The 72,089-nt window shown below is 35.1% G+C and overlaps 1 protein-coding gene, 2 non-coding genes and 1 pseudogene across 3 annotated transcripts; 3 read left to right on the forward strand and 1 right to left on the reverse strand.

The window, feature by feature from the left end:
- The first annotated feature begins 3,567 nt into the window (after positions 1-3,567).
- Positions 3,568-5,477, forward strand: LOC130949362 (succinate--CoA ligase [ADP-forming] subunit beta, mitochondrial-like; annotated as a pseudogene).
- Positions 5,478-18,592: 13,115 nt separating this feature from the next.
- Positions 18,593-18,700, forward strand: LOC130953340 (small nucleolar RNA R71). Its single transcript, XR_009075511.1, has one exon. It is a non-coding gene; the product is annotated as a small nucleolar RNA R71 (small nucleolar RNA).
- Positions 18,701-34,149: 15,449 nt separating this feature from the next.
- On the forward strand, positions 34,150-37,007 carry LOC130949363 (heavy metal-associated isoprenylated plant protein 34-like). Its single transcript, XM_057878108.1, has 4 exons — positions 34,150-34,657; positions 34,741-34,816; positions 34,894-35,198; positions 35,244-37,007. The coding sequence occupies exons 1-4, from the start codon at positions 34,628-34,630 to the stop codon at positions 36,495-36,497; spliced, it is 1,665 nt and encodes a 554-aa protein (XP_057734091.1). The 5' UTR covers positions 34,150-34,627; the 3' UTR covers positions 36,498-37,007.
- Positions 37,008-48,852: 11,845 nt separating this feature from the next.
- LOC130953545 (small nucleolar RNA R71) lies at positions 48,853-48,960 on the reverse strand. The gene has a single exon (XR_009075715.1). It is a non-coding gene; the product is annotated as a small nucleolar RNA R71 (small nucleolar RNA).
- Positions 48,961-72,089: the final 23,129 nt, after the last annotated feature.

Consider the following 72,089-nt stretch of genomic DNA (forward strand, 5'->3'; position numbering starts at 1 on the left):
TTATCATGCAATTATAGCAAAAATCTCATGAAATCATGCAAAATTCACAATAGTTGCTTGAATCAATGTGTAAGTGTATATTTGGTGCACGAATTTGTAATCCGCACAACTAACCAGCAAGTGCACTGGGTCGTCCAAGTAATACCTTACGTGAGTAAGGGTCGATCCCACGGAGATTATTGGTTTGAAACAAGCTATATTTATTTTATTAATCTTAGTCAGGAGGCCAATAGGATTATAAGTGAAATTACTAGATTTGATTAGAAAAATAAAAGAGAATGATAGCGTTACTTGTTGTGCAGTAATGAGAAATATGTTGGAGTTTTGGAGATGCTTTGTCCTTCGAACTTCAACTCTTCCTTAAAATCCTTCAACACACGAAAAGTCCCTTCCATGGCAAGCTCTATGTAGGGTGTCACCGTTGTCAATGGCTACCTCCCATCCTCTCAGTGAAAACGTTCCTATGCTCTGTCACAGCACGGCTAATCATCTGTCGGTTCTCAATCAGGTTGGAATAGAATCCATTGATTCTTTTGCGTCTGTCACTAACGCCCAGCCTTCAGGAGTTTGAAGCTCATCACAGTCATTCAATTCCAGAATCCTACTCGGAATACCACAGACAAGGTTTAGACTTTCCGGATTCTCATGAATGCCGCCATCAATTCTAGCTTATACCACGAAGATTTTGATTAAGAGATATAAGAGATACTCATTCAATCTGATGTAGAACGGAGGTGGTTGTCAGGCACACGTTCATGGATTGAGGAAGGTGATGAGTGTCACGGATCATCACCTTCTCCATAATTAAGCGCGAATGAACATCTTAGATAAGAACAAGCGTGTTTGAATGGAAAACAAAGTAATTGTATTAATTCATCGAGACGCTGCAGAGCTCCTCACCCCCAACAATGGAGTTTAGAGACTCATGCCGTCAAAAAGTATGTAATTCAGATCTGAAAATGTCATGAGGTACAAAATAATTCTCTAAAAGTTGTTTAAATAGTAAACTAGTAACCTAGGTTTACAGAATATGAGTAAACTAAGATAATTGGTGCAGAAATCCACTTCTGGGGCCCACTTGGTGTGTGCTGGGGCTGAGACTAAAGCTATCCACGAGTTGAGGCTTTTCTTGGAGTTGAACTCCAAGTTATGACGTGTTTTGGGCGTTCAACTCCGGATCATGACGTGTTTCTGGCGTTTAACTCCAGACAGCAGCATGTACTTGGCGTTCAACGCCAAGTTACGTCGTCTATCTTCGCGCAAAGTATGAACTATTATATATTTCTGGAAAGCCCTGGATGTCTACTTTCCAACGCCGTTGAGAGCGCGCCAATTTGACTCCTGTAGCTCCAGAAAATCTATTTCGAGTGCAGGGAGGTCAGGATCCAACAGCATCAGCAGTCCTTTTTCAGCCTAAGTCAGATTTTTGCTCAGCTTCCTCAATTTCAGCCAGAAAATACCTGAAATTATAGAAAAATATACACACTCATAGTAAAGTCCTGAAATATGATTTTTGCCTAAAAACTAATAATATTTAACTAAAAACTAATTAAAACATGCTAAAATCTACATGAAATTACCCCCAAAAAGCGTATAAAATATCCGCTCATCAATATTCACCCAAAACTTGCCTTATTCACTAAGAAAATGCATGAAACTACCCTAAAACAGTAAAGAAAAGGTCAGTGAAACTGGCCTAGATGCCCTGGCATCAATGAGTCTCTAAACTCCATTGTTGGTGGTGAGGAGCTCTGTAGCGTCTCGATGAATTAATGCAATTATTTCTGTTTTCCATTCAAACATGCTTGTTCCTATCTAAGATGTTCATTCGCGCTTCACTATAAAGAAGGTGATGATCTGTGACACTCATCACCTTCCTCAATCCACGAACATGTGCCTGACAACCACCTCCGTTCTACATCAGATTGAATGAGTATCTCTTATATCTCTTAATCAAAATCTTCGTGGTATAAGCTAGAATTGATGGCGGCATTCATGAGAATCCGGAAAGTCTAAACCTTGTCTGTGGTATTCCAAGTAGGATTCAAGGATTGAATGGCTGTGACGAGCTTCAAACTCGCGATTGTTGGGCGTAGTGACGAACACAAAAGGATCAATGGATCTTATTCCGATATGATTGAGAACCAACAGATGATTAGCCATGCTGTGACAGAGCATTTGGACCATTTTCACTGAGAGGATGGGAAGTAGCCATTGACAACAGTGACACCCTACACACAGCTTGCCATGGAAGGAACTTTGCACTTTTGAAAGTGAGGAAGCATTATGTTACAGAAATTCAAAAGACAAAGCATCTCCAAAACTCCAACATATTCTCCATTATTGCATAATAAGTAATTCGAATTTTTCAACATCATTTACTATTTTTATTCCAACTTTGTATTATTTAATCCATGTCCTCTTGTTCATTTGCAAGTCAACTGATAATCATAATTGGTATCCTGACTAAGAATAACAAGATAGCCATAGATTGCTTCAAGCCAACAATCTCCATGGGATTCGACCCTTACTCACGTAAGGTATTACTTGGACGACCCAGTGCACTTGTTGGTTAGTTGTGCGGATTGCAAAAGTATGATTACAATTTCGTGCACCAGGCTCCTAGTTATAATCATTTTTCACACTACTATACGTATTAAATTTTATTTAGAGGTTGTAATACCTTGCCATCTTTGAATTATGACTTAAGCATAAGACTCTGTATGGTAGGGTGTTACACAATTTGCCAAGATAGCTGTGATTGGCTTCCAATCTCTTCAATGTGACGCAGAATTGGATGGATTTTTGAATCCATGAAGCATCGCCACTAACCCCAACCCTTTATCATATACTTGGTGGTTGTGTTACATAATCAGATAAGATTACCTAAAATCAAGAAAATAGGAACCTGTGAAAGGAGAGTGGAAGCGCGCCCATTCTCTGCTCTACCGTGCGCCGTTGTGTCACTCTTGAGTTACGTGGCTGCCGACCCATCCTCCTCTCACCACCATTGATCGTTCTCCTCTACTCTACAGTGCGTGAAATCCCTAATCCCTCCTCCACGGTGTGCGAAACCTACCCCTGTTCTCTGCTCTACCGTGCGCGTCTGTGCCATCTTTGAGTCGTGTGGTTCCTCAGACATCCTCCTCTCAACGTCCTCGACCATTCCTCTCTCCTCCACCCCTTACTCCCTCCTCCATTGTGCGCGATCTGAGCTATCGCGGCCTCTCCCCTGGTTCATTCTTCCATCTAAATGTGTTTCCTATTTTCATCAAAATTTTCTATATCTTCTTGGTTCAGATTATGCTTTTAGGTTAATTTGATTTAGATTTTGTCTAGATCTTCTATTAATTCAGGTTAATTATTGCTGTATAGAGTTAAAGGGTTTGAAGGTACCACTATTATGTTTTTGGGTTGGTTTGATGGAATCGAAACATTAAGTTTGTATATAATTTTTCTTTTTTTTCTTCTGTCTTCTGTTTGTTTGTGAATTGTGACACAGAGAGCCCCGTTGTAGCTCATGTCCTTAAGTTGCTTATTGTTGATTGAAAATAGAGCGTAGAGTTGATGAGCAAGTACGGAGTGAGTGTTCCGAGAGGCATAGTTGTTTCCTCTGTTGAAGAGGCAAGGAAGGCTATCGAGGATGTCTTTTCTAATGAAAGCGAGGTAATTTGATATAGTTATCATATATTTTTTTGTAGAGGAATTTCACTCTCTGACATGTTGAGAATTTCGATAACCTTTATGCTTTCACATAAATAGAAAACTAAATGTCAATGTTTAGTTTCATAAATTTTTTACATTTTTTCCTTTCAATATTAAACGAAAAGGATTTATTTGATCATTATCTACAATTTTTATTTCTGAAAATGTCTTCATTTTTAGTATGCATGTATATGCTAGTAATTTTCATCTCTTGACGATGATATTTATAGATGTAATACAGTGGCACCAGCCTTTTCAGATAATTAATACTTGTGGTGTCTGATTTTTTTAATATTTTTTTAGCCAAAGTTGCATGGTTAGAGCACATAGTTTCTTATACTGTATGTTTGTAGGATGAACAAAATGTTCACGCTGCCTTTTTAGCATATGATCTGGTAGTATTTTTTGTGGTTGGATTGGTCACCTGGACTTACTTGTATTCATATGTGCTATTTAATGCCTAGAAATTTGTTCTTATCATCTATGTATATACTTCTAGTTGATTCTATACATTTGTTGAACATTGCAATATATATATAAAGTGGTATTGATGAAATACTAATGACTCCACCACTAATTACACAATTTGATGATCACAATATACTTGATGAGAGCTGTTGTTTTGCTTGGAAATGATGTTCAAATTTTTTTTATGCACAATCATATATGAAATGGATACACGGTCCTGCTCGATGGATTATTTTTTGATATTTCTAATTGTCTGTTTTCTACAGTTTATCTGTGTCAAAAATTGGCACTTGTGAATAAGATATACTTTTTTCTATAATCATGATTGTAAGTTTGCTGGTCCTGTAAGTATTATGTACCGTTTGTTTAAATTTAATTTGTGTTATTTGCAAAGTGTTAAACCCTTGTAACTTTTTTATGGTATTTATGTAACTGAATTTCAATTATTTTTCCTTTTATTAGTTTGTAGCTTGTCATTGCATGTAGTAAAGGAGGAACCAGTATTGAAGACCTTGCAGAGGAATTTCCAGGCATGATTATAAAGGTGTTATTCTTAGCATTTCTCATGATTACTAAAATTTTCTGTCCTGCTAGTATATTTTCTTTACATGATAATCCAATGGGCTCTTTCTTTCTAGTACGTACCAATTGATGTTTTTAAAGGAATTGCTGATGAAGATGCTGTAAAGGTGGTTGATGACTTGGCTCCCAAGGAGCTGATAGAAATAAATTTATTGAACAAGTAAAGAATTTGTATAATGTTTTTTGCAAAACTGACTGCACTCTTTTGAAAGTAAGCACACAGAATGTCTTATATTTGTTTTCATATATTGTTTTAAAAAGCATATGTACGTTAATGACAATTTATTATCTTAAACAGATCAATCTTTTTATCAAGTCTTTTCTATGTAGTTTATTTCTCATCACTTGATATGTATTATGTGTCTTTCTTCTTTCAACAAGTGGCTACTGCAAAGACATATTTAAATTATATTGGGTTAGATAGAGAAATTGGTTGCATGGTGAATGGTGCAGGATTAGCAATGGCGACAATGGATATAATTAAATTGCATGGGAGTACTCCTACCAATTTTCTGGATGTAGGTGACAATGCCTCTAAAGGCCAGGAAATGTTGAAAAAAGACTCAAAATACCAGCGGTTTAACAACCGCCACAAAAGCAATTATCTGATTTATCTACGGTTGTATCAGCCGTTCGTTAGAATTGCCATAAAATCAAATGTGCACCCCCTAACTTGCAACGTTTGGGAAACTACTGATATATTATTTTGCGGCGATCTCTAAAAAACCGTCGCTATTTAGCGTGTCTCTTGTAGTGATAATAATAACAATAATAATAGTAATAATATTTCGTAATAATAATAATAAAATAACACAGAAACAGTGTAATACATTAATAATAATAATAATAATAATAATAATAATAATAATAATAATAATAATAATAATAACTACTGTAGTTTTACTTACTAATAATAATAATAACATTCTACTAATTAATATTAATAATAATAACAATAATAATAATAAACTAACAATTAAATTATATAACAAAAATCTATCTACTAATAACTTTAATAACAATATAAATAAATAAATTTATTTATAATTAAAATACAAAAAATATTTATTCATATATTAAGGATGATCCAAATATTTAATAATATATTCTTAAGATAATGTAAAATCACAAATCATTTTTTTTTACTACTTTTACTTCACACTCAAGCTTCTCCCTCTTCTTAAGCTTTCTTCTTTCTACTTTCATTCAAGCAAAATGTAGAAACAATGTATTTCTTACCTACCTTCACAATCAAACTCCAAACACGATATAAAAATTCTTTCTCATTTTGTCATATACACGTGTAGAATATCTAAATTTCTTTTCTATAAAACGCAGGTTGCGTTTGACATCTTTCAATGCGATTAAAGTGCAGATTTAATCTGCATGCAGGAGACAAAAAATACATTTCAAAATCTGATTATACCTCCTTATAAAATACAAATTGTGTTTTGCAACAAGTAATTTATTTTTTCATCCCTGTTAAACGTAGATTGTGTTTTACAAATCTCAAAACTTGTAAATTCACATTTATGCATTACATACCATATATATACTAATATATTTGAATTATATTACTTTTTGTTTTATTATTAAATTAATTTCTGCCTTATTTATATCTTTTATTTTTAAATATAAAAGTGAATATAATGAAAATAATAAAAAACAATAATTATATATGATTTTCAAAAAAGAGTATTCAACCTGGGATGATGTATTAAAAAGTAGTACAAATATATATATATATATATATATCATTTTAATTTTTTTATTTGGATTCTATCCGTTTGTTTTATTGTAAATTTAAATTTAAATATTAAATTCGATTATGTTTTAATTATTTTAAAAGATTCAAAAATAAATAGGTAATAAAATAAGAAATCTCGAGATCTTATTGTTAAGAATAGAAAATTATTACTCTTATTTATAATATTTAACCAATTAGACAACCATAAACTATATACTTTAGAAGAAGTTTGTACAATTTAAAAAGGGATTTTAATTGATCACAAAAAAAAATCCACTTCAACCCATATGTGTTTAGGCACGGCCATATAATATATATATTCTTTTATATGATGAGTTCCAATTTACAGGTTTCAGCATGTGATAGGCTTCCTCCCTGGTCCCTTCCCTCACATTATATTGTAGTTGTACAGTATTATATAGCTGGACCATTATTATTATTATTGTTAATGCTACCAGCTGAGAAGTTTCAATCTTATTATTAAGGCAGACAAATAATAATAATAATATATCTTTTTCTCGTTTTTTAATTTCATCCCACGCGTTGTAACAAGTTATTGTTTTCTTCTGTATGTGATTGAGAGTACATTATATTGTAGCCTAGAACTTCTAATTCTTAAAAAGGGTTTTTAAATATTTTTGAGTTCTCCAGATTAAGACAACTCATTAAAGGTCATATCATACATATATAAGAGTGTATGTGTGTGTGAATTTTTTATAATTGGTATATGTACGTGGTCGTACTTTTAAGTTTTAAGTATAACACTAAATTCACTTAAGAGGGTCCAAATACCAACAACATATATAATTAAATATAATTAAACTCAATCATATGAATATATAATAACACAATGTGATAGTTTAATTTGCAGGCAGAGTTGCATTGCATCAATTCATTCGTCCCTAACAACAATAATGGATCAATAAGCAAATGAAAAAGCATAGGACAACTAGTACGGTAGCTAACTGCAAAAAGAGTTAAGCTAATTTTATGTTCATTCCGATATTTTTTGTGTGGACAATCTCAAATTATATGTTCTGACTTTCCGCATTTATAATATACATCTAATTCGATTCTGCATAATTTGTTCGGATGATACTTCTTGTATTTTAGACATTTTAAGTCTTCTGGTTAAATACTAGTTTGCCTTTCTGAATTTGGATCTAGACGATCATCGTTCCTTCGATCATTGTTCCAATGTTGAAAATGTGAAGCGACATACCGACCATTTTTTAAATTTTGACTCCTAGGTGTAATCTTTTTCTTTTTCTTTGTGAAGGGTTCCGACGATTACTCCTTGCTATCTCAGTCTTCCTTAAGCTTTCTCCCATTGCCTAACCCGTGTTAACTTGCTCTGGATAACCCATTAGTACTCCCGTACTCAGAATATTATTTCCACCTTCATATTTGTTACCACCATCGTTGTCAGTCCTAGCTTGTGGTTCCATCTTATCTATCACTCGGCTAGTTGCAGCAGCAACAGCATTAATGGCAGCAACAACACTCGTCGCGGTCATAAAATTGGTTAAACTACCTGCCGGTATGGTTACCTCGTTACCTCTCCGTCCCCGACCTCCATCACGCCCATGACCGCGCCCACGAGACGCCATTTGGTTCCTGTTCACACCAAGCAAATGATATCAAGGTGATCAGTCTCAATATCCCAAGTCTAGTGATTCAAAGACCGAAATGCATGCTCATGAACTTTATGCTATGTATATCAGTCTGATATCCTAAATAGCACATAAACACGACTCAGAGTATGCTCAGAAGCATAGTCAGTCCATCCCTCACGCTCTACAGGAATGAACTGCTCTGATACCATAATGTAACACCCTACCACACAGAGCTTTATGCTTAAGTCGTAAAACAGAGGTGGTGTAGTATTATGCCCTCTAAAATAAAATAATAATAATAATAATAATAATAATAATAATAATAATAATAATAATAATAATAATAATAATAATAATAATAATAATAATAATAATAATGAAAAGGAGATATATACTAGGAGCCTTGAAAAACAGGTAAAGCAAATTCGCAAAATGCAAAGCGTAACACTCAGAAAATCGGGTTACGTGCATGCGAAGAAATCTAAAATTCTTAAGTATAAGTAAACAGAAAGTGGGAATAAAGGGCCAAAAGTACAAAATAACAAACTTCTAACTCAACCTGCGAAACTAAGGCTGACTGGAGAATATATATATATATATATATACACACACACATAACCCAAAATCCAAAATACAAAGATAAACCCTAATTCTCCATAAACCTATAAAAGGATCAAAATAAACAAGTCATTTGGAGAGGAAGCTAAGTATATATACACATAAACTATACAACAAAAAGAACCCAGAACCCACTTTACTTCAGAAATCCAGACGCCTACCGAGGAGCCTCTCGACCTGCATCTGAAAATAACAACATAGTATGGGTTGAGAATCGGAGGTTCTAAGCATGGTAAAGGTGCCACGCACATAATATATAAGGTCTTGGGAATGCTAGAGGCAATCCTAGAATGCCGACACGCAGATTATAAAGCTTAAGTTACTAATCAGAAATCATAAAAGGGGTAGGTGTCTAGGAAATTCTAAACTTGCCTACTTAAACCTAACTTTAACACTAAACCTGTCCACCTTTCCTCTGCACCTCCGTCACCAATGATTTAGCAAAGACAGACAAACGGATAATTTCAAACACAAGAAGAAGGCAGGTAGTGCAGGTAGCAAATATAGCAATTAGCATAATATATATTCAATTAGGCATTCCCAAGTAATGCATAGCAAACATACAGAATGCACATGATGTATGCCTGTCCTATGGCTGATGAGGCTCATCTGTCGGTTATCAAGCCAACCTGAAAAGTCTGAAACCCTTGGACTATCCCTCGTCGCGCATCCCCATGAGTCTATGCATAACTTTTTCTCATTTCATTCATACATTCATACATTCATATATAACTTACTCAATGGGGGACATCTATTCCCGAAAATTTATAGGTGCCTGGTCACTCTTACGACGTAGGGTCAACAGAGTATCGAGTCTCAACCTGGAACACGTGGTGGCAAGCCACGGTTCTGTATCCAGGAAAATTCGTATCTTAAATAACAGTAAATTCATAAGCCACATAAGTATTCATAATCATTCATATTCATTTCATAATTGTTCATCATATCCATGGCATTATATATCCTTCATGCATACACATTCCCTTCATATACTCATCACTTTTAACCTTTACTTCACTCCCAAGTTACCTCTATTACCTAGCCCCAAGTTATTACTAGGCCTATCATTATGTTCTAGGGCTAAAAAGGATAAACAGAGAGGTTTGGAGGTTCAAAATTGAGTTTTAAAACATAAAATACCTTTGCTAAAAACAGAGGAGTCACACGTACTCGTCGACACATGGGAACCTAACAGAAGCACCCAGTCGTGGATGAACATTTTGCATATGCAAGCATCCGATGTCACGCGTACACGTGGGCCACGTGACACATGGACATGCATCCTAACCCATTGCGCGTACGCATAGGGAGGAGGCAGTGGTGACAGTCCGTGAATGGGGTGTATCTGTATAGAAAATGTCCATGCCATACGTACGCATGGGCGTACGTTTTTCCAAAAATTTCACTAAGTGTCAAAAGCTGCAGAATCACCAACTTTTAGTCCCAACTTCTGACATGCATAACTTTTCCGTTTTAAATCGTTTTCCTTTGTTCTTCAAGCGGCGTAAACTTCACGGACCCAATTTTCTTATAAAATAAGTTTGAAATGATTTGGGAGTTTGGAAGCCGAGTTATGCCTCACCAAAATTCGGCCAAAAACCAATTTTTTTACAAAAGCTCCAAACCTAAATTTTCATTAAACCAAACTCAAACCACACCTCCATTACATATATTTAGCATATCCATATACCTTTAATTTACCAAAGTCATCCACAACCTGTTTTAATCAATTGTACATCAATATATACCTAATATCATATATATTCCTCATGACTTAGCCACAACATACACCACAAACTCATGTTTATTCCTCTTCCTACTTTACAAGCACCAATAAGCCATTATTCAACAACCCAAATCCAACATCAACAATTAAGCAAAAAACTCATCATTTATTATTAAGTACTAATTAATTTACATACACATACATTCATTCCTATCTTAAGGTCAATTAGCCTAAATCTTCACAGAACATTATATATTATATACGCGAAACTTAAACCATACCTTGGCCGATTTTCACGTTTTGTCCAAGGCAAAACACCAAAGTCACACACACAGCCCCCACAAGTCCAAATTCAACAAAGCCTTAGCACCAATCTTTCACCAACTTCCAATGCCCATGATTCAAGTTCCAATATATATATATGTACACCTAAATTCACATATCCATATATAAAATTCAATACTCATACACTAATTCAATGAATTAACTAGGGTTAATAATCCTTACCGTGCTCACGGATCAAACAGACCAAACCCAACAAGTTTCGCAAGCTAGATTGAACCTAGAGTACCAAAATCAACCAAATCTCAATATGGGTTCTCACCAATTTTTAAAATTCTTAGAAATTAAGAAGCTGAGATGAGAAACGAGACTTACCCATGAAATTGTTCCAATATATTTGTAGAGCTTGACGCAATGGACCCGTGGTGAAACGGTACGGCAATCGGAGCTCGGATGGAGAAGTTATGGTGGATTAAAGTGAAGGTTAGGGTTTGAGAAGCTTCTCGATCTCTTCCCCTCTTCAAAGTTGCAGCATGAATTCCCTTTCTGGGAAGAAGGAGACACTGAGTCTCTTATTAATGAGGGCTTGGTTAGGCCCATGTGTCCAGTTCGGGCCTAGTTCGATTGGTTCGGTCCGTTTTGCCCAATTTTGGGCCAAATTATTTGAAATTAGTGTCAAACTTTTCGTTTTAATGAGCTCTATCTTAATTTAATATAATATTTATATTTTTAAATTTTTTATTAAAATTTAATTAATCAACTAATTATTTACTAATTTAGCGAGGTTTATAGTATTTGCATAACAGAGAGGTCCCTTATCCTAGCGACAGTGACGCTAATGGCTGTTCTTAATGAAATATGAATGATTGAATGATATTGAAACTTCCTGGGTAGATGTAAGGGTTGTGGTTCGTCCCACTTGCTTCGTGTAACACCCTAACTTGTAGTACCTCATGATCGTACTAAAATTTTGAGCGCTACTAACGTCTATTCCTTTAATTATATACTATGTTTATTTAATATTGAGCTTTCGTGAATACGAACCGAACCAAACCTTTAATTAAGGAAACAAAAAGTTTTTACTTTTAATCACTTAATCACAAAAATATATATATTCATATTTAATTATTATAAAGTTACCAAAATCATACCTCCGTACGAAATCAAAATAACAGAAACTCCAGAAAAGCTTTTTGATTGAACTGCTGAACAAAAAACGTCAGAAATTTTCTGTGCCTCCTAAAACTCTAATTGGGTGATGGTGCACGAAATTGTGATCTCCATGGCGCTAACAACTTGGTACGCACAATTGTAATATCACTCTTTTTTACAACTTTGCACAACTAACCAGCAAGTGCACTGGGTCGTCCAAGTAATAAACCTTACGTGAGTAAGGGTCGATCCCACAGAGATTGTCGACTTGAAGTAAGCTATGGTCACCTTATAAATCTCAGTCAGGCAGATTCAAATGGGTTATGGAGTTTTGATAATTAAAATATAAATAAAACATAAAATAAAGATAGAGATACTTATGTAAATCATTGGTGGAAATTTCAGATAAGCGTATGGAGATGCCTCATTCCTTTTGAATCTCTGCTTTTCTACTGTCTTCATCCAATCCTTCATACTCCTTTCTATGGGAAGCTGTATGTAGAACGTCACCGTTGTCAATGGCTACTTCCCATCCTCTCAGTGAAAAAGGTCCTCTATCGTGTAGGAATAGGATTTACTATCCTTTTGCGTCTCTCACAATGCCCTACAGTCACGAGTTTGAAGCTCGTCACAGTCATCCCATCCCAGATCCTACTCGGAATACCACAGACAAGGTTTAGACTTTCCAGATCTCAAGAATGCTGCCAATGGATTCTAGCTTATACCACGAAGACTCTGATCTCACGGAATGGAAGGCTCTGTTGTCAGGAGAGGCAACCATGTGTCGTGGACCAGGAATCCAAGAGATACACACTCTAGCTTTCGCAGGTAGAACGGAAGTGTTTGTCAGGCACGCGTTCATAAGTGAGAATGGTGATGAGTGTCACGGATCATCACATTCATTAGGTTGAAGTGCGAATGAATATCTTAGAATGAGAATAAGTATGAATTGAATAGAAAACAGTAGTAATTGCATTAATACTCGAGCAATAGTAGAGCTCCACACCCTTAATCTATGGTGTGTAGAAACTCCACCGTTGAAAGTACATAAGTGATAGAGGTCCAGGCATGGCCGTGAAGCCAGCCCCAAATGTCTAAGATCGCATAAACCGATCAAAGATAGATACCAAGATCCAAATACAATAGTAAAAAGTCCTATTTATACTAGGCTAGTTACTAGGGGTACAGAAATGAGTAAATGATGCAGAAATCTACTTCTAGGCCCACTTGGTGTGTGCTTGGGTTGAGCATTGAAGCTTTCACATGTAGAGGTCTTCCTTGGAGTTGAACGCCATTTTTTTACTTGTTTCTGGCGTTTGACTCTGCTTTGCAACTTGTTTCTGGCATTTAACGCCAGAATAGGGTAGAAAGCTGGTGTTAAACGCCAGAATAGGGCAGAAAGCTGGCGTTAAACGCCAGTTTGCGTCATCTAAAATCGGACAAAATATAGACTATTATATATTTTTGGAAAGACCTGGATGTCTACTTTCCAACGCAGTTAAGAGCGCGCCAATTGGACTTTTGTCGCTCCAAAAATTCTATTTCGAGTCCAGGGAGGTCAGAATCCACCAGCATCTGCAGTCCTTTGTCAGCCTCTGAATCAGATTTTTGCTCAGGTCTCTCAATTTCAGCCAGAAATACCTGAAATCACAAAAAAACACACAAAATCATAGTAAAGTCCAGAAATTTGAATTTTGCTTAAAAACTAATAAAAATATACTAAAAACTAACTAAATCATACTAAAAACTATGTAAAAACAATGCCAAAAAGCGTATAAATTATCCGCTCATCACAACACCAAACTTAAATTGTTGCTTGTCCCCAAGCAACTGAAAACAAAATAGGATAAAAAGAAGAGAATATACAATGAATCCCACAGTATCAATGAAACTTAGTCCTAATTAGATGAGCGGGGCTAGTAGCTTTTTACTTCTGAACAGTTTTGGCATCTCACTTTTTCCTTTGAAGTCCAGAATGATTGGCATCTATAGGAACTCAGAATTTCGAATAGTGTTATTGATTCTCCTAGTTCAGTCTGTTGATTCTTGAACACAGCTACTTTATGAGTCTTGGTCGTGGCCCTAAGCACTTTGTTTTCCAGTATTACCACCGGATACATAAATGCCACAGACACATAACTAGGTGAACCTTTTCAGATTGTGACTCAGCTTTGCTAAAGTCCCCAATTAGAGGTGTTCAGAGTTCTTAAGCACACGCTTTTTGCTTTGGAGCACGACTTTAATAACTCAGTCTCAAGCTTTTCACTTGGACCTTCATGACACAAGCACATGGTTAGGGACAGCTTGATTTAGCCGCTTAGGCCTGGATTTTATTTCCTTGGGCCCTCCTATCCACTGATGCTCAAAGCCTTGGATCTTTTTTACCCTTGCCTTTTGGTTTTAAGGGCTATTGGCTTTTTCTGCTTGCTTTTTCTTTTTCTTTCTTTTTCTTTTAATTTTCGCCTTTTTTTTTTTCTTTTTTTTCACTGCTTTTTCTTGCTTCAAGAATCAATTTCATGATTTTTCTGATTATCAATAACATTTTTCTTTTTTCATCATTCTTTCAAGATCCAACAATTTTTAACATTCATAAACTTTGCTATAAAAAATATGCATTGTTCAAGCATTCATTCAGAAAACAAAAAGTATTGCCACCATATCAAAATAATTGAACTAATTTCAAGATAAAATTTGAAATTCAAGTACTTCTTGTTCTTTTGTAATTAAGCACATTTTTCATTTAAGAAAGGTGAAGGATTCATGAAATTATTCATAGCTTTAAGACATAGACACTTAGACACTAATGATCATGTAATGAAGACACAAGCATAGGTGACACAATAAGCATAAAAACCGAAAATAGAAAAATAAATAGACAAGGAGATTAAGGAATAATTCCACCTTAGTGAGGGTGGCGTCTCCCTCTTGATGAACCAATGGAGCGCCTAAGCTCCTCTATGTCTCTTTCTTGCCTTTGTTGCTCCTCCCTCATAGCTCTTTGATCTTCTCTAATCTCATGGAGAATGATGGAGTGCTCTTGGTGCTCCACCCTTAGTTGGTCCATGTTGTAACTCAAGCCTTTAAAAAGAGGTGTTGAGTTGCTCCCAATAGTTGTGTGAAAGAAATTACATCCCTTGAGGTATTTCAGGGATTTCTTGATGAGGATCCTCCTCATGGTCTTGTTGAGGTCCATGAATGAGCTCTCTTGTTTGCTCCATCATTTTCTTAATGATGGGCTTATCCTCTTCAATGAGGATGTCTCCTTCTATGTCAATCCCAGCCAAATCGCATAGATGACAAATAAGATGAGAAAAGGCTAACCTTGCCAAGGTGGATGACTTATTAGCCACCCTGTAGAGTTCTAGAGGTATGATCTCATGAATTTCCACTTCCTCCCCAATCATGATACTATGGATCATGATGGCCCGATCCACAGTCACTTCAGATTGGTTACTAGTAGGAATGATGGAGCGTTGGATGAACTCCAACCATCCTCTAGCCACAGGCTTAAGGTCCGGTCTTCTCAATTGAACCGAATTACCTCTTGAGTCTCTTTTTCATTGAGCTCCTTCCACACATATGTCCATGAGGACTTGGTCCAACCTTTGATCAAAGTTGACCCTTCTAGTATAGGGACATGCATTTTCTTGCATAATTAGCATTTGGAACGCCAACCTTATATTTTTCGGACTAAAATCTAAGTATTTCTCTCGAACCATTGTAAGCCAATTCTTTGGATTCGGGTTCATACTTTGATCATGGTTCCTAGTGATCCATGCATTGGCATAGAACTCTTGAACCATTAAGATTCTGACTTTTTGAATGGGGTTGGTAAGAACTTCCCAACCTCTTCTTCGGATTTCATGTCGGATCTTTGGATACTCATTTTTCTTGAGCATGAAAGGGACCTCAGGGATCACCTTCTTCTTGGCCACAACTTCATAGAAGTGATCTTGATAGACCTTTGAGATGAATCTCTCCATCTCCCATGACTCGAAGGTGGAAGCTTTTGCCTTCCCTTTCCTCTTTCTAGAGGTTTTTCCGGCCTTATGTGCCATAAATGGTTATGGAAAAACAAAAAAAACAATACTTTTACCACACCAAACTTAAAAGGTTTGCTCGTCCTCGAGCAAAAGAAGAAAGAAAGAAGGGGAAGAAGAAGAAAATGGAGGAGATGGAGGGAGATAGTGGTTCGGCCAAGAGGGGGGAAAGGTGTTTGTGTTGTGTGAATATGAAGGAGTAGTGAAGGGTTTATATAGGGGTGAGGGCAGGGTCAGGATTCGGTCATTAGGGTTAGGTTTGGGAGGGAAAAGTGTTTGAATTTGAAAGTGAGGTAGGTAGGGTTTTGGGGAAGAGATATGGAGGTGATTCGTGAAGAGGTGATGGGGAAGAGTGAATGAGTTGATTGGTGAGGAGTATTTGGGGAAGAGTGTTGTGAGAGGGTAGGTGGGGATCCTGTGGGGTCCACAGATCCTGAGGGGTCAAGGATGTATCATCCCTGCTCCTATTAGGCGTGCAAAACGCCCTTACTGTGCAATCCTGGCGTTTAACGCCAGATTGCTGCTTGTTTCTGGCGTTAAACGCCAGCTTTTATTCCTTTTCTGGCGTTAAACGCCAGGCTGCAACCTATTTCTGGCGTTTAACGCCAGATTGTAGCCTGTTTCTGGCATTTAACACAAGTCTGGTGCTTGTTTCTGGCGTTTAACTCCCAGAATGGTGCTAGACTGGGCGTTAAACGCCCATTCTGCTACCCTTACTGGCGTTTAAATGCCAGTAAGTTGCTCTTCTAGGGTGTGCTATTTTTAATGCTATTTTTTATTTTTCTTGAATTTTTGCAGTTGTTTTTGTGACTCCACATGATCATCAACCTAAAAAATGAAATAACATAGATAAACAAAAATTGGGTTGCCTCCCAATAAGCGCTTCTTTAATGTCAATAGCTTGACAGTGAGTTCTCATGGAGCTTCACAGATGTTCAGAGCATTGTTGGAACCTCCCAACACCTAACTTAGAGTTTTAATATGGGGGTTCAACACCAAACTTAGAGTTTGGTTGTGGCCTCCCAACACCAAACTTAGAGTTTGGTTGTGGCCTCCCAACACCAAACTTAGAGTTTGACTGTGGGGGCTTTGTTTGACTCTGCATTGAGAGAAGCTTTTCTTGCTTCCTCTCCATGGTTACAGAGGGAGATCCTTATGTTTTAAACACAAGGTATTCCTCATTCAATTGAAGGACCAACTCTCCTCTGTCCACATCAATCACAGCTTTTGCTGTGGCTAGGAAGGGTCTTCCAAGGATGATGGATTCATCCTCATCCTTCCCAGTGTCTAGGATTATAAAATCAGCAAGGATGTAAAGGCCTTTGACCTTTACTAGCACGTCCTTTACCTGTCCATAAGCCTTTTTCATGGATTTGTCTGCCATCTCTAATGAGAATGTGGTAGTCTGCACCTCAAAGATTTCCAATTTCTCCATTACAGAGAGTTGTATTAAATTTATGCCTGATCCCAGGTCACACAGAGCCTTCTCAAAGGTCATGGTGCCTATGATATAGGGAATTAGGAATTTACCAGGATCCTGTTTCTTTTGAGGTAAAGTGTGCTGAACCCAGGTATTCAGTTCATTAATGAGCAATGGAGGCTCATCCTCCCAAGTCTCATTACCAAATAGCATGGCATTCAGCTTCATAATTGCACCTAACTACTGGGCAACTTGCCCTTCAATAATGTCTTTATCTTCTTCAGAAGATGAATAGTCATCAGAGCTCATGAATGGTAAAAGGAGGTTCAATGGAATCTCTATGGCCTCTAGGTGAGCCTCAGATTCCTTAGGTTTCTCAGTTGGGAACTCCTTTTTGTCCAGAGGACATTTCATGAGGTCTTCCTCACTAGGATTCACATCCTCCTCCTCCTATGTGCATTCAGCCACACCCAGTAAGGTTATGGCCTTGCATTCTCTTTTTGGGTTCTCTTCTGTATTGCTTGGGAGAGTACCAAGAGGAGTTTCAGTGACTTTTTTACTCAGCTGGCCCACTTGTGCCTCCAAATTTCTAATGGAGGACCTTGTTTCATTCATGAAACTTAGTGTGGCCTTAGATAGATCAGAGACTATGTTTGTTAAGCTAGAGAGATTCTGCTCAAAATTCTCTACCTGTTGCTGAGAAGATTATGGAAAAGGCTTGCTATTGCTAAACCTGTTTCTTCCACCATTATTATTGTTAAAGCCTTGTTGAGGCTTTTGTTGATCCTTCCATGAGAAATTTGGATGATTTCTCCATGAGGGATTATAGGTGTTTCCATAGGCTTCACCCATGTAATTCACCTCTGCCATTGCAGGGTTCTCAGGATCATAAGCTTCTTCTTCAGAAGATGCTTCTTTAGTACTGTTGGATGCATTTTGCAATCCATTCAGACTCTGAGAAATCATGTTGACTTGTTGAGTCAACATTTTATTCTGAGCCAATATGGCATTCAGAGCATCAATTTCAAGAACTCTCTTCCTCTGAGGCGTCCTATTATTCACAGGATTCCTTTTAGAAGTGTACATGAACTGGTTATTTACAACCATGTCAATGAGTTCCTGAGCTTCTGCAGGCGTTTTCTTCAGGTGAATAGATCCACCTGCAGAATGGTCCAATGACATCTTAGACAATTTAGATAGACCATCATAGAATATATCCAGGATGGTCCATTCTGAAAGCATGTCAGAAGGACACTTTTTGGTCAGTTGCTTGTATCTCTCCCAAGCTTCATAGAGGGATTCATCTTCTTTATGTCTGAAGGTTTGAACATCCACTCTAAGTTTGCTCAGCTTTTGAGAAGGAAAGAACTTGGCTAAGAAAGCCGTGACCAGCTTATCCCAAGAGTTCAGGCTATCTTTAGGTTGAGAATCCAACCATACTCTAGCTCTATCTCTTACAGCAAAAGGGAAAAGCATAAGCCTGTAGACCTCGGGATCAACCTCATTGGTCTTAATAGTATCACAGATCTGCAAGAATTCAGTTAAGAACTGAAAAGGATCTTCTGATGGAAGTCCATAAAACTTGTAATTCTGTTACATCAGAGAAACTAATTGAGGCTTTAGCATAAAATTATTTGCTTCAATGGCAGGGATTGATATGCTTCTTCCATGTAAGTTGGAATTTGGTGCAGTAAAGTCACCAAGCATCTTCCTTGCATTGTTGTTGGGTTCGGCCATGTCTCTTCCTTTTTCGAAATTCTCTATAAGGTTTTCTCTGTATTGTTGTGCTTTAGCTTCTCTTAGCTTCTTCTTCAGAGTCCTTTCAGGTTCAGGATCTGCTTCAACAAGAATGTCCTTTTCATTGCTCCTACTCATATGAAAAAGAAGATGACAGAAAAGGAAGAGGAATCCTCTATGTCACAGTATAGAGATTTCTTTATGTGAGTAGAAGAATAAGAATGAAGGAAGAAGAAGAAAAATTCGAACACAGAGAAGGGAAGGGTTCAAATTTTGAGAAGAAAAGTGTTAGTAGATAAATAAATAAATAGAAAGAGATGAGAGAGGGGAGAAAATTCGAAAATTAGAAGAAATGAAAAGAAAAATATTTTTGTTTTTATTTTAATTATTAGTTAGAATTCGAAAATAAGGAGAAAAAATAAAATTAAAATTAAAATTTGAAACAATTAGTTAATTAAAAAAATTTTGAAAAAGAGGAAGGTGATTTTCGAAAATTAGAGAGAGAAAAGTAGTTAGGTGGTTTTGAAAAAGATAAGAATTAGTAAAATAAACAAAAAGTCAATTAGTTAGTTGAAAAAGATTTGAAAATCAATGTTGAAAAGATAAAGAGTTAGAAAAGATTTTTGAAATTGATTTTGAAAAAGATATGATTTGAAAAAGATATGTTTGAAAAGATATGATTGAAAAAATATTTTGAGAAAGATTTGAAAAAGAAATTTAGAAAGATTTGATTTTGAAAATTAAAATTGATTAATTGACTAACAAGAAACTAAAAGATATGATTCTAGAATTTAAAGATTGAACCTTTCTTAACAAGAAAGTAACAAACTTCAAATTTTTTAATCAATCACATTAATTGTTAGTAAAGTTTTCGAAAATTTGAAATAAAGATAAGAAAAAGATTTTGAAAATCAATTTAAAAAATTTCGAAAATATAAAAGAAAAATGAAAAAGATTTGATTTTTGAAAAAGTCTTGAAAAGATAAGATTTTTTTAAAATTGAAATCTTGACTTGACTAACAAGAAACAACTAATTTTAAAAATTTTTGACTAAGTCAACCCAAAGATTTCAAAATTTATAAGAGAAATCAGGGAAAGATATATTTTTTATTTTTGAATTTTAATGAGGAGAGAGAAAAATAACTAAATGGCTCAAGACATAAAAATTTTAGATCAAAACACATGATGCATGCAAGAACACTATGAATGTCAAGATGAACACCAAGAACACTTTGAAGATCAAGATGAACATCAAGACTTATTTTTGAAAAATTTTTCAAGAAAAAAAAAACATGCCGGACACCAAACTTAGAAATTTTTCATGTTTAGACACTATGAATTCAAAAATGCATATGGAAAACAACAAACGACACAAAACAAGAAAATATGAAGATCAAACAAGAAGACTTGTCAAGAACAACTTGAAGATCATGAAGAATGCAATGCATAAAATTTTCAAAAAATGCACAAATTTTTAAAAACATGCAATTGACACCAAACTTAAAAATTGACACTAGACTCAAACAAGAAACACAAAAAAATTTTGGTTTTTATGATTTTATAAAATTTTTTATTTTTCTTTTCTTTTTTCGAAAAATTTTTGGAAAAATGAAAAATAAGAAAAATTTTTGAAAGATTTTTGAAAACTTTTTGAAAATAAAATAAGAAGAAAATTACCTAATCTGAGCAACAAGATGAACCGTCAGTTGTCCAAACTCGAACAATCTCCGGCAACGGCGCCAAACACTTGGTGCACGAAATTGTGATCTCAATGGCGCCAACAACTTGGTACGCACAATTGTAATATCACTCTTTTTCACAACTTCGCACAACTAACCAGCAAGTGCACTGGGTCGTCCAAGTAATAAATCTTACGTGAGTAAGGGTCGATCCCACGGAGATTGTCAGCTTGAAGCAAGCTATGGTCACCTTATAAATCTCAGTCATGCGGATTCAAATGGGTTATGGAGTTTTGATAATTAAAATATAAATAAAACATAAAATAAAGATAGAGATACTTATGTAAATCATTGGTGGGAATTTCAGATAAGCGTATGGAGATGCCTTATTCCTTTTGAATCTCTGCTTTCCTACTGCCTTCATCCAATTCTTCATACTCCTTTCTATGGCAAGCTGTAAGTAGGGCGTCACCGTTGTCAATGGCTACTTCCCATCCTCTCAGTGAAAAAGGCCCTCTACGGTTTTCCGCATGGCTAATCAGCTGTTGGTTCTCGATCGTGTTGGAATAGGATTTACTATCCTTTTGCGTCTGTCATCATGCCCTACAGTCGCAAGTTTGAAGCTCGTCACAATCATCCCATCCCAGATCCTACTCAGAATACCACAGACAAGGTTTAGACTTTTCGGATCTCAAGAATGCTGCCAATGGATTCTAGCTTATACCACGAAGACTCTGATCTCATGGAATGGAAGGCTCTGTTGTCAGGAGAGGCAACCATGCGTCGTGGACCAGGAATCCAAGAGATACACACTCTATCTTTCGTAGGTAGAACGGAAGTGTTTGTCAAGCACGCGTTCATAAGTGAGAATGGTGATGAGTGTCACGGATCATCACATTCATCAGGTTGAAGTGCGAATGAATATCTTAGAATGAGAATAAGCATGAATTGAATAGAAAACAGTAGTAATTGCATTAGTACTCGAGGAACAGCAAAGCTCCACACCCTTAATCTATGGTGTGTAGAAACTCCACCGTTGAAAGTACGTAAGTGATAGAGGTCCAGGCATGGCCGTGAGGCCAGCCCCCAATGTCTAAGATCGCATAAACTGATCAAAGATAGATACCAAGATCCAAATACAATAGTAAAAAGTCCTATTTATACTAGACTAGTTACAAGGGGTACAGAAATGAGTAAATGATGCAGAAATCCACTTCCGGGCCCACTTGCTGTGTGCTTGGGCTGAGCATTGAAGCTTTCACGTGTAGAGGTCTTCCTTGGAGTTGAACGCCAATTTGTAACTTGTTTCTGGCGTTTGACTCTGCTTTGCAACTTATTTTTGGCGTTTAGCGCCAGAATAGGGCAGAAAGCTGGCGTTAAATGCCAATTTGAATCGTCTAAACTCAGGCAAAGTATGGACTATTATATATTGCTGAAAAGCCCTGGATGTCTACTTTCCAACACAGTTGAGAGCACGCCAATTGAGCTTCTGTAGGTCCAAAAATTTCATTTCGAGTGCAGGGAGGTCAGAATCCAACAACATCTGCAGTCCATTGTCAGCCTCTGAATCAGATTTTTGCTCAGGTCCCTCAATTTCAGCCAGAAAATATCTGAAATCATAGAAAAACACACAAACTCATAGTAAAGTCCAGAAATGTGAATTTTGCTAAAAAAACTAATAAAAATATACTAAAAACTAACTAAATCATACTAAAAATTATGTAAAAAAATGCCAAAAAGCGTATAAATTATCCGCTTATCAGCTGAACTCAAAGGGAATGGGAGCTACGTCACCGTCAACTTCTGCCAATCAAAAATGATACCAACACGTAGAGAAAAAAGATACAGACACTTTTACCAGATTAGATTTTTTATTGGAGTTACGGATTACAAGAAATCGAAGAAGCCAGAAGTTCATGCCATCCATGGAATCACGTTCTCTTTCTTTTCCTTCAATAATAAACGCTGATGATGATGATTATCAATGGGATTTGGCTTGCTTAATGTTTAGATGACATAGGGGGTACGCGTCACTTATTTATACTGCTGAGTCAGTGATTCAAGTTATAAATATCTTAAACGGATAATTATAAAAATTTGATATATTAAAATACAAGTAATAATATATATGAGTTATTAATATAAATGATATTAGCAACATAACCATAAAAAATATACGGTGAAACATTAGCAAAATTAAATTCATCAAAGAGTACCGATATTACTCATATCAACAGATATTGAGTTCGATAATAATATTATTAACTAAAATCTATTTTTAAATTAAAATATTAATTACTCAAATTAAAATATATATAATTTTTATTATTTATAAATTACTAAAATTATAATATTAATTATGTAAAATATTTTATCATAATAAAAATATATATAAGAATCTAAATTTAATTGAACTCTAAAGTAGTTATAAAATTAATTTAATTACTTATAATAAAATAATTTTTAAAAATAAGGAACTCCAATTTATAAAATAAATTAAACTTATTTATATTTATATTTTAAAAAAGGTGGGTCGTTACACTTCTGATTGAGATTGGAACTCCCTGGATAGATGCAAGGATTATAGTTCACCCGACTTGTTCCGGATTAAGAAATTGAGAGTACTAATATAATTGATAACTTGTATTGAGACCGTTGAGATTTACTAAGATTGTTGAGATAAATGATGTTAATTGATATTATTGAGACTAAATATTGTTAATATTAATTGTTAGAAATTGAGAAAACCGAAAGGGCTTAATACTAGAATGAACAATAATGATATTGAGATTATTAATAGCTTAGTGTTAGAAAGAATTGAGATTAGAGACAGTTGACAAGGACTGAGACTTAATAACTTTATCCTGTTTGGACAGAAAGGACCCTAGGCTTGAACCTTGAATGATTGGAGTTTAGAATTGCCTAGCGGGTTAGTATCTTTTTACATTATCTCTATTTAAAACTATTACCTTACTGTGAATCCAAAAGAATGATGTTCTCACCCGTTGTGAAAATTCTTAATTTTACAGATACAGGACGCAATGTACCTCGTTGAGCGTGCTGGTTGTAACACCTTACCATACAGAGTCTTATGCTTAAGTCATAATTCAGAGATGGCAAGGTATTACGACCTCTAAAATAAAAATTTAGTACATATAGTAGTGTGAAAAATGATTATAACTAGGAGCCTTTGGAGAAAATGGATAAAACAAAATCGTAACTCGAAAGCGCAACACTCCGATCGAAAACGTAACGAATAAGCGAATGAGCTATCGCGAGATTATATATATATATATACAAAAGAGTGTGAAAAACAGGAATATCAAAACTCAAAATCCGGTTGTGAAAATAACCGGTCCGAGCATAGAAATATATACATGTAAATATATAAGCAAAGAACCCAAAGGGACAAGGATACAGAAAGCCTATTCTCCAAAATCTCCTCTAAGAGGAGTCATCACAGTTGTATTATTTAGTGGGGATAAAAGTATCTAAGCAAAACATAAGCTAAAGTAAAGTCCCGAGAACCAAGGATCTTCGCTAATCCAGAAGTCTCCAGCATGCTTCAGCGAGAAGCCTCACGTCCTCCATCTGAAAACCACAAAATCCGCATAGGTGAGAACCGGAGGTTCTCAGTATGGTAACAGTGCCCACATATCTAACATGTAATGTCCTGGGAAAACCAAAGGCAGTCCTATAACTTCCAACAGATAATTCAAAGCTTATAAACAGACTAAACCACAATTGGCGACTGACTGAAGATCTTCAGTCTAACTAATACTTCATTTTCCAAATCTTTCAGACCTCCCAACCACCAGCAGAAGTATAATATGGCAAACACAGTTATATCAAACAATAGATATACAAATAGAAAACAGATACAACATTTAGGCAATTAGCAAGTATTTTATAGTCAATTAGGCAACCTCAAACAATTCACATAATATGCATATGATGTATGCCTGCCCTAATAGCTGAAGATATCATCTGTCAGTTATATAGCCAACCCGACAAGTCTTGGTAGCTAACCATTGGACTGTCCCTCTATCGTGCATCCCCAACTCGAGTTATACTCAACATAATTCATAATTCATAATCCAACACCCTCACTGGTGTACACTCTCACTGGTGTATATTCACGGGGGCGAGCTCATCCGGAACTTTTACAGTGTCCGACCACACTTACGACATAGGGTCAGCAGAGTATCGAGTCTCCACCTGGAGCACGTGGTGGCTAGCCACTGCTTTCTCCCAGGGAAACTCGTATCTCAGATAGTGGAAGTGCAACATTCACATTTCATTCAATAAGCATATATGCAATTATACTCAGCCATAATCAATAATGGCTCCGCCGTACCTCGGGAATAACTCAGCCATCCGGCTCATAATTCAATCCATATCCAGCCAATTTATTAACAAATATAGCCCATCGGCTCATGGCACATAAAGCACTTCCACCGCCATCCTCCGTATCTCATACAATCATCTTTGATCATCATTGATCATTAGTTATCTCCTTTCTTCATTCACAAGTTAACACACTCCCTAGCTTCTTTTCCATCGCTATGTATATCATAATGATTTGAGACATAAAGGGTGAGATCGGAGGCTTAGAAGTATGAAATTTGGCTTTTAAAACTCAAAAATCAACTTTGGGATGAAAATAGCGTCACGCGTACCCGCCGCCCACGCGCACGCGTGGAATGGCAAAAAGTTCGTCGACGCGTATGCGTCGCCCACGCACCCGCGTGGATGGGAAAAAGCCAAGTGATGCCTACGTGACAGCCACGCGTACGTGTGGGTGCAGTTTGTGCCCCACGCACAGAACTGGCATAATTCTTGCATAACTCTCGGGAATTAGGCTGGGCAATTGGTGCAGCGCATCGACGCGTATGCGTGGGTAGTGAAAATGACGCGTCAGTCACGCCTACGCGTGGGTGTGTGTTCTGCCAAAAAAATTTCTAAGTTAAAAGCTGCAAAATTCACAATTTCAAACCCCAATCTTCTAACGGACATAACTTCTTCGTTTCAAATCACTTTTTGCCCGTTCTTCGAACGGCATGAACATCCCGGATCCAATTTCATTTCTAAATAAGTTTGGCACAAAATGGAGATCCAGAGTCCAAGTCATGCTTCGCCAAAGTATGCCCAAAAACTATATTTTTATACAAAACCATAAAGTGCTATTTTCAAAACAAACCAATTTCAACCCTTTCAAAATCAACCAAAACATACCAATTTCAACTCTTTTTGAAATCAACCCAAAACATACTAAAAATCAACCCCAAACCTCCTCAACTCATACATTAATATTTTCATCAAATTCACAACCACCGTCTCACCATTTTAACCTATCTGAATCAAATGGCTAAATTACAAACACATTAACATGTCATACATCTTTCCTCATCTCAATTTCTAACAACACCATTTCCAATCAACCATCATTACACATAACCAATATCATACTCACCATTAACATGGTTTCATCCACAATTCAACTTCAATAAATCATCAAGCATATATCACAACATGCATATCTCTCATGCATCATACCATCAACGCATCAATAATCATAATCACATATATGACCACATAATATATCTCAACCATTCAACAATATCAACAATTCAATGCCTATCTTAGGGCCTCTAGCCTAAGTTTTCACACCACATTACATTTTAGATACAGGAAATCGAGATCATACCTTAGCTGATTTCCCCTGCTCAACCGGAGCATTTCCAAATCACTTTTTCACAAGCTCTCAAGGTCTCAACACCTCCAAGAATAGATTTTTAACACACCAAAGCCCTTTTCCAAGCTTTCCAAAATTTTAATCAATCTTTAATATTCACATACACACTACCTAAGGCACAATTATCATACCTAAACACAACAACTCAATATCTAAACATCATAAACCAATAAATTACACTAGGATTGAGAATCTTACCACACCCAAGGTTCAAGTAGACAAGATTAATCTTCTCCTTCAAGAGAGTTGGGTCCTATAACATCAAAGAACCCAAAATCTCAATACTTTTTTTCATAAAATTCGAAATTAAAGGATGAAAAACTGAGATCAAAACGTGGCTTACCTAAAAAATAAAGTAGTGGGTTTTGTAGAGTTCTTCGCGGTGAACGCGTAGCCGCAAACAGTGTGGCAATCAGAGCTCTAGATCAAAAGTTATGGTGTTTTGAAGATCAAGTGAGAGATAGAACTTTGAGAGAGTGTTCTTCCCCTTTCTTTCCCATTTTTCAGCGTGAATGAGTGTTAGTGAGAAGAGAGAGTGCTGAAAATTAGGGTTTTAGGTTTAGTTATGTTGGACCAAGTGCCCAATATGAGTCCAGGTGGCCCGGTTTGGCCCGTTCGGTCCAATCTTGGTCCGATTTCTGTAAAATTAGTATCGAAATTCTCATTTCAATCTCCTCTATCATGTTAAGTCATAAAAATCACATTTTTTTCTTTCTAGAATAAATTCTCATTTATGCGTTAATTAACCAGGTTTTACATTGGTTTCTTTTTAGAAGTGAAAATTGTCTTTTGGGTTTTCATTATATATTTAGATATTCTTCTCCACTTTTGTATATTATAACTGTATGTCCCTCTTAGAAGTTGACTTTAAAAAAATAGGATGTATTTTGTATCTTTCTGGGTTGTATTATACTTTCTAGCCGACCTTATCTTCGCAGGTCGAGACTAGTATTGTTATGTATTTTCTTTCGAATCATATATATATATATATATATATATATATATAGTCGTCTCTGTATATTTTTGACGTTTTCGAGTATGATGCGATTATTTGTTCTGTTATCTTTCTTCACAAGTTCCTAGTTATATTTTATCTTTCAAATATACGTATGTACTTTGTTTTTAGAGGTCGTAATATCTCGCCACTTCTGACTTATGACTGCAGCGTAAAATTTTGTGTGGTAAAGTGTTACACGCCTTCCCTCCTTCGACACAGCATTGCCCTTCCTTTGTCTGCTGTAGTAGCGCCCTCCTGCCACTCCCCCCTCTTGCGAATGAAGCAACGCCGCACCATATCCAAACGTACCAAGGTCTTAGTTTTGGATCATTCTTTTTATTAGTTTTGGATGTTTCTTTTTCTTAAATTTTAGATATTTCTTTTTCTTATGTTTTGGATTTTTCTTCTTTTTGGATTTTGGATGATTTTGCAAATAGTTTTAGATAACTCTTTTCTTTAGTTTTCGGATGTTCTATTTTCAATATTTTACTAAATATCTATTTGTTAGATTTTAGAATTTTAAAAAGATTGTGGAAATCTCATTTTTCTTAGGTCTTGAATATTTCTTTTTGTTACGCTTTAGATGTTTTTTTTTTAGAAATTTTTAAAATAATTTTAAAATTTTAAAATAATTTTTAGCATTTTTAAAATAATTATGAAATTTTTAAAATGAATCTTTAGTGATTTTGTCATCTTAGATGTTTGTTATTATTTAATTTTAGTTGTTTTTTTTTAGATTTTAGATTTTTTTATTAGGTTTAGATGTTTTTCATGATAATTTGAATTTACATTCCTTCAAAAGATAGTTTTAAATGTTTATTTTTGTTACGTTTGGATTTTTTATTAAAATTTTTAAAATAATTTAAAAAATTTTAAAATGAATTTTAAATTGTTTTAAAATTTTTAAAATGAATCTTTAAAATAATTTTTACAACAATTTTAGATGTTTGTTTTAGATGTTTTTTATTTTTAATTTTTTTTGTTATTAGATTTTAAAATTTTTAATGATAATTTGAATTTATATTTTTTTTAAAAATTCAAAAAGAAAAAAGAGCTGAAATTAACTGCAGCTGACTGCATTTCTTATTGATTACCTAGTGTAGTTGGGAGCAAAGATAATAATCATCACAATGGAGAAGTGGGTAGCTTTTATGGCGAGAATCTTCTATTCCTCTCCACTACTTGGTTACAAGATGTTGAAATAATAGAAAGAAGTTGGCCACTACATGTCCATGTTTGGCTGTGAAAGAAACCAAGTACAATTTGATAAGTTTGGAGTAAATGTTTTTTTTATTATTATTTATTCGAAAGATAAAATATTTTTTATAATTTAAAAATTATTAGTTAGTTTTTAATTATTTAATTAATTAGTCTAAATAATATTGTTATCGAATTAAATGGATTCTAATATATAAAAAATTTGTCATTTACAAAATTCGTTTAAATTAATTACTTAAATTATTATGTATCGATTAAAAACTTTTAAATTATTAAAAAATGTTTTGTTATTTGAATAAACAGTCAAAGACAAAAAAAAGAACATTTACTCCTAAGTTTATGGGTATACACCACAACAACGCCGCACACTGATTGGAAGCATATATAAACTCAGTTGGATAGTCAAATATTTTTTATTCTTGTAAAAGAAATTAATTAATTAAAAGAAAGTATGAGTGGAAAGTGTACCAAATGAAATGAAACCAACTCAACAGGGCCACATCTTACAAATAAAGTTTGGATTATTATGAAGGCGTTTTGTAGATTAGAGACATCTTTTTTGAAAAATCCTAATAAAAGATTATGCGAGGACAGCGATTTTCCACCCAGGTTGGGCTTTTAATGAAGACAAATAATGATTTTGGTTGCAAAAGAAGGGTTCAAACTCGCAGAACATCAGTGTTTCTTCACTGTGCACATTTCCTTTTTCTAAAAAGTAAAACTTGTGTTATATATATATTTTTTATTTTTTAATTTATCCTATTAAATAATAAATGAAAGACCTAATACGTATTTCACATTTTATGATAGCTAGATTAGAAAGTGGAAATATTATTTTAAAATAGAGATATTTTATTCTTTTTTAATCAATGATTTAAGTATTAGTTTTGATTTTTGATAAATTATTATTATTTTGACACCTAAAATATGGTGTTTTAGACAAAAAATCATTAAAAGAAAGAAAAACATTTGTAATTTTGAAAAGATCACAAAATTATGACAAATTTGTTAAAATGAAATCATGAGTACCTTTTTTTATTTAAAAACTATTTAACCAAAATTAACATTTTTGAAACGGTAAAACAGTGGTTTACCTTTGTATATTGTGCAACAATAACTAAATACTAAATACTTAAATAGAGTGACATGTAGAATAATGAAATAATAGTAAGACTTTTCCAAAGGAGAAGTATGGTTATTTTAGAGTTTAGTGATTGACTGTATTATGTGTCAGTGGCCTTGGGATGAGGCTTTGAGAGGTCCCTTTGATGGTAGCTTAGCTTTTTTACACACAAACCCAAATCTCTTCTCTTTAGTCTTTAGATCTTAGACCTTAGTAGTTGAATCACTGTTTAACCTTGTTGACTGACAGGTCTTCTGGTCTTTGTTGTTTTGCTTTCTTAGTGAAAGTCCAAAACATGTTCTTATTTCCAAATTTTAATATTTTAATTAATTAATTAATAACGGCCACATTCCTAGATAGACAACACTAGCTTATATTAATTATTAAATGATGCATGCATTAGCAAAAAGATTCTAAATGTGTTATAATTAAATAATCATCACAGGCTATGCTATAGCCTCCATAATTATTAGATCAAAAAATTAAACAGTTTAATCATGCACACACCAAGTAGGGAAAAAATAAATAGAAAATTACAAATGAATTAACATCAGTCGTTTTCTTTTTTGATATAAAATTTAAGTGGAAGCTGGTGCGGATATCCATCAAGATCTGGAAAAAAAAATCCTCAACTTCTTTAAAAATGTTTATTAGGGGAAATTAAAATTTTGAGGTGTTATACTTATAGTGTTATAGGGACATAGTTCACTTTGTCCTTTAACGATACGGTGGGATTTGATCTCCGCCGATAAAATTAGTGTATTTGATAAGAACTTTTTCTTTTTAATATTGTATTATTAAAGGAGAAATCTTTCGTCATGAACCAAACTGTGTGTTAAACACAACTATGATTATTTACAAAACGTCAGTGACGTTTTGTATTTCTTCAATTAAAATAATAATTTTTTAACAAAACGTCAGTGACGTTTTGTGTTTTAATAATTAAAATAATATTTTTTATTACAAAACGTCAATAACGTTTTGTTCTTTTATGATTAAAAATTTTTTTTTATTACAAAATGTCAATGACGTTTTGTGCTACTATCACAACTGTGTAAAACACCCAAATGATCAAATATTTTTGTATTTCACATTAAAATTATTCATATATAAAAATTTTAGCCTATTTGATAATTAGTCGCGTTTATTGTTTTAAAAGTTCGCACACTAAATTTTTAAGCGATTTAATTTATGACTATGTTAAGTGTAGTATAAAATATGTATTAGAATATAAATATATATATTTAAAATAAATTAAATTATACATATATTTATATATGAATATATTATTAGTTAATTTTAATATATAAATAGTATTTTTTAATTTAGTATTAAAAGAATAAATTAAAAATAAAAATTTATATACTTATTTTTATATAAAATTAATTATAAAAAATTATTAAATAATAATTTAATTAAATTTGTCAAAATATCTAATTATTTTTAACTATTAAATTCTCATAAAAATAATTACAAATAAATTTTTTACATTCAAATCACACATAAAATTAAAAAAAGCAAATTCACTACTTACTTAAAATGTTAAAATATTAAAATGTTATTTAAATTGCTCTTAATTAATACTCTTATTACTAATTAGATATTAGACATTAGATATTTATTATTTAATTTTTTTATTTAAAATAAAATAATAATTAGGTCTTTGAAGATGTTGAATTTAGACTAATTAGTTTTTGAAAAAAAATACTAATTAAGTTTTTTAAAATAGCAAATAATACACATGTATGTCTTTGTGACAATGAATAGTGTAAAATAAAATAGAATTATTGTTTATGTATTTCATTATTTACGATGGTACATGTCTCGTTATTATCACATGAGCATAAAATGATATAGTTTTGGATAGTAAAATATTTATTATCTTTTAAATTTTCATATACTATGTTCATATCCTGATCCAACACTAAGATCCAAGACCAAATGAGAGGCCCAATCCAAAGATTGACCCTCATTTGATACCGACCTTCTCTCAAGTAGTCGGTTCTAACCACGACTTGCCCCAAGGAAGTCGGAAGTGAAGATTAGCTGGCAGATAAACACTTATTCAAATAAGTAACTGCCCCTAAAATCTCTCAACCCACTTCTAGGGGCCACATCGCAACTTCCCTAAGATAAAGGGACGGTTATCCTCCTTAAAAGGTGGAACTACTCCAACGGTGGTTATTGGTTCACCACTATAAATACACTGACACCCCTCAGGTATCACTAAGTTCCAATACTCTCTAAACTTGCTTAGACCCTTGCTGACTTAGGCATCAGATTATCTTTGCAGGTACCACCCCACATTCTCTCACACACAAGTCAGACAGAGGTTCTCAAACGCGAACCTAGTCGAAGGGATCCCTCCTTCAGACGATTGGGCCAACCCAACGAGTCCAACACATTAATCTCCGGTTATCCTTTCGTAACATACTCTTTTATCAACGGCTCTATATTTCTTACAAATCTAATCAAAGCAAATGATGTTTTGTTCTAAAAGTTGTTATCTATATGCCTTTCTTTCATAAATATACATGTCAGAGTACTTAATAGTATATATAAGTATCATCATTAAGTTTTAGTTGATGAATTGATTGAGGGATATCATGTGTCTATTATTTACTATCCTAGAAGACCAAATTAATATTTTTTTTGAATTAAATAGTACGAAGTCAAAATCTTCATAGACCTAATTATCATTTTACTCTTTTATTTACTCATGTCTTATAACTAAACAGTACTTATTATATCATAATATTTATAGAGTATGTGATGGTAAAATATATTATTTTTAAGTTATTGTTGAGAATTGAAACTAGGAGTGACAACATGCACCTTATTCACGGGTACCTAATCCGATTCAACTCGATCGGATAGGTTGCTAACCCGATTCATAATGAATAGGGTGCGGGTTGAGACTCAACCCTATCCGACCAACACATGTTGAACCAAGGGTTTTTCATTAAATGCAAAAAATTCTTAACCACTAAAAATAGATCATTAATCGATAATTTAATATGTTTTTCTTTTACATAAAAATTATTGTTTTTAAATTATCATCAAGTTATATAATAATATTATATCTTTTTTTATAACCTGAGAACAGAATCAAATACCTATAAATTAACAACAGATAAAATTAGAATTAAAATATTTTCAATTTTATAAATAAATTAAAATTAAATTTATTTAAAAATCTCAATTCATAAGTAAAAATTAAAATTGGATTCAAATCTTATTATACCCTACTCATTACTACTCTAAGTGAAACCATAGCTACAATAACATCAACAACGTATGATACCACCGCCACAATAGCAGCTAAATTAAATGAATTCACTATTGTGAATTAGATATTCAGATTCCAAATACAAAATATGAAGTAATAATAAATAGATTTAATAACGTAACGAAGCACAAGGTATGTCTTTGAAGATTTAAACTTCTTAAGTGGTCGCTTGACTATTTTAAGTTCGCCAACCTACAATGAATAATGTTGTCACGTTGACACAGAAGCTTCTCTTCTGCTTTAACGCAAGGCAACAATCGCTACATAACTTATTATTATTATTGTTTTAAATTTTCTCAGTTTTCTACTTTTCTTTCTAACTTTCTTTTCTTGACAATTAACATGGGAGGCCCAGCTACCGAGACTTATACGTGCATGTAAAAATATAAAAATTTGTAGACCAAAAAAAATATAAAAATTTATATATATACAAAAAATTAATTCTTAAATTAATTATTATATATTTAATATTTAATATATATTTTATAAAAATAAATAATTTAATAATTAATCTTTTATGTACGCATATCATATAAATATTATTCAAAATGATTAAATCTAAACCAAATATATAATTGTAATAATCTATAAAAACTAAAAAATTATACAGAAATAAAAATCTCCAAATTATATAAAGATTCTGTACCACACTACTAGTAAAAATCTAACTGATCGGTTTTTTACTTTTTTACTTTCGAAAATTGAACAGATTTTATGTGGTTCTTTTCAAGTGAAAATTAAAGTAATTTTGAAACTGGGAAAAAAATTCTGAAATATTTGCTAATTTAAAAAAAAAAAGAAAACTAACAAGAGAGTTGTTTCTGAGCCCAATCCAAGAAGGTCCGGCCCAAAAGTAAGGTCCAATGACCCTTTTGCCCCCCACCCATTGGATTAAGCTAAAATCTGAAAAGTCGGTCATAGCTGTCAGAAAAATATATTATAAAAGATATTTATAAAAACGAAAGCTCATCACCATTTTTTCTTTATTAGAAAAAAAAAAAAAGCCGAAAAAGAGAGTTGCTTGAAATAAATTAGGCGCAAGAGTGGCAGTATTAAGCAGTGAAGAAAGCACTTGAGAAAAATTGAACACCCTCACTTGGGTTCACTCTCTTTCTCTCTCTCTCTCTTGCTGTCTTGTTTTTTGTTATATATAAAACCAGAAACAAGAAAGTGTAAAGCCAGCTAATAGTTATTCGTAGTTGATGAGCGGGTGTACTATTAAGTGTGCCTCAAAGTACGGATAATTATTTTGTGTTCAACGGAAACAAACATTTGTTGTGTTATTTTCAGTGTTGCTTGTTGCTGCTGCAAGCCAAACAAAAGAAAGAAGAGATAAGAGTGTTTGGTTGTGTGTGTGTCCCCTTTTGAGTACCAACAATAATCTCTCTCTAAAAAAAGAAGATATCTTTATATGTAACAACTTCTACTACTTCACTTCACCCTTGTATCACTTTGAGACTCTACTCTTCAAGGATGAGTAAACAAGACATGATGAGAATTCAGGTGAACATCTTAACTGAATTTGTAAACAAAAGTCTTCCCTTTTGATAATTTGTTAACTGATTTATTTTTTGGTGTACATGTAGAATTGTATTCTGAAGGTGAATATCCACTGTGATGGGTGTGAGCAGAAAGTGAAGAAACTGCTTCAGAAAATAGACGGTACATTCTTGTTTCTGTTTTGCTTTTGCTTTTTCAAGTTGTTAGTATAACTAATTAGTTGTTGTTGGTGGTGGCAGGTGTGTATTCAGTGAATATAGATGCTGAGCAAGGGAAGGTTGTGGTATCAGGCCATATAGATCCAGCAAAGCTCATAAAGAAGCTCAAGAGAGGAGGCAAACATGCTGAACTATGGAGCCAGAAAGGAGGAGGAGGAGGCGGCATCATGTTCAACCAGAACTTCCCCATTAACCCACAACAGTTCAAGAACTTGCAAATTGATCCCTCCAAGATGATGGCGGCAGCATCAGCAGGAGGAGGAGGAGGAGGAGGAGGAAAGAACAATAAGGGGCAAAATGGTCATAAAGGAGGAGGAGGAGGAGGAGGAGGAGGAGGAGGAGGAGGAGGAGGAGGAGGAGGTGGTGGTGGTGGTGGTGGTGGTGGTGGTGGTCAAATAGCAAACTTTCAAAACATGAAGGGGACAAAAGATCTCAAGGGACAGGGGAAGGATCAGAAATCTGTCAAGTTTAACTTATCCGATAATGAGGATTATGATGAAAGTGATGATGGTCTTGATGATTTTGATGATGAGTTCGATGATGAGGATTTTGATGATGACGAATATGATGATGAGGACGAGGAAGAAGAATATGGCCATGGACATGGTGGACATGGTGGGCATGGTAATCCCATGATGAATAACAAGATGATGCCAATGATGATGGCCAATGCCCGTGGGCCACATGGGCCTGCTGGCATGATGATGAATGGGCCTGCCATGAACAGCCATAAAGGCAATGCCTTTGGTGGCGGTGGTGGTGGGGGAGCCAAGAAAGCTGCTGATGTCATGGATCTCCCTATGCAAATGAAGGGCAAAGATGGAAATGGGGGAAAGAAAGGTGGTGGTGGAGATGGTGGTAAAAACAACAAAGGAGGAAAGAATAACAAGGGGGGTGGCGGTGGTGGTGGTGGTGGTGGTGGAGATAACAAGAAAAAGGGTGGGAAATCAAAAAGTGGTGGTGGTGGCGGTGGCTTCCTTGTTAAGTTATTAGGTCTTGGAGGAAAGAAAAGCAAGAAAGGGGCAACCGACACAACAAACAAGAACAACAAAGGCAATGGGAATGGTGGGAACAAGGGCAAAGATGGAAAGAAAAATGGGGGTGGGAAATTGGACAAAGTTGACTTCGATTTTGATGATTTTGATATTCTCCCTCCTAGTAGTGGCAAAAGTGGAAAGGGTGGGAGTGGTGGTGGCAAGGGGGGTAATAATAATGGTCATCATCATGGCGGTAGTGGTAATAATGGCAACATGGGCCAAATGGGTCAGAAAGGCCCAATGGGACAAATGGGCCAGATGGGGAATATTCCGGCAGTGCAAGGGTTGCCGGCGGCCGCAATGAATGGTGGTGGCTACTATCAAGGGATGCAAATGCAACAACCAAATCCATATAACATGCAACAACAACAATATATGGCCATGATGATGAACCAACATCAACAACAGCAGCAACATCAACATCAACAAGCAAACATGAATATGTATCCACCACAACACATGATGTATGGTGGTGGTGGCATGAGGCCGTACATGATGCCACCGCCACCCATGCCGTTACATCCCATGGCTGATCCCATGACACATGTTTTCAGTGATGAGAACACCGAGAGCTGCACCATCATGTAGTAGGTAGTAGTACTGTATAAAGTTTTAGTACTAGTTGGCTTAGTTTGTTTTTTTTTTTTTTTTCTCAAGGGTTATTATTGTCATCTTGCCTAGTGGTTCCATTAAATTTTGTTGTAGACTTTGGAAGTAGTGGTAAAATATTAGAGGGGGAGGGGGAAGGAGAAAAAGAAAAAAGTGTAAGATTTTTAGGATAATTTGATATATCATATGTTTTTTGTTTGCATTTTAATTTTGGTACCGTGTCCTACGTGAAAACAAACTTATATATTGTAGAGTGGGACATGGTTTGGTTGCTGCCACTGCAAGGCAACGACAGAAAAACTCACATGGCCTTTGCTGAAAATTAAATTGGAGCCATGTGCCTTGTAAAATCCAAATTGCTCTTTAGGGTTCCTTATGTGGGCTACTGCTATTAGCCACCTTGCTAAATATATGCTTTTCACACGGGCTAGTTGATCACAACGCTGAAATTTGTTGAATTATGTAATAAAACTTTGGTTCATGTTTCAAGGCTGTCATGTAGGGAATGCTCAGGTTTAGCTTACAAGTACCATTGGCGGTTGTTAACTAGAGTATTTATGGATTTTTTTAAATAAATAAATTAATTTTTATGTTTATATTTATGTGTATTTTTCAAAGTGTCCATTCCTTAACATTTTCATAAAAAACATAATAAATTTTAATTATATAGTACAAAAATTTTTGCAACACATAAAATTTTCTTAAAAAAGAGTTCAACTTAATATATGTCTTATCTAAACTAAACACATAATTATATTTTAATAAACACGCATCTAAACTTTGTGTTTTTTTGTTTTTTATTTTTTATTTTTTTTCTTTCAAAATTTTTATGTTTATCATAAAAAATTTTCATATTTATTGCCAAAAAAAGAAAAAAATAAACATAATAACGTAAGTTTTTTTTTTGTATTTTGCTTTTATCTACAAATTTTTATATAAACAAATTATCTAAATAAATATTTGGGATTTATATTTATGCAAATGTAACAATTTCAAATACCACAAAACTTTTATCCGTTTTACCATAATAAGTTGCTTTTATTGCTTCTTGCAATACTTTTATTATTTCTACAGTATCCGTTTTAATCAACGGAAAGATCTTCACAAAAATGACATGGTAATTAAGTTATCGGTAATCACTCAAAATTGATGTAGCTAAGCAAGTGTATAGAATATTATACCTTTTAACCTTTTAAACATCTTTTTGTATGCAAAGTGAGATACAAATCAACTAGTATAATATTTGTTGAATTTTTTGTATTTTTTATAGTACTTAAGATGATCTGATTCTAATATTTTGTACTCAACATTTCGATAGATGCTGTAATCATTTACACTCAATACAACTTTTTCTTATTCCTCAATATAGCTTCATCATTTTTTTCATGAAGCATACATAGAATGTCTTTTTTATCTTTTCTTTTCATCTCTTTTCTATAATTTTAAAAAGCTGAATTTAATTATGTGAGAAATCAAATAAAAGCCATAAGCCAAAAAAGATAAGGGAGACAAATTTGAGAAAAGTCTTAATATTCATTGTATTGTAATAGTATTTTAGTTGCTTGAACTATGATTAGTTATTTTATTTTAAGTTGGGTTAGTACTTAAAAATTGCAAGGTTGCGAGAACTGATTCGGTCAATGAACCGATAAAATAACTGGTTTACTGATTCAATGGTTTGATCGGGGTTCAACCAGAATTTAACCAGTTTAATTAAACATTCATTAAAAATTTAATATATAATTTCAAATATTTAAATTTGATAATTTCTAACCTAATCAAATCCAAAATTTCAAAATTTACCATAATGTTCTACAAAAAAAAAAAATATATTAACAATAAAATCTCCAACTAAATACAGGCACTAACCATCACTAATCAGTAATCATCAGAAAATCAGCAACAAGCCAACAATATATCATCAAGCAACAACATCATCATCATTTCAGAAAATCAACAATTCAAAATAAGCAAACATTAACAAAATCAACTCAGCAACTCATAATTAAACCCAGCAATTCACAATTAAACCCAACTCCAATTCAGAAATAAATAAAGGCACTAATCATCACTAAACAGTAATCATCAGAAAATCCACAAACAGGCAACAATATATCATCAAGCAACAACATCATCATCATCATTTCAGAAAATCAGCACTTTAGAATAAGCAAACATCAACAAAATCAGTATTATTAACTCAGCAACTCATATTAAACCCAAATAACTCATAATTAAACCCAACTCCAATTCAAAATCAAAGGCACCAATCATCACTGATCAATAACCATCAGAGAATCAACAAGAAGCCAACAACATATCAGTAACAATATCATCATCATTTTAGAAAATCATCCTAGAATCATAAATCAACCATCAACAAGATTATTCCAGTTTCATAAAATAAGTAAGAGACTATGTACTCATTCACAATTTTACACATAATGAAAATTTTGATGCCAAATGTAATTATATTTGTCCTGCATCTGTCTGCTTTCAAGTGAAGTGATTTGCAAATATGAAGACTGGGTCCTGCATCAACACTCAGAGTGCTTACTGCTTACCAGCGGCGAGGAGGAAGGGGAGTGACGGCGACGACAGAGGAGACGGCCACACCGGCGAACAAAGAGAGAGAGCGTTTGAACAGAGGAGACAGCGTGACGGCCACAGAGCTTCCACACGATGGCGACACAGCTTCTTAGGACGGCGACGGAGCTTCCACGGCACGACACCGACGAACAGAGGAGAGGAGATGCGGTGGCTGTGGGTTCCGCAGGGCTGTGGAGCTGCGGGAGTTGCGGTGGGTGCAGCGGCTGGGTGCTGTGGGGCTAGGGGAGATGCAGTGGCTGTGGGTTCCGCTAGGGTTCTTTTCTATTCTTCCAATTGAGTTTTTGAGAGAGGAGAGGAGTCGATTTATGGCTTCGTTTCGTTTAGGCAATTAGACGTTTGTTTTTTTTTTAAGAGCCAAAAAACCGCAAAAAAACCGGACAGTTCTTCTAGTTCACTGATTAATCGCCGGTTCGACCGATTTTTTCTTTGATTTTTGCAAGACAATTTCTGACCTTATCTGGATCGGCTAGGTAACCGGTTCATGATTTTTTCGGTTGAACCAGCTGGTCCGGTTCGATTTTTAGAACCATGAAAAATTGACTAAGCTTGTGTGGACATTTAGTGGTTTGATGAACCAAGTTAGATTTTTTTTTAAAAGTTGGGTTATCACTTAGAAATAATAATAAGTTTTGTTAGAGAATCAACTAAAAATATAGTCAAGTCAGATTAGTTATATATATAAAACAATCCCACTATTTTAATATTTAAAATTTTAAAATTAAAAATAAAAAAAAGTTAACTTGAATTGGCTTATATAGTAGTTAGCTTTCTAAATTTTTTCTAATAAAATAGGTGAAATTAATGGTTGATAAACTTCGTGAAAAGCTTAGAAATTCTACATGGATTGAATTGTAATCTTTTGGATTTGGTAATTATAATTTCTTTAAAATTATAGTAAAAATTTTATTATTGTTATAATAGAGATTAGATATAAATCTCATTGCATTAAAAGACTGAACCTAAACATATAATGGTGTCAACTCTATTTCTTTGATCTTTTATGTTCGGTATAATTTTGAGGGGGGACAAAATAAAAAATTCTTCGTTTTACAGACTTAACAACAACACTCAGTTATTTGTATAGTAACTTGAAAAAGAAGTCCTTTATTCAACTTTTTTTAAGGTTAATTAAAACTTTCAATTTGAATTATAGCTTAAAATCAGAATCTTTCATTTAATTTGTAATTTTACAGAAAAATTAAATTAAAAAAATACATTTTAAAGATAGACAGTTAGAAACAATTAAATTAAAAAAAAACGTACTTTTTGAAGATAGAAACTTTGTTATCCAATCAATTATCACACTTTTTTTATATATTTATAGATATTATTACAAGTTCTTTTGACAAAACAAAAAATAATCAAACATTACAATGTAATAATTAAACCTATATGATAGACTAATCAAACATATAGAAATATAATCAAATTTTTTTATAGATATTAAATATATATTTTTATATGATGATTATTCTTTTTCTTATATACACCTAGCATGTAAAAGAAATTGGACAACAAATGGCACCCTCTCAATAAATTATATGCCAAAGTAATGTTTTTACTCTGAAACAAGAATGTTAGAAACAAGAGAGGAGAAAGGATTTGTGTATTATTGAGTATATTTAAGTTGTCTACTCAAATTGTCTACAATATAAAGGGTATTTATAGGTGCTAAAAGAATCGTAATAATAAAGATGTAATCTCCTATAATAAATATTCAGATATACTAAATAATACTAATTGATCCCAATTATATTCTAACATCCCCCCTCAAACTCAAGTGACAACTTGAGTTTAAAACTTATTTAAAATAACAAAAGAAAGAGAAAAAACTACATAAATTGATAAAACAGGTGCAAACGAAACTGCCGGAAGGAAGCGCAGACGGAACTGCCGCTAGTCTGAAGGAAGCGCAGACGGAACTGCCGCTTGTCTGAAGGAAGCGCAGATGGAACTGCCGCTATATGAGGGAAACGCAAACGGAACTGCCGGAAAGAAACGCAGATGGAACTGCCACAAGGAAACATAGACAAAACGCAGATGGAACTACCATGAGAGAAGGCAGACGGAACTGCCACGAGAGAAGGCAGACGGAACTGCCACAAGAAAACGCTGACGGGACTGCCATGAGAGAACGCAGACAAAACTGCCACGAGAGAACGCAGATAAAACTGCCACGAAAGAATGCAGACGGAACTACCACGAGAGAAGGCAGACGGAACTGCCAGATGAAAGGTGCTAAAAGAATCGTAATAATAAAGATGTAATCTCCTATAATAAATATTCAGATATACTAAATAATACTAATTGATCCTAATTATATTCTAACAAAGAACAAACGCATTGGTAGTTCCACGAAGTATCTCAACAAATTAAAGAAAGATAAAAAATGAGTGCATGCATGGATAAAAATAGTATTGAAATTATGTTTTGAATTTCTAAAATAATAATCCATTTAAACTTATATTGAACTTTTCAAATAAACAAACATTATAAAACGATATTAAAGAAGAACTTTCTATCTCATTTTCACCTAAATCGAAAAAAAAATCTAAAATAAAAAGTTAATAAAGTGATAAATTAAAAATTAATCACTACTAAATTTATAATTTTCATGATATGTATTTTATTCTCTTAATTTTAAAATATTTAAATGCTTACCTTTTTTATTTTACTAATCTATTTACTTAAGAAAAAAACTTTCAAACCAAATATGTACTATTTAGTGTTGCAATTTTTGTCTATAGAAACTTTGTGTAACATCAAATTCAGGATATCATCCTCTTTCCCCCCTCCCCCCAAAAATCATTTTTTTGTCTACAGAAACTTTGTGTAACATCAAATTCAGGATATCATCCTCCCCCCGCAAAATCTATTCTTTTCATTTACTTGCTTCTATTCAAACTTAAATAGAATAAAAAATATTATAAGTAAATTATATATATATATATATATATATATATATATATATATGACTAAATAGTCAAATTAATCTCCAAAAGATTACTTATTTTCTAAATTAGCACTTGAAATTTTTTGTAATTAAATTTGTCTTTCAAAAATTTTAATTAAGTTGATCATTTTGGTCCTTCTATTACTTCCGTTGTTAACGATGTCAAAATTTGTTGATATGACATGTTAAGTGACATAACACCACATCCCTAGTAGTCCTAGTTTATGACTAACATGATAAGCTTATAAAATTAGATTGAATTAACTCCAAATTGAAAGATTCCAATGCCTCAAATTATCTCCTTAATTAGGTTTTGATTTGATTTAATTTTATAAATTTATCATGCTAATAGTAAATTAAAACTCCTATGTGTTGGGTTTTTGGGCTCCCTTCCTATGTGGAGAAAAAGCCTAAATGTTAATATCCAAACTCATGAATAGTTGAAGTGACTGAGGTGAGTTAGGGTTGAGTAAGAGAGGTCTCATTTGCAAGAAGAACACTAAACACTAGAGAGAAGAAAAGAGAGAAAGTCATTTTCGCACATATACAAAGCTATCTCTGTAAATTGGTCGTTGCAGATTCGTTAATCGTTGGATCGGGCTCAAATTTGGATAGTGTGTTTCACATATCTGATACTTTGTTTTCACCGTTCGGATCTTCGATTCAATGTCTGTAGCTGGAGATATTGGCCACGCATAGCAGCTCTATTTTTTGTGGTATTTTCATCTTCTTGTTCTTGTTTTGTAAGCTTTGAAGCTTGGGTTGTTTGGCTTGTTGTATGCACATTTTGTGCAGTAAGTTGTGACTCTCTTGTATCCTAGTTTTCATCATAGTGAAGCTATTTCTGGTCTTGGTGAATCGTGGTTTTTATTTCTCACACTGAGGAGGTTTTCCACGTTAAAAATCTTGGTGAGTTAACTTGCTCCAATTTCTGGTTTATGTGATTTTTCTACTGCTATTGGGTATTATTGTGCTAGTGTTAATACTTATTGTGAGTGAATATTGTTGCTCCTCTAATTCTTGCAAGTAGAAAATTGTATGTTTTATTCCTATCAATTGACATTAGAGCTCAATTTTGGGTATTTGGTTATAACTTACTTGAAATATGGAGGCAAATAATTCTACTAGGATGATAAGTTTAAATGGCATTAATTACCATCTATGGAAGGCAAAATAAAGGATTTGTTGTTTGTCAAAAATCTATATTTACCCGTATTTTCTATACAAAAACTAGAATCTAAAATAGATGAAGAATGGGAGTTTAAACACCAACAAGTTTGTGGTTTTATTAGGCAATGGGTGGATGATAATGTTTACAATCACAGTGCTAATGAGACTCATGCTAGGGCTTTATGAAATAAAATTGAATCCTAGTATGCTTTCAAGTCTGACAATAATATATTGTACTTGTTGAATATGTTGATGAATTTGAGATACAAGGAGGGGTCACAAGTATCAGATCACTTGAATGAATTTCAAGGAGTTTTGGATCAGTTGTCAAGCATGGGAATCAAGTTTGAAGATGAGGTTCAAGGATTGTAGTTGCTAAATACTCTACCAGATTCTTGGGAGACATTTCGTATCTCTCTTACTAATTCTGCTCCGAATGGTAAAGTGAGTATGTAACTTGTTAAAGGTGGCATTTTAAATAAAGAGATGAGAAGGAAGACATAGAATTCTTCGTCACACTCTGAAATATTAGTCACTGAAACTAAGGAAAAAATCAGAATAAAGGTCAAAAGGGTAGAGGTAAAAGTAGGAGTAAATCCAAGTCAAGATACAAGAATGTTGAGTGCCATTACTGTCACAAAATGGGTCACGTTAAAAAATATTACTTTCTTTGGAAAAAGGAGAACTGATGAGAGGACTTTTGCGTGGTCTAGAAATTTGCGGATAAATCCTCGTTGCAAGTATAGTTTCTAAACCTTCAAAAGTCCTTTCATACAAACGTTTTGGTTGTCACAAGTAACAAACCCCTTTAAAAATTGTTAACCGAGTATTCAAACCTCGGGTCGTCTTCTCAAGGAATTGCAGGGAGGTATGTTCTTATTATTGGCTATGGAGATTGTAAATTGGGGGTTTTGAGAATTTGGGCAATGGGCACAAGCATATTTTCAAAGCAATAAAAATAAATAAATAACTGTAAAATAAACTCTTGGCAAGGTATAAAGACTGGAGGTCCTATCCTAGTTATCCTTATCAATTGTGATGACAATTGAATTTTTCTCCCACTTTGTTAACCTCTAACTATGAAGGTAAGTTAAGTGGATGAATTCCAATTTTCAATCAACAATGAGTTTAATAACTCAAGAGTTACCAATTATTTAACCAAGGCCAAAAGGGAAAAGAGTAAAATTGCTGGAATAATAAAAATATCCTTAGATGGGAAGCAATGGCAACTTAATTCAAGAGAACAATTATAAACTGAAAATACCTCAATTATCATTAATTCAAAGAACAATCCGTGACATGGGAGAAATTCATAAATCAAATTATGATAATCAATTCAAATGTTGGAATAAATAAATAAAAGTAAAACTTAAAATAAAAGAACATTTAAATCTGGATCCAGAGTTACTCTTGAAAGCTAAGAGACGTCCTAAATCTTAATTTCTAAAAACACTACCTAAATCCTAAAGAGAGAAAGGAGAGAACCTCTCTCCAAACTAAATCTAAATCATGGAAAGTGAATTATGAAAAGCATTCTTATGAATGGATGCATTCCCCCACTTTATAACCTCTAATATGTGTTCTCTGGGCCGAAAACTCGGTCAGAAACAGCCCAGAAGTCACTTCCAGCGCTTTCTGGTCCGTACAGGTCGCGGAAGAGTGATGCGGTCGCGTCATCCACGCGGCCGCGCGGGTTGCGCTCCTGCCAGGTCACGCGTCCTGATGAGCGGATAATTTGTATACTTTTTGGCATTGTTTTTAGTATGTTTTTGATATCTTTTAGTTAGATTTTAGTATATTTTTATTAGTTTTTATTTAAAATTCACTTTTCTGGACTTTACTATGAGTTTGTGTGTTTTTCTGTGATTTCAGGTATTTTCTGGCTGAAATTGAGGGACTTGAGCAAAAATCTGATTCAGAGACCAAAAAGGACTGCAGATGCTGTTGGATTCTGACCTCCCTGCACTCGAAGTGGATTTTCTGGAGCTACAGAAGCCCAATTGGCGCGCTCTCAACGGCGTTGGAAAGTAGACATCCAGGGCTTTCCAGCAATATATAATAGTCCATACTTTATCCAAGATTTGATGGCCCAAACCCGCGAAGCAATCCGGCCTCAGAAATTCCAGCGTTAAACGCCGGAACAGGATTAAAAGTTGGAGTTAAACGCCCAAACTGGCATGGGAGCTGGCGTTTAACTCCAGAAAACGTCTCTACACGAATTTCCTTGATTGCTCAGCCCAAGCACACACCAAGTGGGCCCGGAAGTGGATTTTTATGTCATTTACTCATCTATGTAATAGTTTTCTATAAGTAGGACCTTTTACTATTGTATGAGGGAGTCGAAGAGACGACATCTGAGTAGCTATCTTTGTTTTATGCTATCTTAGACCTTTGGGAGGCTGGCCATTCGGCCATGCCTAACCTTTGTTCTTATGTATTTTCAACGGTGGAGTTTCTACACACCATAGATTAAGGGTGTGGAGCTCTGCTGTACCTCGAGTATTAATGCAATTACTATTGTTCTTCCATTCAACTCCGCTTGTTCTTTATCTAAGATATCACTTGTTCTTCAACCTATGAACAAGATGACTGACAACCATTCTTGTTCTACAAGCATTCAAGGCTTTAGTGAATATCTCTTGGATTTCTGATTGCATGATGCATGGTTGATCGCCTGACAACCGAGTGCTCGTCTGACAAACGAGCCAGCCATTCCATGAGATCAGAGTCTTCGTGGTATAGGCAAGAACTGATGGCGGCATTCAAGAGAATCCGGAAGGTCTAACCTTGTCTGTGGTGTTCTGAGTAGGATTCAATGACTGAATGACTGTGACGTGCTTCAAACCTGTAACCTACTGGGCGTTAGTGACAGACGCAAAAGAGTGATTCTATTCCGGTAGGGGAGGGAACCAAACCGGTGATTGGCGGCACTGTGACAGAGTGCTCTGCATTAGCTTTCACTGCGCGGATGGGAGGTAGCTGCTGACAACAGTGAGACCCTACACAAGTTTGCCATGGAAAGGAGTAAGAAGGATTGGATGAAGACTGTAGGAAAGCAGAGAGACGGAAGGGAAGGCATCTTCATACACTTGTCTGAAGCTCATACACCAATGATATACATAAGTATCTCTATCTTTACCTTTTCTGTTATTTTCGTTTATCATCATCATATACATTTGAGTCTGCCTGACTAAGATTTACAAGATGACCATAGCTTGCTTCAATACTAACAATCTCCGTGGGATCGACCCTTACTCACGTAAGGTTTTATTACTTGGACGACCCAGTACACTTGCTGGTTAGTTGTGCGAAGTTGTGTAATGCCATGGTATTAGGCGCACCAAGTTCTTGGAGCCATTACCGGGAATTATTTGAGTTGTGAAAAAGTATTGTTCACAATTTCGCGCACCAAGTTTTTGGCGCCGTTGCCGGGGATTGTTTAGGCTGGACAACTGACGGTTCATCTTGTTGCTTAGATTAGGTATTTTTTTTCGAAATTCTTGAAGGTGAATTCTAGAGTTTCATGATGATTTGTTGAAATCTGGCTGGCTGAGAAGCCATGTCTAATCTGATTGGACCGAGGTTTCAACTTATCACCACAAGAGCTTGTTGATTTCGTATCAATCTTGCTCTTGGAGCAGTGATTTGCTAAGATTTGGCTGACCTTTGGTCATGTCTAGTGTTTTGGACCGAAGCTTTCCTTGGAAGCTTGGCTGGCTGTGAAGCCATGTCTAATTCCTGGACCGGAGTCTTAGACTAGCATTGCACTGATTCCTGGAATTCTCATTAAGAATTTTGATGCCTTTTTCCACTTAATTTTCGAAAAACACAAAAAAATTTATAAAACCATAAAAAGACCAAAAAGATTTTATGTTTCTTGTTTGAGTCTAGAGTCTCATCTTAAGTTTAGTGTCAAATGCATGTTTTTGTTATAATTTTCGAATTCATGCATATATTTCTTGTTTTGATCTTTGAATTCTATTGACTTGAAGTATTTTGTGTGTCTCATATGCATTCTCATATTGTTAGTGTCAGTAGTGCACAAACTGCTAAGTTTGGTGTCTTGCATGCATTGTTATTTGATTCTTGTTGCATTTTGATTAATAGAAAAATCCAAAAAATATTTTTAATTTGAGTCTTTTCAAGTCAAGGATACAAGGAATTGAAGATTCAGAACCAACTGCAGAGGAATTATACAGAAAAAGCTGAGCATTCAAAAATGCCCAGTGAAGAAGGCAGACTGGCGTTTAAACGCCAGCCAGGGCACCTGGTTGGGCGTTTAACGCCCAAAAGGGGTGCATTTTGGGCGTTAAACGCCAGAATGTATACCATTCTGGGCGTTTAACGCCAGGATGGTGCCAGGGGGAAGATTTTGTTTTCAAAATCAATTTTTCTTAGTTTTTCAAATCAAATCTTTTTCAAATCAAATCTTTTCAATCAAATGTTTTCAAATTCAATTTCTTTCCTTTTAAAAAGATACTTACCAACAATTAATGATTTGATTGAACATCACAAGATTGTTGCCTTTTCTGTTGAGAGAGGTTTAAATGTTTCAATCATATCTTTTCTTGTTAGGCAAGTCATCAATTTTCAAAATCATATCTTTTCAAATTGTTTTCAAATCATATCTTTTAAAAATGTTTTCAAATCATATCTTCTCAATCACATCTTTGTTAAACCCATAACTTTTCAATTAAATCTTTTTAACCACATCTTTTCAAAATAGTTCTCAATCAAATCTTTTTAATTTCTAATTTCAAAATCTTTTTCAAAAATCACTTTATCTCTTTTCCACTTTGATTTTTCGAAAATCAATTAACATTTTTCAAAATGTTTTCAAATTTTTTTAATTGAATTTTCGAAAATTCTCTTCCCTCCTTCCCACATCCTTCTATTTATGGAGTACTACTCCTTCTAAATGCACAATTCGAATTTTATCTATTAAAATTCGAATTCTCCTTCTCCTTCTTCTTACTATTTCTCTTTTCCTCTGACATTTCAAGGAATCTCTATACTGTGACATAGAGGATTCCACATTCTCTTCTTCTTTTTCTATTTCTTATGAGCAGAAGCAGAGACAAAGGCATTCTTGTTGAAGCTGATCCTGAACCTGAAAGGACCTTGAAGAGAAAGCTAAGAGAAGCCAAAGCACAACTCTCTTTAGAGGGCTTGACCGAATTCTTCAAGGGAGAAGACATGGCAGCCGAAAACAACAACAATGCCAACAATGCAAGGAAGGTGCTTGGTGACTTTACTGCACCTACTCCTGATTTCTATGGGAGAAGCATCTCAATCCCTGCCATTGGAGCAAACAACTTTGAGCTTAAGCCTCAATTAGTTTCTCTAATGCAACAGAATTGCAAGTTCCATGGACTTCCAATGGAAGATCCTCATCAGTTCTTAGCTGAGTTCTTGCAAATCTGTGACACAGTCAAGACTAATGGGGTTAACCCTGAGGTCTATAGGCTGATGCTATTCCCTTTTGCTGTAAGAGACAGGGCTAGAATATGGTTGGATTCTCAACCTAAAGAAAGCCTGGACTCTTGGGAAAAGCTAGTCAATGCCTTCTTGGCAAAATTCTTTCCACCACAAAGATGGAGTAAGCTTAGAGTGGAAGTCCAAACCTTTAGACAAAAGGATGGAGAATCCCTCTATGAAGCTTGGGAAAGATACAAACAATTAATCAGGAGATGTCCTTCAGACATGCTTTCTGAATGGAGCATCATAGGAATTTTCTATGATGGTCTCTCTGAACTATCCAAGATGTCTTTGGATAGCTCTGCAGGAGGATCTCTTCATTTGAAGAAGACGCCTGCAGAAGCTCAAGAACTGATTGAAATGGTTGCAAATAACCAATTCATGTACACTTCTGAAAGGAATCCTGTGAACAATGGGACTGGTCAGAAGAAAGGAGTTCTTGAGATTGATGCTCTGAATGCCATATTGGCTCAGAACAAAATATTGACTCAACAAGTCAATTTGATTTCTCAAAGTCTGTCTGGAATGCAAAATGCACCAAACAGTACTAAGGATGCTTCATCTGAGGAAGAAGCCTATGATCCTGAGAACCCTTCCATGGAAGAGGTGAATTACCTAGGAGAACCCTATGGTAATACCTATAATTCTTCATGGAGAAATCACCCAAACCTCTCATGGAAGAATCAAGAGAGACCTCAACAAGGTTTCAATAATAATGGTGGAAGAAACAGGCTTAGCAATAGCAAGCCTTTTCCATCATCTTCTCAGCAACAGACAGAGAGTTCTAAGCAGAATAATTCTGACTTAGCAACCATGGTCTCTGATCTAATAAAGACCACTCAAAGTTTCATGAATGAAACAAGATCCTCCATTAGAAACTTGGAAGGACAAGTGGGTCAGCTGAGCAAGAAAATTACTGAACTTCCTCCAAGCACTCTCCCAAGTAACACTGAAGAAAATCCAAAAGGAGAGTGCAAAGCCATCAATATGGCCGAATTCTGGGAGGAAGAAGAGGCAGTGAACGCCACTAAGGAAGACCTCAATGGGCGTGCACTGGCCTCCAGTGAGTTCCCCAATGAGGAACCTTGGGAATCTGAGGCTCAAACTGAGACCATAGAGATTCCCTTGGACTTACTACTGCCTTTCATGAGCTCTGATGAGTATTCTTCCTCTGAAGAGGATGAGTATGTCACTGAAGAGCAAGTTGCTAAATACCTTGGAGCAATCATGGAGCTAAATGACAAGTTATTTGGAAATGAGACTTGGGAAGATGAACCTCCCTTGCTCACCAAAGAACTGGATAACTTGTCTAGGCAGAAACTGCCTCAAAAGAGGCAGGATCCTGGGAAGTTTTCTATACCTTGTACCATAGGCACCATGACCTTCAAGAAGGCCTTGTGTGACTTAGGGTCAAGTGTGAACCTCATGCCCCTCTCTGTAATGGAGAAATTAGGGATCTTTGAGGTGCAAGCTGCAAAAATCTCACTAGAGATGGCAGACAACTCAAGAAAACAAGCCTATGGACTTGTAGAGGATGTTCTGGTTAAGGTTGAAGACCATTACATCCCTACTGATTTCATAGTCCTAGAGACTGGGAAGTGCATGGATGAATCCATCATCCTTGGCAGACCATTCCTAGCCACAGCAAAGGCTGTGATTGATGTTGATGGAGGAGAGTTGATCATTCAAGTGAATGAAGAATCCATGGTGTTTAAGGCCCAAGGATATCCCTCTATCATCATGGAGAAGAAGCATGAAGAGCTTCTCTCAAAACAGAGCCAAGCAGAGCCCCCACAGTCAAACTCTAAGTTTGGTGTTGGGAGGCCACAACCAAACTCTAAGTTTGGTGTTGAACCCCCACATTCAAACTCTAAGTTTGGTGTTGGGAAGGTCCAACACGGTTCTGAGCATTTCTGAGGCTCCATGAGAGACCTCTGTCAAGCTAGTGACAGTAAAGAAGCGCTTGTTGGGAGGCAACCCAATGATTTATAATTAATTATTTTCTTTTGTTATTTTATCTTTTTTTGTAGGTTGATGATCATAAGAAGTCATAAAAATAATGAAAAAAGCAAAAACAGAATGAAAAACAGGAAGAAAAACAGCACACCCTGGAGGAAGATGCTGCTGGCGTTCAAACGCCAGTCAGCCTAGCAGATGGGCGTTTAACGCCCAGTCTGGCACCTTTCTGGGCGTTTAACGCCAGAAAGGGGCACCAAACCGGCGTTAAACGCCAGTAAAGGTATAAAACCTGGCGTTAAACGCCAGGAATGGGCACCAGCCCGGCGTTTAACGCCAGAATTGGCCCAAAACGTGGATTTTGGTGCCAATTGGTGCAGGGATGCCTTTTCCTTGACACTACAGGATCTGTGGACCCCACAGGACCCTACTACAGGATCTGTGGAACCCACAGGACCCTACAATCACTCTCTCTTCTTCCCCCATTCACCAATCACCTCAACACCTCTTCCCCAAAAACCCCTCACCTATCAAACCCCATCTTTCTCTTCACCACTCACATCCATCCTTCATAAAACCCCACCAACCTCACACTTCAAATACAAACCCACCCTCAAATGACCGAACTTTCATCCCCCTCTCTCCTATATAAACCCCTCTTTACACCCTTCATTTCCACACAACCTAAACACCACTTCTTCCACCTTTGGCCGAATACACCTCCATCTCCCTCTTCCTCATTTCTTCTTCTTCTACTTCCTTCTTTCTTCTTTTGCTCGAGGACGAGCAAACATTTTAAGTTTGGTGTGGTAAAAGCGTTGCTTTTTCGTTTTTCCATAACCATTATGGCATCCAAGGCCGGAGAAACCTCTAAAAAGAGGAAAGGGAAGGCAAAGGCTTCCACCTCCGAGTCATGGGAGATGGATAGATTCCTCTCAAAGGTGCATCAAGACCACTTCTATGAAGTTGTGGCCTTGAAGAAGGTGATCCCCGAAGTCCCTTTTTCACTCAAAAAGGGTGAATATCCGGAGATCCGCCATGAGATCCGAAGAAGAGGTTGGGAAGTACTTACCAACCCCATTCAACAAGTCGGAATCTTGATGGTTCAAGAGTTCTATGCCAATGCATGGATCACCAAGAACCATGACCAAAGTGTGAACCCGAATCCAAAGAATTATCTTACTATGGTTCGGGGGAAATACTTGGATTTCAGTCCGGAGAGTGTGAGGATGGCGTTCAACTTGCCCATGATGCAAGGAGATGAGCATCCTTACACTAGAAGGGTCAACTTTGATCAAAGGTTGGACCAAGTCCTCACAGTCATATGTGAAGAGGGCGCACAATGGAGGCAAGACTCAAGAGGAAAGCCGGTTCAATTAAGAAGGCATGACCTCAAGCCCGTAGCTAGAGGATGGTTAGAGTTCATACAATGCTCAATCATTCCCACTAGCAACCGGTCCGAAGTGACCATAGACCGGGCCATCATGATCCATAGTATCATGATTAGAGAAGAAATAGAAGTTCATGAGGTTATAGCTCAAGAACTCTATAAAGTGGCGGACAAGACCTCCACTTTGGCAAGATTAGCCTTTCCTCACCTCATTTGTCACCTCTGTTATTCAGTTGGAGTTGACATAGAGGGAGACACCCCCATTGATGAGGACAAGTCCATCACTAAACAAAGGATGGAGTACACAAGGGAGCCCTCTCATCATGAGATCCCTGAGACACCTCAAGGGATGCACTTTCCTCCACACCACTATTGGGAGCAACTAAACACCTCCCTAGGAGAGTTGAGTTCCAACATGGGACAACTAAGGGTGGAGCACCAAGAACACTCCATCATCCTTCATGAGATTAGAGAAGATCAAAGAATCATGAGGGAGGAGCAACAAAGACAAGAAAGAGACATTGAGGAGCTCAAGCACTCCATAGGACCTTCAAAAGCAAGGAAGAGCCGCCATCACTAAGGTGGACCCATTCCTTGATTTCCTTGCTCTTTATCTCTCTGTTTTTCGAATTCTATGCTTTATGTTATCCATGTTTGTGTCTTATGATCATTAGTGTCTTAGTGTCTATGCCTTAAAGTTATGAATGTCCTATGAATCCATCACCTTTCTTGAATAAAAATGTGCTTAATTGAAAAAGGAAGAATTGCATGAATTTTGAATTTTATAATAGTTTAATTATGATGAAGTGGTGGCAATATTTTTGTTCTTTGAATGTATGCTTAAACAGTGCATATGTATCTTGAATTTGTGGTTCATGAATGTTGGCTCTTGAAAGAATGATGAAAAAGGAGACATGTTACTGAGGATCTGAAAAATCAATAAAATGATTCTTGAAGCAAGAAAAAGCTATTCAAAAAAAAAAAAAAAAAAATTCGAAAAAAAAAAAAAAAAAAAAGAGAAAGAAAAAGAAAGAATAAGAGTTGTGATCCAAGGTAAATAAGAGTGTGCTTAAGAACCCTGGACACCTCTAATTGGGGACTTTAGCAAAGCTGAGTCACAATCTGAAAAGGTTCACCCAATTATGTGTCTGTGGCATGTATGTATCCGGTGGTAATACTGGAAGACAGAGTGCTTTGGGCCACAGCCAAGACTCAATAAATAGCTATGTTCAAGAATCATCATACTTCACTAGGAGAATCATTAACACTATCTGGACTCTGAGTTCCTAAAGAAGCCAACCATTCTGGATTTCAAAGGAGAGATTGAGATGCCAAAACTGTTCAGAAGCAAAAAGTTAAAAGCCCCGCTCATCTAATTAATACTGATCTTCACAGATGTTTTTGGAATTCATTGCATATTCTCTTCTTTTTATCTTATTTGATTTTCAGTTGCTTGAGGACAAGCAACAATTTAAGTTTGGTGTTGTGATGAGCGGATAATTTGTATACTTTTTGGCATTGTTTTTAGTATGTTTTTGATATCTTTTAGTTAGATTTTAGTATATTTTTATTAGTTTTTATTTAAAATTCACTTTTCTGGACTTTACTATGAGTTTGTGTGTTTTTCTGTGATTTCAGGTATTTTCTGGCTGAAATTGAGGGACTTGAGCAAAAATCTGATTCAGAGACCAAAAAGGACTGCAGATGCTGTTGGATTCTGACCTCCCTGCACTCGAAGTGGATTTTCTGGAGCTACAGAAGCCCAATTGGCGCGCTCTCAACGGCGTTGGAAAGTAGACATCCAGGGCTTTCCAGCAATATATAATAGTCCATACTTTATCCAAGATTTGATGGCCCAAACCCGCGAAGCAATCCGGCCTCAGAAATTCCAGCGTTAAACGCCGGAACAGGATTAAAAGTTGGAGTTAAACGCCCAAACTGGCATGGGAGCTGGCGTTTAACTCCAGAAAACGTCTCTACACGAATTTCCTTGATTGCTCAGCCCAAGCACACACCAAGTGGGCCCGGAAGTGGATTTTTATGTCATTTACTCATCTATGTAATAGTTTTCTATAAGTAGGACCTTTTACTATTGTATGAGGGAGTCGAAGAGACGACATCTGAGTAGCTATCTTTGTTTTATGCTATCTTAGACCTTTGGGAGGCTGGCCATTCGGCCATGCCTAACCTTTGTTCTTATGTATTTTCAACGGTGGAGTTTCTACACACCATAGATTAAGGGTGTGGAGCTCTGCTGTACCTCGAGTATTAATGCAATTACTATTGTTCTTCCATTCAACTCCGCTTGTTCTTTATCTAAGATATCACTTGTTCTTCAACCTATGAACAAGATGACTGACAACCATTCTTGTTCTACAAGCATTCAAGGCTTTAGTGAATATCTCTTGGATTTCTGATTGCATGATGCATGGTTGATCGCCTGACAACCGAGTGCTCGTCTGACAAACGAGCCAGCCATTCCATGAGATCAGAGTCTTCGTGGTATAGGCAAGAACTGATGGCGGCATTCAAGAGAATCCGGAAGGTCTAACCTTGTCTGTGGTGTTCTGAGTAGGATTCAATGACTGAATGACTGTGACGTGCTTCAAACCTGTAACCTACTGGGCGTTAGTGACAGACGCAAAAGAGTGATTCTATTCCGGTAGGAGAGGGAACCAAACCGGTGATTGGCGGCACTGTGACAGAGTGCTCTGCATTAGCTTTCACTGCGCGGATGGGAGGTAGCTGCTGACAACAGTGAGACCCTACACAAGTTTGCCATGGAAAGGAGTAAGAAGGATTGGATGAAGACTGTAGGAAAGCAGAGAGACGGAAGGGAAGGCATCTTCATACACTTGTCTGAAGCTCATACACCAATGATATACATAAGTATCTCTATCTTTACCTTTTCTGTTATTTTCGTTTATCATCATCATATACATTTGAGTCTGCCTGACTAAGATTTACAAGATGACCATAGCTTGCTTCAATACTAACAATCTCCGTGGGATCGACCCTTACTCACGTAAGGTTTTATTACTTGGACGACCCAGTACACTTGCTGGTTAGTTGTGCGAAGTTGTGTAATGCCATGGTATTAGGCGCACCAAGTTCTTGGAGCCATTACCGGGGATTATTTGAGTTGTGAAAAAGTATTGTTCACAATTTCGCGCACCACGTCCGCGTGACCCACGCGTTCGCGTCGCCTGGCGTCGGGGCAGCTATGGGAAATTATATATCAAATTGAAGCCTCGGTCGTTAGCTTTCCAACGCAACTGGAACCGCGTCGTTTGGACTTCTGTAGCTAAAGTTATCGCTGTTTGAGTGTGAAGAGGTCAGGCTGGACAACTTAGCAGTTTCTCCAACTTCTTGTATTCCTTCCACTTTTGCATGCTTCCTTTCCATCCTCTGAGCCATTCCTGCCTTGTAATCTCTGAAAACACTTAACACACATATCAAGGCATCTAATGGTATAAAAGGAGAATTAATATTAATAAAATTAAGGTCAAAGAAGCATGTTTTCAATCAAAGTACATAATTAGGAGAAAAAATGTAAAACATGCAAATAGTATGAATAAGTGGGTAAAGAGTAGATAAAAACCACTCAATTGAGCACAAGATAAACCATGAAATATGGGTTTATCAACCTCCCCACACTTAAACATTAGCATGTTCTCATGCTAAGCTCAAGAGAAACTATAAAGGAATGAAGAGGAATGGTAGAATGCATGAGATGCAACCTATGAATGCAACTAAATGAAAAATGTTTCTACTTACTTGGTTAAAAGCAAATAAATCCCCAAGAATAAATATGAACTGGATTTCACTAATTGAAATCATAAAAATGAAGTACAAATAGACTTGTAGAAGAAAATAGCTCATGAAAGCCGGGAACAAAGAATCGAGCATCGAACCCTCACTTAGTAGTGTATATCACTCTTAATCACTCAAGTGTTTTAGGTTTGATTCTCTCAATTCTCTACTAACCTTGCTTTCTAAGGCTTGCTCTTCATCTAACAATCAACATAAATTTAATGCACAAATACACATATCAAGAGGTCTTTTAAGGGTTGTAATGGGGTTAGGGTCAAGGTAGGATTGTATTTGGTCAAGTGGACTAAAATCTGAATCCTTAATTAACTGAAACTTTCCCACTTAAACAATCCATGTAATCATAATACAACATCTAACCATCTATTAACCATGTTTTCCACATATTCATGCATTCTAATTTCAAGTACAACTCATATGCATTGCTTTCACCACTTACTTTGGGGCATTTTGTCCCCTTTCACTTATTTTGCTCTCTTTTTTATATATATATATATATATATTTTTCTCAATGCATATGATTAATTTATTGAATACATGAACATGTCCTAAACATTTCTTTCACATTTTTAGAAAATTCTAACATACTCAATTCTCAAACCAGATGTTTCCAAACCCACTCTTCCCCACACTTAATTCATAAGCATTCTCACTAGTCTAAGCTAACCAAGGATTCAAATTAAGGACATTATTGTTTTTCACTTAGAGTTAATGATGTGCTAAAATAAAGAACAAAAGGGATAAAATAGGCTCAAAATTGGTTTGCAATAGATAATGAAAAGGTTAAGGCCATATGGGTATGTAAGCTCAGTGAAACAAGGCCTCAATCATATAAGTGTATGCATACATTAAACAATGGAAATATAGAATTAAGCAAGACAAAGATCACAATTTTAGAGAGAGAAACACATACCAAAAATAAAATATTGGTTGATAAAATGCAACCAATCAAATAGGCTCAAAATCTCACTGGTTTTGTGTGTTCGAGCTTTAAACCATGTTCCAAAATAATATTTCTTTCATACAAGTTTTTCAAAAAGTTTTTTTTAATTTAAATTAGTGAAATAATATAAAAAGTTTCTTGAAAAAGAAAATATTACTTCAACCAAGTGGTAAAATATGCACAAAAATAAAATAAACATGCAAATGCAACAACTAATCTACAAAGAAAATTTAAACATTGGTGTTGAGACAAGAAAGTACTAACCCATGGAGATCGGTATCGACCTCCCCACACTTAAAGATTGCACCGTCCTCGGTGCATGCTGAGATGTGCAGGTGGACGGATTGTTCCAACTGATGCTATTCTTCAAGATTTTACATATGGACTTGTCTGTCTCCCCATGTAAACTTCTTTCCGTTCCCTTCCTGGTGGCTATCCTGAAAGAAAAAGGAAAGAAAAGTAACCCAAAAATAAAGATAGAAAATAAATGAAATATGGGTTGGGTAATGCCAAACGATAATGGTCTTATTTACATGGAAGCTTTCAACATGTACATGAGAAAACAATAGAAGCCATGGCATACTAGTGGTATAAAATTTGTAACATAGGGGAGGAGTGTGGGTAGTGGAAGTATCAATACAAGCTCATGTCAATGCAAATGGAGTGCAAGTATCATAAAAGATTGGCATTAGCATATAATTAATAGCATCCCACAGTGTAAAACAAGTTACCAAAATAAATTAAAGAAAAGAAGCAACAGTTGAATAAGAAAATTTTTTTTTTAACACCAATGGAAAAATAAAAATGTGCGCAAGATTAAAATGCAATGAATGAAATATGAAAATAAATAAAAATAAAATAAAAAGAAAAATAAGAAGAATGAGAAGGGAAAGAAGGGAAGAGGAAGTAAATAAGAAAGGAGAAGAAAAAAAATTAGGATTTGGAGGAGAGAAAGATAAGATATGTGGCAATTTTAGGGTGAGCTATGCAGCGCATGCGACGCGGCCGCGTGGAGCACGCGTTCGCGTGGATGTGCGTTAAGTATGGGCACGCCATCGTGTCAGTCACGCGGTCGCGTGACCCATGTTATGCTTCTGGCGCGAGTGCAGCCTCGCGCCAGCACAACTCTCTGTTCAAATTAATTTATTTGCCAAAATTGGGGTGACGCGATCGCGTGTGGCACGCGATCGCGTGAGTGTGCTTCAGAAGATTGAGGACGCGGCCGCGTGGGGCACGTGGTCGCGCGATAAGGATTGTGCTTCCAGCACCACTCTCGCACAATATTTCATTGTGCACCCTTTTACGTCGAAAACCCAGGGCACGCGGTCGCGTGGGAGGCCATACTTCCCATTTGGCGCGGACGCGTCAGTGACGCGGTCGCGTCAGCGACGCGGTCGCGTAGGTCGATATGTGCCATTAGAACGCCTCCAGCCACGCTCCAACGTGACTCTCTGTTCACTTTTATTTTTCCTTTCTCTCCAAGCGATGCGGACGCGTCGCTGATGCGATCGCGTAGCGAAAATTTTTTTTTAATAACTGAAAAATGCAGAATGCAATGCTTAATGTGAATGAGATGCAAAATTCCAGGTTCAATATAATAAATAAAATAAAACTTGAAAACAAACAAAACTAAATAAAGAGAAACGATCATACCATGGTGGGTTGTCTCCCACCTAGCACTTTTAGTTACAGTCCTTAAGTTGGACATTTGATGAGATTCCTGCTATGGTGGCTTATGCTTGTACTGATCCAGGAATTCCCACCAATGTTTGTATTTCCAGTAGCCTCCGGGGTCCCAAACTAAGCATGTAAAGCCCTTAAGAAGCTTCAAACAGATTCTTAGGCTCCCGGGGTGACAAATGCCAGAACAGATTCCAGGATCCCAAACTTTACTTTTACACCCGTTTTTGTTTCGATTTGCATTTTTCCGGCCGGGTGAAAGGTGATCTGAATTCTCACTGCAGCAACCAAACAGCTTCCTAGACCCATTCGGTTGAGCTTTATACCAACCTTTGCGTTTGAACTTAAAGCTTTCAACCATGATGAACCTTGCAGGACAATTCTTACCACTGACCATCTTCCTTTTACTCTTAATGCCACAAAGAGCTCTAAGTTGACCATCCGTCTCCAGTAGCCCATATTCAAGTGGGATTAGAAAGCTCTGGGATATGAATTTTACCCACTTGAATGTTGTGAAGGATGATGGCAACTTAGGGGGAGGTATCTTTAATGAAATTGCAAGCTCCACTCCCTTGTGCTCTTCTCTGATAATTACCACCTCTTTGCAAACTTCTTCAATTTCAACCTCTTCCTCTTGGTAGCTCTCTTTCAATTCAATCTCCTTTTCATTGCTTCCCAAGGGCATGGGAGGTTGTGCTTCTTCTTCTTGAATCTCCATCTCTTGATCAACCTCTTCCAAGTCTTCAACTATGATATGCTTTGGAGGTTGTACACCCTCTTCAGCATCAATTTCAACCGTCTTGGAAGGAGGCTCTATGTCTTGTCTTTCCCATGGAGGTTCTGCGTCTCCTAAGTCTTCAACCAACTCTTCTTCTTGAACAATGATAGCTTCTTCTACTTGTTCTAGTATAAATTCATGCTCTGTCTTGTCCACTGGAGTTTCTGGTATCTCCTTTATGCTATGCTCTTCACTAGACTGTCCACATGGGGCTGTGCCTGATCCTTATTTATTTAAGCGTCTAGAAGCCCATTGAATTAATACTTGCCCCAGTTGTTGAGTGGTTGCCTGAAATCGATCCATTGTTTCCTTGAGACGATCCTTTGCCTCTTGATGCACTCGGTTTTCATAAGTAGGATCATAATGCTCTTGGATTGATGGATATGGAGATGGTGAATATTGAAGTGGTGGTTCTTGTGAGTAATTGGGTTGGAATTGGGGTGGTTCTATATATGGTTCATATGGCTCATAATGTGGTTGGTATGGTGGTTGAGGGTTAGGGTCATATGGAGGTGAATGGCGGAAAGGGGCTTGTGAGTGTGGTGGGTTGAGCTTGTGTTGAAAGGATGATCTCTGAGCATAGGGTGGGGCTTGTTGGTAGCTACAAGGTGGTCCACCATATCTATCAGCTTGGGATGCATTGTAGCCTGGTCTTTGTCCATGATATCTAAGATGGTGTTGTTGCCTAAAGGGTTGATTAGATCCTCTTGGCTCCATCCATCCTTAATTGGTCTGACCTTGATGCATATTCCTGCTGTGGTTTCTATTTCCTTCAACAAAGTTAGAACCAAACTCAAAGCGAGAGGGGTGAGAATTCATAGTAGTTATCAGAAATAAGGGGGAAAAAGAGAAAACAAATAAACAAGTAAAAGAAAAATATTTTTTTTAAATATTTACAATAACCAATAATAAGGCACACGTTTGTAATTCCCCGGCAACGGCGCCATTTTGATGAGAGGACTTTTGCGTGGTCTAGAAATTTGCAGATAAATCTTCGTTGCAAGTATAGTTTCTAAACCTTCAAAAGTCCTTTCATACAAACGTTTTGGTTGTCACAAGTAACAAACCCCTTTAAAAATTGTTAACCGAGTATTCAAACCTCGGGTCGTCTTCTCAAGGAATTGCAGGGAGGTATGTTCTTATTATTGGCTATGGAGATTGTAAATTGGGGGTTTTGAGAATTTGGGCAATGGGCACAAGCATATTTTCAAAGCAATAAAAATAAATAAATAACTGTAAAATAAACTCTTGGCAAGGTATAAAGACTGGAGGTCCTATCCTAGTTATCCTTATCAATTGTGATGAGAATTGGATTTTTTCTCCCACTTTGTTAACCTCTAACTATGAAGGTAAGTTAAGTTGATGAATTCCAATTTTCAATCAACAATGAGTTTAATAACTCAAGAGTTACCAATTATTTAACCAAGGTCAAAAGGGGAAAGAGTAAAATTGCTGGAATAATAAAAATATCCTTAGATGGGAAGCAATGGCAACTTAATTCAAGAGAACAATTATAAACTGAAAATACCTCAATTATCATTAATTCAAAGAACAATCCGTGACATGGGAGAAATTCATAAATCAAATTATGATAATCAATTCAAATGTTGGAATAAATAAATAAAAGTAAAACTTAAAATAAAAGAACATTTAAATCTGGATCCAGAGTTACTCTTGAAAGCTAAGAGACGTCCTAAATCCTAATTTCTAAAAACACTACCTAAATCCTAAAGAGAGAGAGGAGAGAACCTCTCTCTAAACTAAATCTAAATCATGAAAATTGAATTATGAAAAGCATTCTTATGAATGGATGCATTCCCCTACTTTATAACCTCTAATCTGTGTTCTCTGGGCCAAAAACTGGGTCAGAAACAGCCCAGAAGTCACTTCCAATGCTTTCTGGTCCGTACAGGTCGCGGAAGAGTGACGCGGTCGCGTCGTCCACGCGGACGCGCGGGTTGCGCTCCTGCCAGGTCACGCGTCCGCGTGACCCACGCGTTCGCGTCGCTTGGCGTCGAGGCAGCTATGGCAAATTATATATCAAATCGAAGCCCCGGTCGTTAGCTTTCCAACGCAACTGGAACCGCGTCGTTTGGACCTCTGTAGCTAAAGTTATCGCTGTTTGAGTGTGAAGAGGTCAGGCTGGACAGCTTAGCAGTTTCTCCAACTTCTTGTATTCCTTCCACTTTTGCATGCTTCCTTTCCATCCTCTGAGCCATTCCTGCCTCGTAATCTCTGAAAACACTTAACACACATATCAAGGCATCTAATGGTATAAAAGGAGAATTAATATTAATAAAATTAAGGTCAAAGAAGCATGTTTTCAATCAAAGTACATAATTAGGAGGGAAAATGTAAAACATGCAAATAGTATGAATAAGTGGGTAAAGAGTAGATAAAAACCACTCAATTGAGCACAAGATAAACCATGAAATATGGGTTTATCAAGAACAAAGGTAAGTAAGAAAAGAAGGATGATAGTGGTAATGATCGTGTATCTTCTATTTCAGGTGATCTTCTTACTGTTGATATTGTTGATTATGAGTAAAAGGTCAATCTTATTTTTGATGATGAGTTCAGCTAGGTAATTGATAGTTGCACCTCAATACATGTTACACCAAAAAAGGAGTTCTTCATTTCTTATACTCCAGGTAATTTTGGAGTGCTTAAGATGGGTAATGATGGCTTGGCCAAGATTATTGGTGTAGGAGATGTTTGTCTTGAGACTAATATGGGAATGAAGCTGCTACTCAAAGATGTTAGACATGTTCTAGATGTTCGTTTGTATTTGGTTTCACTTAAAAGACTTGATAATGAAGGCTTTGTAAATACTTTCGGATTTGGACAATAGAAGCTTACTAAAGACAACTTAGTGGTGGCTCAAGAAAAAGGTACTTCAAGTTTATATACGATGCATGCCATGATTGCAAAAGGTAGAGTGAATGCGATTGAAAGTAAAGAAGTTTGTAGCTTGTGGCACAAAAGACTTGGTCATATTAATGAAAAAGGATTTAATTATTTGGCTCAAAAGGATGCTCTTTCCGGTTTGAAGAATGCAGAGTTGGAGAAATATTCTCATTGCATGGCTGGCAAACAAAAAAGATTATCCTTCAAGAAGCATCAACCTTCAAAAAATCAGACTTCTTGGAATTAATGCACTCCGATATTTGTGGTCCTTTGAAGGTACGGTCTTTTAGTTGAGCTATTTACTTTATTACTTTTATTGATGATCATTCAAGAAAGCTTTGGACTTATGCTTTGAAAACAAAGAACCAAGCTTTGAAAAAGTTAAAACAATTCCAAACTTTGGTTGAGAGGCAAATAGGTAAAAAGGTTAAATTTATTTACACTGATAATGGTGGTGAGTATTGTGAACCATTTAATGAGTATTGCAAGCAGTAATGTATTAGGCATAAAAAGATACCTCATAAAATACCTCAATTAAATGGTTTGGCAGAAAGGATGAATAGAACATTGATTGAAAGAGTTAGGTGTATGCTTATTGAAGCTAAGCTACCTAAAGTCTTTTGGGGTGAAGCGCTACTTACAGCGGCTCATGTGGTTAATCTGAGTCCTACAATTGCTTTGGACAATGATGTTCCAGATCATGTTTGGTCGGGCAAAGATGTCTCGTATGGTCACTTGAGAGTCTTTGGATGCAAAACATTTGTTAATGTTCCAAAGGATGAGAGGTCCAAGTTGGATGTGAAGACAAGGCAGTGCATTTTTATTAGGTATGGTCAAGATGAGTTTGGTTATAGGCTTTATGATCCAGTTGAAAAGAAGCTTGTAAGGAGTCGTGATGTAGAGTTTATTGAATACCAGACCATTGAAGATATTGATAAGGCAAAGAAGAGTCAATCATAAGAGAGCAGTGACTTGACTGATGTAGATCCAATTCAGCCACCTCTTTCGTCAGAACTAGCAGAGAATCAAGATCAGGAGCATATGCAGCAAAATGAGCCTTTGGTTCCTAATGACCAGGAGATGAGAGATTCGATTGGTGCTCCAGTTGATGATAATGCTGATAATCAACCTGAGCTACCTGAAGATCTACCAGGTTTCCATCCTAGGAGGTCTACTAGAGAGCGACGACCTTCAACGAGGTATCCTTCTAATGAGTATGTGACATTTACTGATGGATATGTGACCTTGACTAATGGGGGAGAACCTGAATGCTATGTGAAAGCTATGGAAGGCGACGATAAAAAGAAATGGTTTGATGCAATGCAAGATGAAATGAAATCCTTGCATGATAATCAAACATTTGAGCTTGTGAAGTTGCCAAAAGAAAAGAAAGCTTTGCAGAACATGTGAGTTTATAGGTTGAAGCATGAAGAAAATTCTAAGTGTCTAAGGTACAAGGATAGATTGGTGGTCAAGGGATATAGGCAGAAAAAGGGAGTTGACTATAATGAAATCTTTTCACTAGTTGTGAGAAGATCTTCTATTAGGACTGTTTTGAGTTTGGCTGCAAGTCTTGATTTAGAGATAGAGTAGATGGATGTGAAAATTGCTTTTCCTCATGGTGATCTTAAGGATGAAATTTACATGGAACAACCTGAAGGTTTCATGGTAAAAGGCAAAGAGGATCATGTTTGCAAACTGAAAAAGAGCTTATATGGCTTGAAGCAAGCTCCAAGACAATGGTACAAGAAGTTCGAGTCTGTTATGGCAGAACAAGGCTACAAGAAGACTACTTCTGATCATTGTGTATTTGTTAAACAGTTTGCTAGTAATGATTTTATTATCCTTTTGATATATGTTGATGACATGTCTATTGTTAGTCAGAATGCTTCTAGGATTGATATGTTAAAGAAGCAACTTGCAATGTCATTTGCAATAAAGGACCTTGGGCCGGCAAAGGAGATTCTTGGTATAAGAATCGAGCATGATAGAAAAGAGAAGAAACTTTGGTTGTCACGGGAGAAATACATAGAGACAATATTGCACAGGTTTCAAATGGAGAAAGCAAAGACCGTTAGTACTCCTCTTGCTACACACTTCAAATTGAGTTGCAAGCAAAGTCCATCAAGTGATAGATGAAGAGAGAAACGACATGGAAAAAGTTCCATATGCATCAGGGCCGTGGGTAGTTTAATGTATGCTATGGTGTGTACAAGACCGGATATAGCTCATGTTGTTGGTTGTGTTAGCCGTTTTGTTTCAAACCCAGGAAGAGAGCATTGGAATGCTGTAAAATAGATAATGAGATATCTTCGTGGTACTTCTAACATGAAGTTGTGTTATGGAAGTGATAAGCCTATTCTAGTTGGTTACACTAACTCAGACATGGTAGGAGATATTGACTCTAGAAGGTCCATTTCAGGCTTCTTGATCAACTTTGCGGGTGGAGTTGTGTCTTGGCAATCTAGATTGCAAAAATGTGTTGCTTTGTCTACTACCGAGGCCGAGTTTATTTCCATTACTGAAGCGTGCAAGGAGATGCTTTAGATGAAGAAATTCTTGAAGGAACTCGGGTTTACTCAAGAGAGGTATGTGTTGTTTTGTGATATTCAAAGTGCTATATGCATCTTGGTAAAAACTCTACTTTTTATTCTCGATCCAAACATATTGATGTGAGGTATCATTGGATACGTGATGTTTGGGATGCTGAGTTATTAAAACTTAAAAAGGTTCATACTGATGAGAATGGTTCTGATATGATGACCAAGGCATTACCAAGATGGAAGTTTGAAGTTTGTTGCTTAATCGCCGGATTGGCGGTTACCTCCCCATAGTTGTGAGGGAGAGATTTGTTGGGCTTTTGAGCTCCCTTCCTATGTGGAGAAAAAGCTCCAATGTTAGTATCCAAGCTCATGAATAGTTGAAGTGGCTGAGGTGAGTTAGGGTTGAGTAAGAGAGGTCTCATTTGCAAGAAGAACACCAAACACTACAGAGAAGAGAAGAGAAAGTTATTTTCGCACATATACAAAGCTGTTTTTGTAAATTGGTCACTGCAGATTCGTTAACCGTTGGATCGGGCTCAAATTTGGACAGTGTGTTTCATACATCTGGTACTTTATTTTTACCGTTAGGATCCGCGATTCTATGTCTATATTCGGAGATATTAGCCATGTACAACAGCTCTATTTTTGTGGTATTTTCATCTTCTTGTTCTTGTTTTGTAAGTTTTGAAGTTTGGGTTGTTTGGCTTGTTGTATGCACGTTTCTTGTAGTAACTTGTGACTCTCTTGTACCCTAATTTTCATCATATTAAAGCTATTTCCTGGTCTTGGAGACTCGTGGTTTTTTACTTCTCACACTGAGGATGTTTTCCACGTTAAAAATTTTGGTTCGTTAACTTGTCTCCAATTTCTGGTTTATGTGATTTTTCCACTGCTATTGGGTATTATTGTGCTAGCGTTAATACTTATTGTGAGTAGATATTGTTATTCCTCTAATTCTTGCAAGTAGGAAATTGTGTGTTTTATTCTTATCACTATGTATGTATTATAGTATCACTTAACGTGTCACATTAACAAATTTTGGTGCTGTCAATAAAAAAATGACAGAAAAACTAATACGATTTATTTAAAATATTTGAAGAATAAATTTGATTAATTTTTTTAAAACTAATTTAAAGAAGACGAATTATCTGAAAAAGCAGCATTATCTAAAACCAAAGAATAGGAGAGTAAAGAGGTAATGATACTAACCTTTACAGAAACAAATTAGATGGATAGTATTTTGTAAAGGTAAAATGTATTTTACCTAATAAAAGAGTTGAAATTTGATGTACTACTATTATTCAATTAATCTTCTATTCAAATGATTATTTTGATAGGAAGTGAAATTATTAACAATTATAATAGGTATAACGTGATGACAATATATAATATGATAATGTAAAAAAGTTGTCATTGTATTTGAATTAAATTGAAAATTAATAACATCTCCATGCATGATCACGATAATGAAAACCCTGAACTACATACTACATTCCAACCAATTTAATTTGTGAATTAAAATTGTAAATATCTCTCTCTCTCTCTCTCTCTCTCAATAATTAAAATTGAATCTGTGATGCCTCTCTTCTTTATAGATTTGATAATTCGCACCATAAACTTTCAAGGGAGATCGTCTTCAGGTTAACTTATACGGCAATATAGTACCAATGATTTCTGATATGATATAATATAGCAAAGCATCTAGCTACTAGTTTGGAGTTTGGTATATATATATATATATTGGAGGCCGGATGGTGGCTGCCATTACGTTGCCTGGCCTATTGCTTACCATAATTACACAATTTTGACAATATTTTTTTACTAAAATTAAAGAAATAATTTTGTAAAATTTTTATAACATTTTGAGTAAAATCAATTCTTAAAATTTTTAAAATCAGATATTTTTGTTTCCAAATTTTAAAATACATAAAATATTTTTAAAATTTATCTCCGTTAGATAATACAGTCACACGTTAATTATTATCTTTAGTCAATAATATTGACTACTGACATAAAACATTAACTCGCATATGTGACTGTTAAGTATTTATGTGGACGAGATGGATAATTCAATCTTGAACTTATTTACAAAAATGACGCCATCTTTAAACCTATTTTTCACTCCGTCTCTAAACTTGCTACGATAATGGAGAATGAAAAACCCTAGTTCCTTTCTTAAGATTGCCCCTGTTTCAATGGCTAATAGTGGACAAAGTTCAACCTATTCCAACCGCCATAGAGGGAAGGTTGGCCACGATATTGCCGATAACAAGGGGTTAATTAAGCAAGGGACAACATCCGAAGTGCCTTTGTGAGTTATATGCAGTTATCACCAAATCAAGTACGGTGGAGAATCTCAGAACGTTGTTATTTGGGTGTCCAATGTATAAGGTAATTAACTCTATTCTATTGTGATTTTGCATATGATTTAAGTATAGTATATAATGTTTTTGAGTTTCATGTTGCTGCAGGCAGGGACGGATTCAAAAATATTATTTTGGAGGGACTAATAACATATATAATATTAAAAAATTATACAAAAAATTATATAATGTAAAATGTATTACAAAAATATATCCCTAGAGAATATATTTTAAAGTACAAAAAATATGTATATACTTTTTATTAACGAAGTGGTCGATTCTTCGTATCATAAAATTCATCGATAATAGAATCTGTGTCAAATTTTTCAACAATTTTCTTTTTAATATAATTAAAAGACAATTAATAAAAAATTTATCTTTCACTTTGTTTATGAATTATTCTTCACAATATTCATAGCTGAAAATAATCTTTTAGAACGCTCACAAGAAAAAAAATTCACTTTATGAGATTTAAAAAATTTTATTTGATTAAAAAATATTAATAATAATATCTTTTCAGAATTTTTTAATATTATTATTTACTTTTTTAGATATTAGAAATCATTAATATTTAGGTTTGACATGGTTTTTGACATCAGTTACAAGAATGATGCCATGGATGATGTTGTTGATGTTGATCAACTGGATGTTGTGGTTATTGGATTCTAAGAGAAATTGATGGAGCTGCAGAAGAGGTAGTTGTATTAGAGAATTCTCAAAAAAAAAAAAAAAATAGTAAATAGAGATTGAGAAAATTAGATCAGTGCTTGTGTGAAATTTTAAGTAAATAGATAATGAATTTAATGGATTACATACACAAGCTAATGAGAATGAAAAAAAAAAAAAACTCTAAATCAAGTGTGGATGGATAGTGAAATAGAGTCACTCTAATGAATCTAATGCAATGAAAAAAATGATAACACTCTGATTAAGTGAAATACCATAAATAACTAACCATTCAACTTAGTACATCAAATAATATTAATTAGTGTCAAACTAACATCTCCTGAGTTCCCTGATAGCCAAATTAAAAACAAGAACAAGTATAATGCAATTGGCATTCAATTTATATTATTTCATAAGCACACCTGTATTGAATTGAAACAAATAATGACTAAAGCTAGTGAAATTGTAAAAACCTGAAATATATAAAATAGTAGTGCCATATATTAAGTGTTCCAACTATCACATTAGTGTTTCAAGTATCACATTGACCACCGAGCAAGTCTATCATTATCAGAATATAGTGCCTAGTTAAAATTCATGTATGTAGTAGCATTATGACGAATCTCCAAAAAAAAAATATTTTTATAATATCCATCTCTCATCAAAAGGATAAAGATGGATATTAACAAATTACATCATTTATCCAGAAATTCCAATAAAAATACAGAATAATCATAAAGCACTAGATTAAATCTAGATTGTTCATATTTCTTTTTTAAAGGCTTGAATCCAGGATAAAAAATAAATTAGAACATTATTCACTACAAAAAAAAGTTTATGGTGATAGTAAAAAATTGTGATCATAATTAATGAAAATAGTGACCATAGATTACACTTTTTATGAATCTATGATCACAGTTTTTTTTATTATAGCTTATTATGGCGTGGCTATGAATCTATGATCACAGTTTTTTTTTTAATCTATGGTAACACTTTTTATGATTATAGTTGAAGTGTTTAAATTCTAATACTTTAAGCCATGTTTTTTTTTTACCGTAATCATAGATTACACTATAGTTATGCGTAAAAACCATGAGAACAGCTTGTTCCATGGTCACCTTTTATAAAACTATGACCATAGCCAGTGACGGACCCAGAAAATTTATATTAGGGGGACAAAAATAATATACATTACATTTAAAAAAATATTAATTTAAATTTTAAAAAATAAAAGTATACATTAATTATTCGAATACAAGAAAAATAAAAAATTACATATAATAAAATAAGACGAAACATATTTTTTAAAATATTTTTCATATTATTTCTAAAAATAAAAGAGTATATATTCTAAATTAGTAAATTGATCAATTGACTTTAGAATTTTATAGGCAACATAATTACATATAATAAAATAGAACAAAAGATAAACAAATAAATAATAAGGATCAGTAAATTAAGAATAAAATAAAATATATAAATTTATAAAGAGAATAACAAATTAGATTAATACTTAAACTATAATTGCTTGAATTAAAATTTATATTTGAAAATATCAAAAAGAAAAATAATAAAATTAAAAAATACATAGAGTCATAAAAAATTATATAAAAAATATTTAAAATTTACTTTTTGATGAAAAAAAATGACCATTGAAAAATGAATAGAAAAAAAAGGTTGAAAAGTAAGAAAAATGTTTAATAGAATAAAGGAGTAGTGACGACTGAAATTTGAAAATGAAAGAAGATTAAATTTGATTAGATTATTTAATAGTCAAGATAAAATAAATTTAAAAATTTAAATAATTGGATTTAATTTATTTATAAAAGAATTATTTAAAATTTAAATTAAAAATATATTATATATATATATATATATATATATATATATATATATAAAAGAAATTGAAATCGGAGTGGGGGCAAGTGCCCCCTGTCATAGCACGTAGGTCCGTGCCTGACCATAGCCTAATCTATGGTTACCCTATTTTAAAATCGTGAACATAACTTATTTTATGGTCACTCATATTTTATACTGTAACCATAACCTAATTTATGGTCATATTTGTCATAGTTTACTTTATTTTATGAGATTTTTTAAAGCTTAATCATATTTCAAAATTATGATAATCACAAAATAAGTCTAAAAAAATAAAATCAAAAAATCTAAATCATAAAATTTATATGATAAGTTAGATATTTTTTTGTCTAAACAACACAAATCAAAATATATTATATTATATCTATTACATGTAATACCGACTGAGAAAAGTCTCTTAAAAAATATAGAAAACATCAAAATATTACATTTAGATGCACCAATAATAGTATTTTAATTTGAGAAAGAGCACTCTCTAAGCCAACCCTAGTGGCCTTAATATGTAGCACCCCATTCTCATTCACGGTCCTTCCAATAACAAAAACACCCTTTCAGTAACACTCTCACTATCAGAATGTCAAGCTTCCGGCTGCACCACTCTGATAGCAAGAAGTATTACGACGACTTCATATATTTAATAATATAATAAGAGCTTTTGACTCGGAATCGTACCGCTGATTCCTTTGAAAGAAAACCGGAAAAATTATTTTATCTTGAAGATAAACAAGCATATATCATTATACATAACTTATTACTCAAGTAACTTGTACATAATATAAACATATAACTCATACAACTCCTATCCCTCTTACAAAATTATAATATTAATGGTGAGAGAAGAATAATAATAACTAAACTAATACATTCATATCGCATAAGCTAAACTCAACAATTCTTTATAACCTTTTTCGTCCGTTTCCTGAAAAGAGAAGTCTGTAGGGGGTGAGAACATCATCCTCGAAAGAGTTCCCAGTAGAGGATTTTTAAGAATTGTCGTAAGAAGATATTGTAATTAAAAACTATTTTCAATACATAGTGATTATCAATTTATTATTCAAATCTAAAATTCGTATTTTTCTTAGAAAAATTCCATGTAAAATAACATTTTGACCAATACTTACCACTAATCTAGTCAATCATGACAGCCGGCCCAAACATAATCAACCTCGACTTTCGGCCCAAATATAATCAGCCACACTATCATCTAAGGTATCAAGTCATTTACCAATACTCAATCTCAAAATAGAACTAAACACAGACACAATCAATATAAGACAAACACATTTAAGGAGCAGTTACAGCAAGTATTACAATTATCAGTTAATAATAGATAAGTAATTAGGCACACCAAAATAAATTCAAACTCAAACAAAACATGCAAATGCATATGATGCATGCCTGTCCTACGACTGATGATATCATCTGTCAGTTATATAGCCAACCCAACACATCCTGGTAGCTAATCATGGATAGAAACACCCATTGTAGAGCAAGTGGGTTTGAGCTACAACCCCCTTACTACTACCCGTTTAACCCAGAGCGAGTGGAAGAACCAATACTACCGCTACTACCCAGGCGGGTGTTTAAAAGCTCAACTTGGAGCATGTGGAATAATCCACTACTACTGCTACTACCCAAGCGTGACAATCACTGACTTGGAGCAAGCGAGACGAACCAGAATCCTTGCTACTGCCCAGGTATCTCAATCAAATTCAATTTCATTTTCACATTCATTCTCATTATCATTCAGTTATTCAAAATCATACTCAAAAATCAATCTTCATTCTCACACTCATTCTCATAATACCTCCTATTACTTTCTTCAATAATTCAGATTCAAAACATAATTTATTCATTTCTAATTAAATCAAACTTCAAACGTAACCCTTTTCTTAAGAACTCCAAAAAATAAATTATAAAATCCTTAAAAATTAAAATCTTTCTAAATAATCATTTTAAACAAAGTCTCCAATTTTTATCAAAATTTGGACAGCATCTTCTCTAAAATTCAGACTATGCCATCTTTACGGGTCCCATCAAAACCATATTTTTCAATCCGTTCCCAACTAGCTCCAAATATCAAATCCTTTCCAAAATCAAACCAAATTTCAGTTTTGAATCTTTTCTAAAATCAAACATTTCCAAATTTAAACTAAATTCCAATGTTAAACATTTTTCAATAATTGAAGGAGAATTAATTCAACAATGACCAACGTAACAAACCAAAACAGCAAATCAGAATAACCAGCTTCCTCAAAAATTTAATAAATCAATCAAATAAAAAATCACAGCCATTCAAACAGTCCAATTCAATTCACAAGACTTACGTAATTATAAAAATATATTTTTTCATACTATTATCGACTTACAACAAGTCTTGAAAGTAAAATGAATTTAAGAAAATGCCCCAACCTCAGCTCGTTGA

This window comes from Arachis stenosperma, chromosome 9 (genome assembly GCF_014773155.1).
Source record: "Arachis stenosperma cultivar V10309 chromosome 9, arast.V10309.gnm1.PFL2, whole genome shotgun sequence".
NCBI classification, from domain to species: Eukaryota; Viridiplantae; Streptophyta; class Magnoliopsida; order Fabales; family Fabaceae; genus Arachis; species Arachis stenosperma.

Bases quoted from the DNA above. Each gene is read 5' to 3' on its own strand.
- LOC130949363 (XM_057878108.1), top strand. From the start codon at position 34,628: ATGAGTAAACAAGACATGATGAGAATTCAG. The intron at 34,658-34,740 runs GTGAACATCTTA...GTGTACATGTAG, and splicing joins AAGACATGATGAGAATTCAG to AATTGTATTCTGAAGGTGAA. The intron at 34,817-34,893 runs GTACATTCTTGT...TGGTGGTGGCAG, and splicing joins ACTGCTTCAGAAAATAGACG to GTGTGTATTCAGTGAATATA.